This window comes from Ictidomys tridecemlineatus, chromosome 9 (assembly GCF_052094955.1).
Source record: "Ictidomys tridecemlineatus isolate mIctTri1 chromosome 9, mIctTri1.hap1, whole genome shotgun sequence".
NCBI classification, from domain to species: domain Eukaryota; kingdom Metazoa; phylum Chordata; class Mammalia; order Rodentia; family Sciuridae; genus Ictidomys; species Ictidomys tridecemlineatus.
In genome coordinates this window covers 78,184,809-78,256,897 of record NC_135485.1, presented here as the reverse complement: position 1 = coordinate 78,256,897, position 72,089 = coordinate 78,184,809, and positions in this window count along the sequence as shown.

Here is a 72,089-nt window from a genome sequence, read left to right as displayed (position 1 = left end):
TGGGGGTAGAAAAAAAATGTCTAATATACTAAGTTTGGGACATGTCATGTTTTATGTGTTAGATACCAAGTTAGGTGGACATCCAACAACTGTATAGAAAGTCATGTCAAACAATGTGGAGTGCAAGGGAGGTTCAAGCTGGACACACAGGGTCCTATGTCAGTGTTTTGTGGTACTCATGGCCTCAAGACTAGAGGGTCCAGCCAGGAATCTGGTGAAGACTGCAAAGTGAAGAATGTAAAGGTTAACTTTAGATACTGCAGTACTTTGTTCAGAGATTAGAGGAACTACAAGACTAAGGCCGACTACATTAAAAACTATAAATGTAAGATACCATGGGATCCAATGAAAGAATACGATTCAAATGGAAGAGAATGATGATTTGTGTGACATGAAAACTTCAAGATACAGACCAACCAAGAAAGATAAACTCAGCATGTAGGAAAGTGGAGGTGGTGATTGTCAAGAGCAAGCTGTGCCTGTAACAGACCAAACAGATTTGTGTCTTTCCATAGTGTCACAATTTACTGAAGAACAATGAATTCACAGGATACAACACTTTTATCAATGGCAGTTCACTGGACACTTGTGGGCCCCTTGATAGTCATAAACAAGTGAATGCAAGTTTTTTATTCCAATTTTAATTTCTTATAACTATAATACTCAAGTCACACATCACACTGTACACAATTAGATGTACAGGTTGCTGAAATGTTAAGAAAGAGTTAAGGCTGCCACAGGGGTTCAAAGGGCTGAACTGAGAGGAAAGGTAGAGAGCACACAGACTATAAAGACTCACTGTTGGTGGTCATAAAAGTCAAGCGCCAACAGAAGACCTGTGCAGGGAGTAGAGCTGTCAAAGTGGAATGACTTATTCTAGGCCAAGGTCTGGACAGATGGCCATTTCAGAGTGTGAGCTTGCAGTGTCACCTTGAGATGTCAGCTTGGAGTGGGACCTGTGTGGTCATCATGGCAGGAGGAACCACATTCTGCTGAAACCCAAGGACAGATTCAGACATTTGTCACTGTGGTGACTTTCCTAGGCAAGTCTTTTGACGAGCAACCAGGTGATGTGTCAGGTACACCTGCATCCAGTCTCAGGGTGCCCCTCCTTTTGTGGGCTTCAAGGTAGGGGTGACTTCCTTCATTCAGTGGTCATGGGCCTGGTCTTTCTGATATGAGTTTGAGACGTCCGTGCCTTGTGTGCTTCTGATTAATTGGTAGGTTACCAGGTGGTCCTTTTCATTAGTAAGATGGTATATCAGTTTGTGCCTATTGTTGTGGTGGGCAGGTGGTAGTTGTTTTCTTGTACCAACAATGTCTAGAATCATTCCAACTCAGCACTTAAAACGGAGTTTATTATGGCCAACGACTGCTTTATAAAATGGAGTAGTGGATGTTGAGGCACAGCCTGGAAACGGAGGTTCTGGACTTCATGGAGCAACTCTGAGCAGGGCACAGCCAGCGTTCCACAGAGCTCTGGAGCACAGTGCAAGTTCAGTGACTGGCTGTGACTTACAGCAGCAGGAAAGGCTGAGATAGGAAATGTGGCCAGGAGGGCTGTGCAGGTCTGTACAGACCGGGGTCTTACCCTCAGTGGCTTAGAAAGCCACAGAAGCCTCTGAGACTGGGGTTGAGGTTAAACATTTTAAAATTCTGTGAAAGAAATTGAAGTTATTAAAGTAGAAATGAAAAGAGGGTAACAAGAACACAAAATCTCACCCTATTCTAAGAGACTAAACTCAAAACATTATCCAAATGGGATAAAATGTTCACTTTTTAAAGCTGTGAGTTGCCTTTAAGAGGAATAGTTATAATACACTTTATTCAAAGCAGCTTCTTTATTAGAAAAGGCTCTCCTGACACCAACTGTGGAACTATAAATTATTTTGGATTCCCAGAGGTTTTATACTCCACTAACATTTATGATTTGTGAGAGGTAAAAGTTGGAAAAAGAGTGTTTGGGAAAGGGAGGGGACACCTGGCGGAACTTCAAACCTCCCCAGCAGATCAATTTCAGGAAAGTGGAGGATTTTAAGACCTAATGAGCAAGTGTTCCTTGGCCAGGCCTCCTGTTCCCTGGCTCTGTGTCACTCACAGGAAGAACAAGGGCCTGGGAAGTAAAGGAGGTCACAGCTGCCAAGCAGTATTCATGGAGGTAGGAGTCGGGAATTTTAAGTTGTTCAATTAAACTCCGCTAAAAACTCTGCTTCAAAAATAGTGAACCTTAAATCCTGCTTGCATCTTCTTTATTTTTGCAATTTGATTTTTTCCCACATTTTTTCCTTCCTAGATGACTGTGCTCTTCCTCTCCCTGATCTTGAGTTAAATGTTCATTTTACTCCTTGCCAGTTTCAATGGCATGAGAAAGTGCTAAATGCAGCTATCATTAGGCATACACACAAATGCACCGGCCACAACCCCGGGGAATATTTCTCAGGTAGTCTAGCAACAATCTGCTCAGCAGGGAGCACTGCAGAGTCTTTGATATGCAAATCACCCAAGAAAGTGGTGATCAAAAATATGACAAATGTACCTGGGCACACAAGTATCTAGAGAGTGGCTGCCTGGAAATTGAGGGAGACTGGGTTCCTCAACAATCCCTGGAGGGAGAGGCACTTCACCAGTGAGCTCGGCCAGCCACAGGACTCTAAGTAATGAGAAGTCAAGACGTTACACTTTGAGTTTGTCTGTTATTACCTCTTTTCCTGTCATAACCAAAATATGAGATGTGTCTTTGTTTCAGCCTGTCTTCACATGTTGCTACATATAGGTCTTTGAAGCGAGGGCACTAATTAATGATCACATTGGAGACTCTTACAAAGGCTTAGGGAAATGTCTTTCTTTTTGATCAGCCAGCTTCTGCATGCCTATCCCGTTGGTGGAGAAACCCCCTTCTAGGCAGCTCCTTCTATGGAGGACAAAGAGAATTTGGAAAAGACAACCTCTTGCTTCCCCAGAGGGGCTTATCATCACTAGAGTGCCAGAACATGACGGCACTGCCTGACATGTTGAAGTTGATCCTGTTAAGGATAGAGAGAGCTCACCACTTGCTGTGGCTGGGGTAATTTAGCTGCCGCAATAGAGGCTCCTTCCATAGGCAGCAGGGACAGTGATTGCCATACTCCAACTCCACAAGCTGTCAGAGTACACAGGTGGCCCCTGGGACTGTGCCTTTGGGTCACAGGAGTGTCATGCATCTTAGATCTCCTAGCCTACCATAGGAACTAAGCAAGATCCTGATAAACCACCTCCTAGTTATGTCTTCCTTGTATAAGGATAAACAGAAAGCTAGTTAACACTAACTGCCTAGGTTAGTGAGACTGGGCTTGCATTGTCTTCCACCGTAGCCTACATCAAAATGCTACAAGATGAAGAACCTCACAGGAAGCCTCCTGAATGCAGTCTATCCTCACCGGGGCAAGTGAATCATTTTATTTACTCATTTCAACAGTTTTGAAAAAAGCACATTTTCTATATTTTATTGTCTATCAAAGCCACCCTCATTCAGACTGGCTGTTTGTATTAACTAGCTTTCTGTTTATCTTTCTACATGGAAGACATATCCTGGAGACATGCCCTCCAGTCATGTCTTTCAAGTTCTCTGACTGCACAAGACTGAAGTCCCTTGATGTGCAGGAAGGGCTCCCACTGAGGCCAGGGTTGTGTTGACTGGCTCCCTTCCAAAAGGCTACAGAGCTATTTTTTTTGTCTCTGATTTGATTCATCATTCTTGCCTATTCTACACACATATTGATATTTTTCTGAGTGTTTTGTTGTACCTAGTAATTACTGTGGCATCATGATTTTCAATTGATCACAATAGTGGATATGAGTCATGACAAAAGTGATGAAATATAATAATACACCAAGCCCATGGCTGAAGTCTTGTCCAACAGAATCAGAGCCGGCTACCCCCTGTGTAGCCACTAGAAGGGCTTTTCTAAACATGCAGCACAATGGTTGAAAATAGAACCACATCACATTATGCAATGTTAGAATACTTGGAACAAAGAAAGGATTTTGCAAGCTTTCCTAGAGAAGTAGAGAAAAGGAATAAATCAAAAGTTTAAAGAATTATAGTGAGTTCAGTCTTTCCAATACCAACAGTGGAGGACAGAAATTCAAGGACAAACTGTCTCCTGTCTCTCTTGCTGTGCAGCAAGCCAAGATGGAAATGCTAATGGTGGAACTTTACTCAAAGGATGTGGGAGACATCTCTTAGAAAGGAGGAAAGAGTGTTTCATTCCTGTGAACAAATTAAGAGATTCTTTCACATACGAGAAAAGTGGGTGGTCCAGAATTAGCAATAAGTAAACAAAAAATCTAGATATGCAAATATACTAGAAACAACAAAATATGACAAAAGTTGGTCTAGTTAAAGCATGACTGTGCAGGAAAGTAAAGAAATCAACGATTACCACAGGGCTCCACCAAGTCAAAGTAACATAATGAGGTAAAAAATGAACACAGAGTATGATATGAGAGTGAGGGGTTAAATTTATCAGTGTGCCCTAGCAGCTTCCAACAGTTCAGGGATGGGTCCACTTGGATTTGTTGGAGAAAGGGCTGTACCTGTAGTGAAGTGCTTTCACCTTCAACCCTGAATGTTCTGTGTTCAGACAAATAAGAGGCCCTGGAAGGGTAAACAGTGGAAAGTGCTTTATATTTTAAATTAGTTAATAGGCATTGTATAAAACCCCCAAAATAAGTATTTCCCTAAAGGCATGCTATTTTGAAAATATGCCTAGAAAAGCAATACCAAATAAAGAGGGAGAGACAAGGAAAATGTTTTAATATAAAACATGTATTTATTTTACCTTTCAAAACACATAAATATGTAACTCTGGTAAAACAATAAGCTCCAAAGATTCCATGTGCTTGAAATGTTCATGTGATCACTTCGCAATATTACTGCATGCCAGATTAGACCATAAATTATAAAAATAAAAATGAATTAGATTGGCAGTCTTCCTTTTAAAATAAACTCTAAAGATGATAAAAAGAAAACTAACTTTGTTGTAGTTTGATTCTGGATCCACAATAGCCCAAGAGACCCAGCTGTTAAAGGCTTGGACCCAGCTGGTGGTGTTTGGTGAAACCTCTAGGAGATGGACTTCATGGAAGGTTTTAGGTCACTGGGTGTGCCCTGAAATGGGACCCTGGGATCCTTGTGTCTCACCTGTCTCTTTTATATCCCAGTCATGAGTTCTGCTTCACCAATGCACTCCCACTACTCTGTGACCCACCCCACAACAGAAGCCTAAAAGCAGCAGATCCACCCAATTTTAGACAGAAAGCTCAAAACTGTGAACCAAAATAAAGCTTTTCTATTTCAAACTTGATTATCTCAGGCTTTTGTTACATAGAGGAAAGTGAACACAACCATAACCACTGTCACCAGTGTTTGCTCTGTTCTCTTTCTCCCTGTTACACACACACACACACACACACACACACACACACACAATGATAGGTCTACAAAATGAAGCCAGGAATTAAACGACATTAAATTTCACATTCTAGGGTTCACCTAATGTAGAACTTGCCTATATGGCACTGGTATTTCTAACTGTTATTTTAAAAGAGGCACCTAAGTAGTTGCACATTTGAGATTGCCCACGAGATTTAGAAAGAAAGAAAAGAAAAGCAGAAGAGACCTATGTTTTGCTACCTCGTAAAGTCCACTGAAGATGGATGGCATGACTTCAGAGAAAAAAAATCATCGTCTGTGTAGCCTAGGTCTGTGGGACCTTATGCAGCCACATGGAGTTTCTTCCATTCCTATGGCCTAACAGCCACTGAATCATTGATGTACACTAAAGTGGCAGGGACATTTCGGAGAGAGCCTGGCCCTGGAAATGCACCTGCCCCCAGGGCTAAGCAAGAATCTGCAGGGTTTGTGTGATGCAGTGACAAAGCAGCCTTGACAAGGCTTGGGATGAACAGGGGCCCTGATGACCTCCACAGCTGAGGTCTAAGACCGAGGGCCTCCACCAGTGGCAGTGCAGAAGCAGCCTCAGGGCTTACTTGAAAACATGAAGAAATGTGAACTTTCAATAGTTGAATGGATAAAGAAATTATGGTACATATACACAATGAAATATTACTCAGCATTAAACAAGAATAAAATCATGGCATTTAGCCGCAGTCTGGCTGCAGCAAAATAACCAGGGGGTGGCGAACAACTTGTGTAGATTGATACAGCAGGAGTGGAAGCCGTTTATTGTAGGACAGGAGGGGTATATATACATTCCACACAGCTTATCTTAATTAGCATAAACTAGATACAGCAGTCAACCAATAAGGGATCTTCACACTTAATGGCTCACTGGCGTTACTTCACAAACCACTCCCTCTGGTAAAATGCCAGGTGCCATCTTGACTTATTTACAAACCCTAATAGCATTTGCAGGTAAATGGATGAAGTTGGAGAATATCAAGCTAAGTGAAGTAAGTCAATCCCAAAATCCAAAGGCTGAATGTTTTCTCTGATAAGTGGATACTGATTCATAATGAGGGTGAAGAGGGAAGAATAGAGAACTTTGGATTGGCCAAAGGGAAGGGAGAGAAGGGGAGGAGACATGGGGTAGGAAATAATGTGGAATGTGATGGCCACCATTACCCTAGGTCATAAACCTATGAATGCATGAATGGTGTGACTGTACTTCCTGTACAACCAGAGAAGTGAAAAATTGTGCTCCATTTGTGTACTATGAATCAAAGTATATGTCATGTATAACTAATTAGAATAAGTAAATAAATAAATAAAATAAAAAAAGAATTGGGAACTAAGACTGCATTCACTGTAACTTGGAAAAAGGGGATTTTGTGTATAAGCAAAGTAAGTTTACCAAAAATTATGTGTTTATATAATGCTATCTATCTCCCTAGCTATACATTTATCTATTGTATTCAAGACATGCATGTATATAAGTTTAAATGAAAATATGTATGTATGCATGTAAATGGTTATGCATATATATGTATAAATACTATTATTTTTCTTTTTAATTTTTTAAATTAATAAACGTTGAATGATCTTAGAGAAAATTATTTTAATTTCTTTTTAATATTTATTATTTTTGACTTACATATCATAATTATATATATTTATGGTCAAAATGTGAAGTTTTGATATAGGTTTACAACATGAAGTGATAAAACTAAGATAATTAGCATATCCAGCACTTCACTTACCTATTGTTTTGGATGATGAAACACATAAAATGACTTTTTTAGTTATTTTGAAATATGCAATATATCATTATTGATGATAGTCACCCTGCTATACAATAGATCTCAAAACTTATTCCCTCTGAAACGTTGTATCCTTTGATGAATTTAACTCCTAAATATCTATTAATACAAATTAAATGACTGTATTGCATGATGAGAAAACACAAATGAGTCATAGAAACATGGTCCTACTTAGATAAAAAAAATATATATATCCAATTGCTAATATAGTACTAAAAATGTCTAGGTAGAGAAATCCTAAAATAAAACTGGAAAACTTTTTGAAAAGAAAAAGCATACTCTTTTAGAATAGTTGGAAATAATTTGAAAATAGTACAAAGTCCACCAAAACATACTTGTAAAATCTTAACATGAGAAGTAAGAATCATAAAATGAACCTAATAAACTTTATTTTATATGCTTTCTTAGGAGTATAAGGAGGTTTGCAGCAAAAGCATTAAAATGCACAAATTCTGCTGTAATGTAGTCATTCCCATTTTCCAAACAATCCCAGGCTTATGGATCTTCACTAGGATTCTCACTAAAATGCCACTGCTCACATGTGTGTATCCAAAATCTCAGTTGGTGAGAATTGGAATCCATAATAACTCATCCATCAGAACCCTGGTTCTTGTAAATTCTTAAATCCATGTTTAAATCACAAACATGAACTAATCAATAAAACAATACTATCAAGCTAGAGACTGTGTTAGGGTTCTCCAAAGTGCAGTACCAGACTCCAAGCCAAAGCTTTTCAGTGGATTGATTTATGGGCTCCTGCCAAGCTTCTGAAGGAAGAGAAGAATGCAGCTTCAATTAGAGGAGAAGGGGAAAAACAGAAAAGTCAGTGCTCAGAAGTGTGTAGTGCATGGCCACCTGGTTCCCAGCTCTTTCTGCACATGATAATTCCAAAATTTCATGTGTGTGAGTACACTCAGGAGAGAATTTTTCTATTTTCAAAAGCCTACTAAGTTTCTATCATTCTTTCTGTATTTTCCTAATTATTCATTCTCCATTTTCCTGGATGTAGATTTTGCATTTTATCTTCTCTATTCAAGTACTTAGCACCTCCTCACCCAATCTCACCCTGTGGCCTGCTTCTTGCTTTTCTAAGAAAATAAGAACAAGAGGAAGAGAACCTCGTGACTCCTAACATCTCAGAGCACCACCTCACAGGCTCTCCAGGCAAACCCCGCTTTCATTCTTCTTAATCTCTGTGTACAAGGAAACTGCACCCTAGATACATACCTTCGGTCACCACATTTAAAAGCACATAATCACATACTTGTAGAAATTTTCCGAACTTACACATCGTCAAATTTTCCATGTCAAACATGTTGGAATATCCATGATCTAAACTTTTTGTTGTTGTTGTTTGTTTACAAATCTCTCATGATCCCTACCACTTCCTTCAGAAACTTCACTCATCCAGGCCCATTTCCTACAAAAGTTTTGTAAAAAATGGATCACAAAAATCAGCTCCAATTCCTCTCCTCCAACTTTATCTTTAATTCACTTTAATCAGCTTGTGCCCTTACCATTCTGCTGAAACCCATCATTAAAAGACTGTTAATCACTGCACCCTGCCATGTCAAATGGTACATTATCTATCCTTATCTTTTCTGTCTGGTAAACAGCATATGGAATGATGAATCTCTCAGTTATCACAAATATACATTCCAAAATATCACATTCTACTACTTTTTTTGGCAGGGAGGGTGAGTACTAGGGATTGAATTTAGGGGCACTTGGCCCCTGAGCTACATCCTCAGCCATATTTTATATTTTATTTAGACACAAGGTCTCACTAAGTTGCTGAGTGCCTCGCTTTTACTGAGGCTGGCTTTGAAGTCAGGATTCCTCTGTCTTAGCCTCCCCAGCCACTGGGATTACAGGCATGCACCATGGTGCCTAGCTATCTACTAATTTTTATCTTGTATCTTTTTTTGTTTCTTCTAAATCTTTTTTGCTTATTCCTGTCCAGTTAGCATTTAAATACCCTGGATTTACTTCTTATATTTCCATGTAGCACCTAATCTCGTAGCTTTAATTTATATGCCAATGACTCCTCAATTTATATATATATAGTTTTGGGCCTCTCCTTTGACCTCCAGGCTCAAGTATTTAATAGTGTGCAAAATTTGTCTTTATGAATGATATAAATATGTCACCATTAAAAAAAAAACTGGACTAATCTCCCCCAACCTTTGTCTCCCCAGTTATTATCTTACCCATGCCAAAAGCCTAGTCTAAATCCAGAGATGACTCTTCTTCCTGCCTCAGTCATTGTACAATAGTAGAAGTGCAACTTTAACTCCCTCCCTGGTGGCAGCCTTGACCCGACTGTAACATCTCTCACCATTTATTTTGTAGCTAATATCCCTGCGCCTTCCTTACTTCCCTGCAGTGTGTTCTTAATACAGAAGCTAGAGTGCTTTTTAGAAAAACATGTCAGACTCTATCAGTCCTCTGCTCAAAAACCCTCCTGTGGCTATTCACCTCATTAAAAGTAAAAGTCAAGTCTTCGGATGGCTTACAAAGCCCTGCATTTCTGTACTGTCATAAACTCTGAGTCATTTGCTACTGTCCACACCCTTGCTCCCCCCTTTTGGGGCCCAGATCTCATCTTCCAGAGAATGTGCATGCTGCTAGCTCCCTAACTGTCTTCGGATGTTTCCTAACAATTGGCCATTTCAGTGAATCTTGATTTATCATTTTATTGACAATGGAAAGTGCAGCCTGTGTTCATTGTATATTCCTTCCAGCTTTATCTCAGTGGAAATGATTGGCACCTGCAATACATCATAATTATTTATCTACTTTATTGACATCTTGCATAGAGCGTGAGCTCCAGGAAGCCAGAGATGTTGTTTCATTACTGCTGGGTACCAGCCCTCCACAGACACTGATTAGATGGATGAATGAAAAGTAGTTGTAACACTTACAGCTGATAGTACTTAGGAAGGGAGAGGGATATGGCAAATCTCCCATTTTAAATGTAGACTATAAAATTTTTGAACAACTTATAATGATAATAACAAACCTTCACGTGACAGTGACATGGGTCTTTTTATAAGTAACAGCCGCTAATCTCAGCCCAGTGCTCAAAAATGTCATATGAACCCAGCCACATCTCTGTTGTTTTCCTAGAGCAATATATTAATATAGATTTCCTAATCTATATTAATCATGATCCCTGTGTCCCCTCACTCCCAGTAGTGATTGTAGCAAAAAGAAAGCAGCCACAAAAAGCGAAACACTCTTAATTTCTCAAATTCCAATCTCTAAAAATGCTTATACGTGAGTCCATCTTCAGTGCTGTCCTTTTGCAGCACCTCTTGTTTTATCTGACAGGGTCAGAAAGAAGGCCCTTTGCCCTCTCTGATAATGAGACTGCCTGGCATCTGAAGCACTCTGCTCCGAAAGGCTGGAGATGCTGTGGACAACTGGGAGGCAGAACACAAGCACGAGATGGAGCTTTTTCTTTCCAATGGATATTATACTTGAGAAAAACGCCAATCATTCCCACAACTTTGACCAAAGATGGTCTTTTTTTGTAATATTTATATTGATTTATGTATATTTATTATAGACTTTGGATTATCATCCAGTAGTACTTATTATTTGTTCAGATTGGCCATTAATAACTCAAAGTCTTCTCTTGTTCTCCACTGATGTAATCACCAGCTTTGTAATTTTATTTTATTGTTTTATTTTTGAACACTTCTTACTTTTTGCACCACACCATGCTTCAGGCTTGCCTGGCCTTTTTCATGCCCCATCCTAGAGTCAGCAATTTATTCAGGGTCCTGATCCCATCTAGAGCTGGACACATGCATGTGTGAAAGAGCCCAACTGGTATCCGTTAGCCAAGCCAAGAGTAAGAACTCACCCTGCTGTGGGCTCACCAGCTTGTGAGAAACAATAAGCAGCTCACATTTTAAGTTACCAAGTTTGTGGACGGCTCCCAATTCCATTCTTTCCCTTATAAGTGGCTTCATATCTACATGGCACTGTACTATTCCTTCCCTGATGATTCAGAGACAGGTGGAATATATCTGTGCTATACTCATGGGAAGTTTGGAGTGCTTATTCAAACGATCATGCAAACAAACTTAATCTTTACCTACATAAGAAGAATCCTGGGGGATGGGGTTGTGGCTCAGTTGTGCAAGGCGTTGGGTTCCCTCCTCAGCACCACATAAAAATGATAATAATAATAAATAAATAAATAAATAAATAAATAAAAATGAAATAAAGATATTGTTTCCAACTGCAACTAAAACGTATATTATATATACACATACACACACACATATATATCTCTATCTATTAACCTCTGAATTGTGAGAAATTTGAAGTACCTCAAGTTAACTGAAAAATTTGGTTCTTCTTCGAATTTTGGTTGGAAAATCCACTCTGTGTGCTAGTATTATTCCTGTAGCCCTATAATCATCACCTTTAAATAAACTGCATAGGAAAGAATTGATTAAAAATACATTAATGAAATAATACATATACACACATATTTACATGCATGCATTAGTGTCTATGGAAGCACAAAGAAGTTATAATTAGTTCCAAATGAGAAACTAAGTCATGGAAAACATCTTACAGTTAGTGGTGCTTGAGTCAAGTTTTTAAAAATGGGTACAAGGTAACCCAGTGACTGAGGAGAGAAAGGAAACCAGACAAGAGGAAACTCTCCTATATGCAGGGTTGAGCCTGATCTCTCTCCCCTACTCCAAACCTCAATTTAATATCCTTCCTTAAATAAAGCTTTTTAAATGTCTTTAAAATTATACTTACATTAGCTCAAAGACTACTGAAAAAAAATATGGAGCCAAAGCATGAGAGTAAGTCAGCTTGTTTCACAAAAGGAGACCTGACAGCATGAAAGTCATCAGAAATGTTACTTTTTGCCTTCTTTTTGCCTCAGATGCCAAATAATCTCTTTTGTCTTCATTTCATGCCCCATTCTTTTTCCCTCTTGTGATTTCATCTGCTTACCTGCCAGTCTGCACAGGGCTTTCCCATCTTGTCACTATGTAGTCATTCAGTTCCAAGCAAGAGATTGACTATGAACAACAACTAGATCTGCACAGTCATGCAAAAGTGATGAATGCAGGCAGATATAATTACACACACACACACACACACACACACACACACAACACACACACACACACATACACACACACAGAGACAACACCACATACACACAGACATATATACATATACATAAAAATATATACGCACATATGTTCAGATGTGTGTAGATGCATACATGTAGATATATGTGTGTACACACGTATACACATGCAGTAGATCTGCATGATTCACAGATTCTGTATTTGCAAATTCATTTACTTGAGAAAATGCATTTACAGTTCCCAAATCAACATTCACTGTCCTTTCATGGTTATTTACAGACATTTCCAGAACAGCAAAAATTCTGTGTCACCCAACATGAACATTCCCAGCTGAGGTAAAACAAAGCTACTTTTGCCCTCTTATTTCAGCTGTCATTCTGTTAACAAGTGTCTATTTTGTGCCAAGATTTTTGCATTTTTGTATTTCTTCTTGGTAATTTATCAGTTTAAAAAGTCCCCCAAGCATAGTGCAGAACTGATATCTAGTGTTCCCAAGTGCAAAAAGCCTTTGATGTGCCTTACAGAGGAAATACATGTGGTAGAGAAGCCTCATTTATGCATGAATGAAGGTGCTCTTGCCCTGAGTTCAATATTAATGAATCAGAAGAATATATTGACATATACATTGATATCCTGGACTATTAGCTTACCTTTACAGGTAAATTTCCATGCCCATTTTTGGTTTCTTTCTAGTATGTACCTTCAAAGTTTTAGTGTTTTGGATTGTTATCTTTAAGAACAAAGCAACTGGCACAATTGGATGGTGGAACTTCAAATTGTACAAAATATGCTATTTTGATCATGGTGTTGGGATTCAGAGCAAAATGAAATTAGTAAAATTATGGCCTTCAATCTTTGTGAAATTGGCCTAAATGTAGATTTTTGAGAATATCAAAAACATGGCAGTGCACATCACAGTAGATGATAAGGATACCTGGTGGACAATCTATGGAAGATATTTTCTTTATATATTCCAGAAATTTTTCCTCCCATACTGATTATCTTAATCCAAAATGAAATTGTTTTCCTGTTAAGTGCTTATTAGTACTATTATCAATAGTAATTATTAATATATTTAATAAAGAATTATAAAATTTAATCTTTATAATCAATATCATTTTAATGTTCCTTTTTGGTGTTTGTATTTTTGATAAACAAGCTAAACACTAAGTCCTTTGTTAATTGTGAATTTATTCAATGACACTTGTAAATCCTATATATCATATCCCTTACCAAAAACATCAGAAGACCCACAAATGCCATTATTTCCTAGTATATTTCAATGGAAAAAAACCTTCATTAGTATTTTGATATTTCATGTTTACGTTCTTAACTATAAAATAACTAAAAACTTTGAAATAATTTTTCATATTTTGGGGGAGTTTTTAATATGACACCCCATGGTGAGGAGGACTCCTGCTGACAAGGAATCCTAGTGCAAACTTTTCAGCCTTCTGTTTATTGGGATTTTCCTTTCCCATTTATTCCCACTTTTAAGCACCCCCACCTGCCACACCAAACTTTTGTTACCCAGTTCACAAATGAATGTAGTCTGGAGAGGTGGGAATTCTCTTCTCAGATATGGAATTTTCTATATAATACTGAAATGTCCATGAATCTCTTTGATTTCCACCATCTAAATCTATTTTTTTGCAAATATTTTAAAATACCAAAATTAATTAATAAAGCATGAAACATGCCAAGACATTATATATTTTAATGAGATTTCTCATCTGTTTATGTGAAATTTGACAGCCCCAAATGAATAAAATAAGTTCTTGAGGACGCACTTTGATATCTATTAGCATATCCTAGTATTATTTTCCAATTTTCCAAAGTAGGTGTATGAATTGATAAACCCTAAAAGGAGGAGGTTATCTTTAATAATATGGTCAAATACAGTATATAGTTCATGCTTTTGGTCTAGACAGAAAGAGTACCCAACTTTCAAAATTATTTAAAGCACATGCATCACATTCCTCAGCCTCTCAGTTGTTTTCTAAGGAGCACAAAATCCAAACTGCTCAGTGTGACCTACAAGATTCTCCACAGAGTGGCTCCAATCTGCCTTATCAGCCCAATTACCAGGAGCCTTTTGTAAATGACCCACGCCCTCACATTAACCATTGGGGATGGCCAAGAAATTTATACCAAAAGGGGAACACCTTTGAAAGTAAGTGAACAGTATTCAGAGTGAAGGTGAAAGAACAGGCCCAGATTTGACTATCTGGGAAATCTGACATTCATCACCCTAATCAAACAGGACTCCTCTGAACCCTGTACACTGGACATGCTGCTTGTTGCTACCCTCTGAATATGGAGCAAGCAATGCTGATCAACATTTGAAAAAGAGATTCAAGAGTAAAACAAATAAATGTTATAAAAAAAATAAAATCTAGGAATCAGAGTAGAAGGACAACATATGAAGCAATATAGAACACTCAATTCACAGTCTGACACATGTGCACTGGTCTATAGCTAGCAGAAAAATATTATTAGAAATGTGTCTCCTTGTATTGACTGCTGAATCTTAAAACTTTTAAAAGATATCAATACCTGTATTGTCAAAAATGTGGACAAGACAAAATGGTCTTTCAAACTGATGTGAAAGAAAGCCAAACCTTATTCTCACAAGAGCACACTGTGTATTCTACATCTTAGTTGTACAATCCCATGCATACATCTATACCTATTTATCTGTCTTGTCATCTTTACAAACAGCATTTCTAGATTTCTTAACTATTCATAGCATTTCCATGTTTATTTTGGGGAACAGTGAATTCAAAGCCTACTTATCTAAACTATTTTTTTCTCATTCAATTGAAAATTGAGTGTAGTTATAGGTCAATATTTTATTTTCCTCCTTTAAATTTCCTCTAGGTTTTCTATTTGCGTGTTCCATACTACGGATCATCCACGGTTTTACAGATGGACTATTTTTAAGAAAGGACAGTTTTCTCCCTCTCTTGATATTTCTTCTTCATGGGGGGATATTTCTTAAGTTCATCTAAATTCTTTTCTCAAATTCCTCCCACAGATGTGGCATTTGCTTCCTAGTTGTTTAATGAAAGTCAGTGCTGTTCATCCTCGAGGAGGTGCATTTAATTCACGCAGATTGCTCAGCTTCCCAGGAGGATTTTGAACCTATTCCTCCATTTCACTCCCCCAAAACCAGGATGTCACAGGGTGAGTCATAACTGCTCTGTAAATGTTCCTTCGTGTGGTCTGTCTTAATTCGATTTTCTGGTGGCTAGGAGAGGGCAATGTCCTTCTGACCAATCCACTCAGAAAGGGTGTTCAGCACATTCACCTGGTAGGCCTGACAGATGTTGGGCTTGTTTCCTGCCACCTTGAATGATTCACGTCTTTGGCTCATGATTATTAAATACAATTATTAAATATTTTGAATATCTACCTCACCTCAAGATACATTCTCTCATTCTCTGTGAATGATTTTAATTTTCTATAAACTGACTTTTTGTTTGTTATTTAGCAATTAGTTCATAATTCAGTCAGGGAAGAGAAGAGCCATTAATTGACTTTATTTGAAAACCCCAGGGATGCCATGTTATACTAATCCAGGGATTACTGCTCATGCTGTCTTTTATGATAAATGTACTCCCTGGAGCACAAGTATGCAAAGTCCCAACAAATATATCAAATGAAAAATTACCTGTCTTTTTGTACAAATGAGTATTTTGAATTGCTCCTTAAAGATCTCTTCCATATTTTCATAAATTCGTAATTAATTTTGGACATTTATGTCAATTTCTTTTGTCTATGTTTTTGTCTTAACAGAAATCAAGTTAAATAGAAATACTGAAAAGTGATATTACACACACACACACACACACACACACACACACTATTTCTTTAAGCCTCAATTATTCATTTTTAGGTAGTAGGTATATAAGACACTGAATGTGATAAGTTAGGTCTATTCTCTTCCCTGAGTTTTGTGGGAACTTGAGTTTCTGGCATTTGAAAAGGAATGATTAAGCATGGATTTGCTCTACCCCAAAACACCATCCCTCTGATTGACAAAGGCATGTGAACTTCACAGGTGGCCTTTCCTTAATCCCCCTCCTCCCAGTTGTATTTAACTGGGTTTGTCTCCAAAGCTGCCTTTGACACCTGGTTTAGTTCAGTATGATCTTTACAAAAATATCAGGAAGAATGAAGCTAGAAAACATACAGTATGACTTTTCCCCAGGTCAACACATTATCGAGGAAACTAAGATTCAATAATTACACCAATAATTAAAACAATAATTAAACTTCAACAGGACGTTATCTACTTCTGAGTTGCTAATTGTGCACGTTAACTTTGTAGATTCATATGAGCAGAATAAAAATGGCAGGTCTGTGCACCCAGATACCCAAAGGAAGCTTTAAAAAGGAATGGATAGACACAGCAACTTGATAACCAATGTGTAAAATATAGAATATAATTATATATACATTTATACATACATATATATATATATATATATACACATGCACATACATGTGTGTATATATTCACTTCTGTCTATCTAAACACCAATCATTTCTTACCAGACTATTCCTCACATTCTTAATTTGCCAAGTCTAAGTAATGAATTATTAAACAAAAAAAAAAAAAAGAAAGAAAGAAAGAAAACCTGCTGTAAGTTACCATGGAGGGGAAAGAAAGGGAAAAAGAGAAATCATCATAATTTCTTTTTGTTGTCATGTCAAAGATCATAATCATACTCTAACTAGGAGACTATGAAAGAGAAATCATGTGGGGGGATTACTATCCCTAATCCAAATATATTTCAGTCAAGAAGAAATATTGAAGAGACAGCACATCATCAAAGTGATGTATAGTCTAAACAAAACGAAACAAAACAAAAATCAAAATCTCATTAACTTGGTGGTTTTCTAGTTCATGACCGGAGATAAACTCACTCTGTGAGAAATATCTCTCTCCAGCTTCTTCCTCCTGGGCCCCATCCCCTGCTTTCTTTATCTGTATTCCCTCTCTGTGGTAGAGCCTATCCACTTACTTCATCTGGATCATGCAAATTACAAGTGCTTAGGCTGCTCTTATTTTTGTAATTTTGTCATATAAGTTTAAAATTATTCACAAATGAATTTAAAAAATTTATGTAAAAAGATTAGGAAGAAAAACAATTTATACAAATCATATAGAACCACACCACACCACACTTGTTGGCTCGAATTATTTATCATTCAAATTTTTTTTTTTTAAAGAGAGAGTGAGAGAGGAGAGAGAGAGAGAGAATTTTTAATATTTATTTTTTAGTTCTCGGCGGACACAACATCCCTGTTGGTATGTGGTGCTGAGGATTGAACCCGGGCCGCACGCATGCCAGGCGAGCGCACTACCGCTTGAGCCAGATCTCCAGCCCTATCATTCAAACTTTTATTGTGCTTAGGTTTACTTTTGAGAACTAAAAAAGTTTTGCATATCAAACTGATTGTGCTATATTGGTAATATTTTATGCAGGGAGAAATTAATTCAGTTGTTACATTGATCCATTTTCCTGTCTTAGAAAAATTTTTGTTCTGGAATTTTCATCTTCCTAGGACATATTGACAGCTCTCAGTGCTGATGTTTTGAGAAAAACAGTAGGTTAGCTTCTTAAAGTCTTTACACATGTTTATAGACACTCTCTATAAATAATAAAAAAAAAAAACATTATTTTAATTATCTTTGGTTGTTACTGTGTTAATTTAATGATGTCAAATGAAAATTATCCCTTTGGTTATTTTATTTTCTTTCATGCCATTTTTAATAAAAGAAAAGTCAAGTAGATTTTTTTTTTTGGTATGTGTTATGGTTTGTATGTAAGGAGTCCCCCAAAGCTCATGTGTGAGACAATGCAAGAAGATTCAGAAGTAAAATGACCAGATTATGAGAGCTTTAATCTAGTCAGTGGGCTAACCCACTGATATGGATTAACTGGGTGATAGCTATTGGCAGGAAGGGTGTGGCTGTAAGAGGAAAGTCACTGGGTCAGGGACAAACTTTGGGTTTTACATATTGTCTCTGGGGAGAAGATTTCTCTCTCTGCTTGCCATGTCCTGAGCTGCTTTCCTCCCATGCCCTTCAACCATGATGCTCTGTCTTCCCCCAGATCCAGAGCTATGCAGCTGGCCAAACAGAGACTGGACCTTGAAACTGTAAGCCAAAATAAGATTTTCCTCTTCTACATTGTTCTCATCAGATTTTTATTTGTAATGATGAAAAAGATGACTAAAACAGTATGTAAGATCATCCACTGATAAAAATTTTAACAAATGCCATTTCAGATCAAATCGTATCCTTTCTGGTTTGGAATTAATAATAGATTTTGGCTTGTATCCATTTTTTTCTGAAAATTTTCAATTTAAAACATGCAAAATAATCTTAGTTCTAATTATTATAAAAGCCTAAGCCTAATCTCATGATAATTCAAACGTTAGAAACATCAGGAACATTTTCAAAACTAACAATGAACAGTGACATAAAAAATTACTAAAGAGTGTATTTGATGGAAGTTGTGAAAAATCTGTGTACTCACTCAATCTATAAAAATTTGATGAAAGAAATCAAAGGTGACACAAATAAAGGGAAAGACATTCCACATTCATGGACTGGAAGAATAATATTGTTAAAATTTTGGTGTAATTATTTTTTTTAGTAGAAGTATAAAATTGAAGCACTTTATAGAGAGAAAGTTGAAAGGATTGTTAATAGCTTTATAAACATCTCCAAAATGTTAGAAGAACTCTGAGTATGTTTTTTATAGTTGAGCTTGGAAAGAGAAATACAGAAGAGATGTTACAATTCAAAAGGGAATTGTTCATTTGTTTCCAAAGGCAAATACTTCTTGGAAATAAGTTAATCAGTCTTCAGATGAGATTTCTATGCAGTGCGAGAAAAATGTAGATAAATTAGCATGTAGAATCATTTGTCTGTTGAGACAAATGGCAGTATCATTCATTTATTTTGGATTTTTAAAAATAGGCTACTGACAAAATCATGGAATTTGCAGGGAAATGGATGTCACTAGAGCAGATTATGCTAAGTGAAGCTAGCCAATCCCTAAAAAATAAATGCCAAATGTCATCTTTGATATAAGGAGAGCAACTAAGAACAGAATAGGGAGGAAGAGCATGAGAAGAAGATCACCACTAAACAGGGTTGAGAGGGGGAAGGGAAAGAGAGAGAGAAGGGAAATTGCATGGTAAAGGAAGGAGACCCTCATTGTTATACAAAATTACATATAAGAGGAAGTGAGGGGAAAGGAGAAAAAAACAAGAGAGAGAAATGAATTACAGTAAATGGGGTAGAGAGAGAAGATGGGAGGAGAGGGGAGGGGAGGGGAGAGGGGATAGTAGAGGATAGGAAAGGCAGCAGAATACAACAGACACTAGTATGGAACTATGTAAAAAAGTGGTTGTGGAACCGATGTGAATCTGCAGTATGTATACGGGGTAAAAATGGGAGTTCATAATCTGCTTGAATCAAATGTATGAAATATGATATGTTAAGAGCTTTGTAATGTTTTGAACAACTAATAATAAAAAAAAGAATAAAAAAATAGGCTACTAAAATTTTTGAGTGGCTATATTATAATTTAGTCTGGCAGCAATTTCTTATATGTTTATCTGCTTGTTTACTTAAATGGAATTGATCAATAGCTGTAATCATCTTTTTTCACATAAATTAAAATCATAGTAACATATATTCTAAGAAGCTAATAAAAGGCTATTGATTCTTTCATTCATATATTAGTAAAATGAATGATTATTATTCTTCCATTTTGCATCGGTTTTTAATTCATTCATGCTTTTCAGTTTATAAGATGGTGAGTCCAAATGGGAATGAGTTTACAATATTATTTTAGTTAATCTTACATGAAGGATATTTAATAGATTTATGTTGGTTAATAGTATTGGAATTAAATTAAAATGCATATAAGTAGTTACTATTTATACATTTTTTCCCAAATTATATTACAACTTCTAGTTTAAATCTTGGTTTCATTGCAATTGATTGTGTTGTGGCCTTATTATTAATATTCTATAATGAGTTCTTAGTATAGAGCAGATTTTTAAAAATGTCTAATCCTTATAAGGAAGAGTTTTCTATTTTAAAATGTTTCTATCTCTTAAATTGTTTGCACCACCTAAACTATTTTCAGTCCTACCTGCATCTCAAAGCCATGACACCTGCAGTTCTTCAATGCTCAACCTTCCCGTCTCCTATTGTATTCATCCTTGAAAGTTTCAGCTTTACTACATTTTTTTTTAATTTTAATTTTTTTTTTTTTTTTTTTTGTGTGTGTGTGTGTGTGATGTGGAAACATTCCTTTCCAGGCCACTTGTCCCAGTTGTAAGCTCTCACTATCAAAAAAAAATTTTCTCATAATTGCTTATTTGTCTGATGCTTCATAATTCTGTGTATACAGAGGCCTTATTATATGATAGAGTTTAGTATAATATCTGGTACACAGCCATGACTCAGTAAGAATTTTTTGTATTCATGATACAACCCCAACTTACTCTGGAAAAACTAAAGAGAGCATGAGAAACCTCAAAGACTCAAGTAGAGGGACTAGGATTTCAAGTAAGTTTGCCTTAGTTCAGAAGCCTGCCTATACCTATTCCACAGTAACTATGCCCTTGACATTGGTGTATGATTAGTCTGTGAACACAGAGGTATTCTTGGGTCTGATATTTGGAAAGAAGTGATCCAAAGAATATTATATTTTGCATTTACGTTATAATATCCAGAGACAGCACATACTGTTTATTGTTAATAATATAAAGGAAGGAGATGGCACAAGTTACAAGGAATGTTTTAAATATATTTTATGCTTTTAAGTTAGATGTAACAATAAGCAACATATAATGAAGAATAAATGAGACAAATAATGCTAAATACATACTGAATTATTCTTGTTATATAGCAAAAATTATTTCCAGTGAGTTTTGTAGACTCCAAGATGTTGTTTTCAACTACTTATTATTATTTTAACTACTACTTATTATTATTATTGTTGTTGTTGTTATTATAACTGCTACTGTTATTGTTCTTATATTCACAGTAAATTAAACCCATTCCCTAGTAACACATAAAATCACAAGTATTGTTGCAAACCTCTTTGACAATGGCTCTGAGGGCCTTTTTTTAAAAATTTTTTGTAGTTGTAGATGGACAGAATGCCTTTGTTTTATTTGTTTATTTATTTAATTTTTTATGTGGTGCTAAGGATCGAACACAGCGCCTCAAGCATGCTAGGTGAGCACTCTGCCATTGAGCAACAGCACCATCATGGTTCTAAGGGTCCTACTAAGGTTAGGGCAGGGTGCAGTGTATTATGATGTCATTGAAATAGCATGCATTAGCTCAGGCTTATCTCTGCATGTCAGAATCTACCATATGCTCCCTTTTTACAGGGTTACACACACACACACAAAAAAAACAAATATTGTCACTTAACAATTCACAGAAGTACACTTTTCAAAAACTTATTTCCAAATTTGGATTTAATTATGTGATGAAATTCCAAGAACGTTAGCGTAGAATCTTCCAGAAGTTCAGTCAGATTCAACATCATTTTCTATTCCATTCCATTCACATACATAACACCTAACCCTCAAAAAGTTTTCCATTGTGTAAATAATTGTAAAGGAAGAGGGAAAGAACAGAGAAAGAATGCAGATCTTTGAAGTGAGAAGAGCAGGGTAGTTTAAAAAATTGTCTCCAAGTGAGCTCCTAATTCTCTTGTAAGTGGTGTGTGGATGATAGGAGAGGTTTGTCTAGCACTATCCCATGCTGTAATGAGAATCTGCGTTTTTTGGTCATGAATTATATTTTAATGATGGTTGAAATAATTGCATAATCTCAATAGTACCTAGTTTCTTTCTTGTCTCCATGAAATTGTATAGATTTTATAACAATTCTCAATTCTTGAGTAAAAAAAATAAATTGATAAATTTCAGAATATTAAAATCTTCTGTCTCTCTTTTTTTCCCCTTTTGTGTACCTGACTTCAAATTCTAAAATGTAATGGGTGAAAAGTGAGAGGAATAGTCTCAGTTCATTACAGATTCACAACTTTTTTTGCTTCAAGGAAAACAATCAGAGTAAGATATGATGCAATATCTTCTATACGTATAGGCTTAAAGTGATTTCTTTCTTTTTACCATGGAAACTTGTCTAGTAATAAAGGCATTGAATTCCCAGTGAGTGAATATCTTCATTTTTCCCCCAATGGTAGTCTTTTAGACTTAAATATTTAATTGTGAGTTTTTCATTTTAAAGATTTTATTCCTTAATTTTCCAAAAAATTCAGCTCAATTTTATGATATTATTGTAAATATTTTGTTAGCCATATTTTCTGTTATATATATATATATATATATATATATATATACACACACATACATATATTTAAATAACTTATATACATTTGCATCCTTATATTTATATATTTATATATCTTTATATATGTATATATACATTTATATACATATATATAAATGTCACACACTGACACATTATACTCTTATGATTCATAAATTCTATCATAAAAGAATAAAATTCTGCCCTATTGCATTTGAGATCTTTCTAGATAAACTAGATTATACATCTCACCACTTATACAAAAGGAGAATCAGTCATTGAAAAATAGTGCATTTGAGTTGGAAATGTTTCTATAGCTCACATCTGTAATCTTCTTGAGAGGAAACTGATGTGAACCAATAAAGGGTCTTGTTCTAGTTCTGTGTAGATCCACCTATTCTCCCATAGACTATCTCTAGTATTAATTTAGAAAAAAATATATAATTAATTAAACCTCAGCTGAAATGATAATTTCTCTTTCTAACCAGTTAGATAATTTGGTTTTGCTTGTCTATTTGCCTCCCCAAATATAAAACTGTGTGATAGATATGTTAATTACTTGATTTAATTCTTTCATTAATTCTTTCATAAAACATTGTCACTATATACAATTTTTATGTAACAATTAGGCCTTAATAAAGCTGAATAAAATGTATTCTTTATAATCTTTTGTGAGAACATTCAATCACAATACTTGCTGCATTCTAAAAACTGTTTTATATGTTATCATTCATCCAGTAGAGGATTCAGAGTAAAATAACATTCAAAAATAAAATTCTCTAGTCTTTGCCACCAAAACATCCAACCAGCAATTACTTCTGATCTTAAATATTCTGATCTTTGTTCATCTACTGGTGTCTGCCTCCTAAGTGCCTTGGTATGTGAGATGAATGCAAATTGCAGTAGGGCTAACAATCAGTCACTATTCTCCTTTGCAGGCTGGAGATGATTTGATATACACTGCTATTAGGCTATCTCTTGAGCAGCATGTCTGAATGAAGCAGGCTGTCAATCTTGCCAGCAGAGCTGACTGGAGGGTATGGATGTGCTGATCTCAGAGAAGCAAAAGACTTTGTTTTGATCACCGAAAGGAAGAGATCTGCAACTGCCTTTATTGTAATCTTACCCTTGCACCTGGCAAATCCAGATATTACAGAGAATTATTGTTCAATAGAGTAAGAAAATGTAATGTGATTTTGTCTCCTCATATTTCTCCTGAGAAACCCGGTAAATGGGAGTCTCTAATTCAGGAGCATTTGTTAATTTACCAAATGCAACTTCAAAAACAGTACTATTTTCTTGAAGAACTTTGTTAAATATAGAAGGCTCCCTTTGATTTCCAGCAGCTGGGCTTACTTGAGGGCACCATATTCATGAAATCAGGAGTTGGTTTGGCAGCTTTTATTTTTTAATCCAAATCTATATGCCAGTAAAAGCAGTATATTGGCAATGGCATTAGACTGAGCATTTAGAGAATTGAAGTTTGGTGATAACTGTCATTACAGTTAACTGCAAGGTGACCTTGCACAAGTCATTTTTGCTCATTGTGCTTCCATTTTCTCATATGTGACTGTGAATGGGCAGGGAAACTCATTTTGCATGGGTGGTTTTTAACTATAACTAAGCACAATTACTTGGGGGTGGTTTTAACAGTACAGATTCAGAAGCAAACCTATGAGGATGCTAATTCAGTAACTCTAAAGGGAGCAAAGAGAATTTACATGTTCAATGTGCTTCCCATCGACTCTTATGAGGTGAACTGTAGACTGGCATTCAGGGGTACTGGGGCAATGGTGCTTGCCATCCCTTTGGGACCAGAAATGAAATGCTCCCCTGTGGTAGCATCACAACTATACCTTAGAAAGACTCAGTACTGAGGTGGGCAGAGAGGGTGAATGCGTATAAATCCACTGACGTGTAAGGCTGAGGCAAATTGCCAAGACTGGTCTAGGCAATTTAGTGAGACCCTTTATCAAAATAAATTTAAAAAAGTAAAAGGGCTGGTGCTGTAGTTCAGTGGTAAGTGCCACTGGATTCAATCCCCACTACTGCAAAAAGGCAACAACAACACAGTTTTCAAAGTTGTGGATGCCTAGCAGCTCGTACCAGACATTCTGCTTTGGCTGAGCTGAGGTAGAGTGTGAGCACGGGCCCCCTTAAAGTTCTTCATGCACAGCCAAAATGTCAACTAACTGCTTCAACAGGCTTTCTTGGTTTGGGGCTCCAATTAATTGAAGGCCGAACGCATAACATGTGTACCACCTTGCTCATACTTTCTAACTAAGCAGGAAGAAACTGAGGATTTTGGATTTACTAACTTGCCAAGAATCAGTCAATGTGAGGGAGAGACTTGCAGCAGTGACTGTATGACTCCTGTGTTGCTCCCAGTACACCACACAATCTTTCATTGGTCTGCAGAATAGCTACAATGTACTGGCATCAGAATTGGGTAAATTTATCAATGTGGCAAGATTCTCAGTTTTACTAATCCTTAGATAAAGTTTTCTTATGGGAACTCAATCTGTCAACATTCCTTTGGAAGAGTCAATATCAGGAAACATTTAGGGTCAAATTCAATTGATATAATCATGTAAATAAATCATAGCACCTATTTCTAGAGTCCCCTTCCCATGATCCACAACCAAATTTGGTATTTTTACAATTTACTGAATTTGGAATTAATCTTGAAGTCCCAAACCAATTAAGAAATTGCCAGAAATTTTTGGAATAAATCCCGCTGACTCTGTTTTAGGAAGCACCAGAGTCAGACATTTTAATCAACTCCAACAGTCGGTCAATATGTCACTTGTAGAAAAGCCAAGAATTTGGTTCTCAAAAAAAGTGCTCAGTTTCCTTTTCTGGAATGAACACTGCTGGTCTCAGGAGTGATATTGTGGCCAGGTGGTGAAGTTGTAATATCTCTGAACTGTTTCTTCTGTGTACTTATCCATGTATTCGGTTTACTTGTTCAATTTTCTGATCACTCTCACATACTGGGTTTAATACTCTAATACAGAAAGAAGAAATATTACTGGTGATGAGACTTGAGGTACCCAGTGGAATCCACCTCTTAGTAAACACTATTTCCCCAGTCTTTGATAGAATTGTAGGATATACTTTCTACTTCATTTTGAATTTTATGTTCATTTGTTAGAATTTGTAAATACTTACTTCTATCTCCATTCCCCCCCGCCCCCCGCTCTTAGTTGGTTAGTTCCACTGTTTTAGGTTCCCAATCTCAAGCTTTACTGCTCATTCTTCTCTCATAACCAGGTTTTCTTGATCTACCCACAGGTTTTTTAGTGTCTCACCTCAGCCTATTTTCAGGTGCTCTCTCAGTCTATATCAGTGATAAAATGACTTACTGAAAATCTCTGTTGAACATTATTTATAGAAACTTAGAAGGTGACATATGTCTGAGTGGCCCAGGACAGATTGGTCTGACTTCAGTAAATTGGTCCACCATTGAGGATTCCTACAGAAATTCCCCCAGGTCATCTCTAAAAGGCCTGTACCAGTCCTGGTACTCCTGAGGTTGGCCGTATCCTTATATGTACTTGTGATTCTCGATTTCCACATTCCCATTTTTTGGAAGTTTTCCTCTCATGCCTACCTCAGTGTGTTCTCCTTACAGCCCATTATCTGTCTCGAATTTTGACCGACTATCCTGTGGCTTCATAGAAGTGATTTCCTGTCCACAGAATTAATTAATGCAGATCACTGACTCTCAATCTACTGAAATTCTACTCAAGGAATTTGAGTTTTATCTGCAGCACAAATTCTAGCAAATGATTCAATTTGTTGATTAAATAAACAAACTACAAGTGGGGGAAAATAATTTTGAGTTTACTTTCACTTTTATCTGTTTAAGTGTGTTATACTTTAAAATACAGATAATGCTGTTTGTTTCTTGGAGGATAATTAGCCTTTTTCATTTGTTTTACTAATCAAGTGGGACATAGAAATGGGAAAGTTCTAGTAAGGATATATTTTCATTCAGAGTAGCTGCATCCTACAGATAAACTATTTTAAAATGTCTATTGTCAAATCTAAGAAAGAAACAGAAATATATAACAGGGCATTTTACTTGATTATAAGCAATCTACACATTATACCACATGGACTAATAAAGTCTAGTAAGACTTATCTCCAGCTGACTAGTTTTGAGAATTTATTTATTTATTTATGAATTTTTAAATATTTATTTATTTATTTTTAGTTTTTCGGCGGACACAACATCTTTGTTTTTTTGTACGTGGTGCTGAGGATCGAACCTGGGCCGCACGCATGCCAGGTGAGCGCGCTACCGCTTGAGCCACATCCCCAGCCCCAAACTTCTAATTTTTATAGCAAGTTCATAAAAATTAGGCAGACGGTCATTATTATTGGCTTGGTTAAGTGACTGTGATTAGTTTTGGATTTCCCAAGTTAATTGTAGATTTCATGTTCTACTTCAATACCTTGAATTTGTACGAAAAATAATTGATAAAAATTTTACCCAAATAATCCAAATGATTTAGTGGGTAAAGTTTTTTTTTTTTTTTTTTTTTAGATGCAGGATGTATTTCTTTTCAATCAAGTGGGATGCTACCAACAGGGAAGCACTGAACTTGCATTATAAATTCTTTTTTTTTTTTGACCCCTTTGATATAAGGGGAGTAAACAAGGACAGGGTAGGGACGAAGAGCTTGAGAAGAAGATTTACATTAAACAGGGATGAGAGGTGGGAGGGAAAGGGAGTGAGAATGATATATAAGAGGAAAGGAGGGGTAAGACAAGATAATACAAATGGAAGAAATGATTTACAGTAGAAGGGGTAGAGAGAGAAAAGGGGAGGGGAGGGGAGGGGAGGGGGGATAGTAGAGAATAGGACTGACAGCAGAATACATCAGACACTAGAAAAGCAATATGTCAATCAATGGAAGGGTAACTGATGTGATACAGCAATCTGTATACGGGGTAAAGTTGAGAGTTCATAACCCACTTGAATCAAACTGTGAAAGATGATGTATTAAGAACTGTGTAATGTTTTGAACGACCAACAATAAAAAAAAAAGAAAAACTATCTGAAAAGAAAAAAAACAAAAAAAACGAAAACAAAAAAAAAAAAATCTTAATTCTGAGCATTCGAGTAACTTTTTTTGTGAATTTACTTCAGCTCTACTGTAAGTAGTTGGTTTGGAAATCATGGTTCAAAAGACCAAAGATAAAAATGTTTCTTTTTTCTTTTTTTGTCTATGAAAAAAAAAAAGTTTTGAGAATTTATGATGTAACCTTGAAACTTATTTCTGCAGAATGATGCCAGACCTGAATGGAGAACCAAAAATATCTTGAGTCTGCTGCTTGTGACTGTGATTCAAGGCCTATTGATCTAGTTAGTATTTTTGACTTTGCTATTCTATTTGGTAAAACAGTCATTCTTTGGCTTTCTATAAAATTGCAATATGCCTAATAAGTATGAAAAGAAGCCAAAAATACTATTTGTTCTATTCATCTTCCCACTCTAGGAAGAAAACTTTAGCAACCATTGTCAGTTGATGAACACATTATTCACTTAGCATATCAGAAAGATTCCTCTACATGGGATTTAAGAAAACACAAAGAACAATTAAAAATAGAGTCATACTGCTCCATAATGTTAAAATATACATAAACCATATATTTTATCAATCAAATTATAAAATTATGTTCTAACTAAAAATTGCCAAACTGTTTGCAATGCTGACTAGTTATAAAGAACATTATAATATTTTATTTTAATTTTTGTTTATGTTTCATTTTTTCAGTAATGGGTTTGGAACACTCTACCATTGAACCACACACCCAGCTCTTAGAATATTTTGTTTTCTAAGGGTCCTAATAAGGAAGTGTGAAACTCTGCTGAGAGGAGCCAAGAACATTTGCTTATCTTTATTTGTTCAGCGTGGAATCACTTTCATTTGGCTCATGAATGCTGGTAAATTTTGTGAATCAAGTTGATCACTGACATTTAGAAAATTAGCACTTCTTTCAAAGACTTAAAGTTTATTCTTTAAAGACAGTACATATTCAATCTCCAGCATTACAGAAAGAAAGGGAGCAGGGTGTGTGGGGGAAGAATGATGAACAAGGTATTCTTAATTTCTAATACCCTTATTTTTATTAATACTGGAAATTTATTTACATGTCGTATTTTCTAGTAATGATCTTTGCATTACTATGTTGAGTTCATGCTTCTTGAAAGATGTTGCACATTTCCCCTTCAATTAAGTGAGAATACCAGAGAGTTCATGTAAAAGAGTCAAAATAATTATCAATATTGATGTAAAATAGTACATATACTATAAATGGTATTATTATACATGTTTTGTATTACAGATTGCACCTGCATGACATATATATTAATAAATATACTTAGGTGTCTATTCAATATATACTAAATTTGAGAATATCCAGTAAAATTTACACATTATTCTTAATTGTGAGGATAAGTAAATACATAAAAATGTATTTAAATTAGTTTAAATTATTTTTTGACTAAAAAAAAACATGCTTGGTTTTTATTGTTTCCTAAAATATATTTATGCATCTTCATTCTATTGAAAATTAAATTGTGATCAATAGAGAAAAATAATATTACACCTGTAAATACATGTTGTGTGTCTAATACTTTATATCACCTTTAAAAAAAAAAAGGTGTGCATATATCTGTATGTGTTGGTGTGTGTGAATGAGAGAGAGAAAGAGATGAAGTTGCATAACATGGATAGACAGTCCTACACTGAAAGTCAGTAGCCATAATTATTATCCCAGCTCTGCCTCTGACTGGTGACTTCATTGTTGGAAAACAATCACTTTCTGAACTTCATTTTGCTTGTCTGTTATATCATCTTGAATATTGCAGTTTTAATGTTGGTGCTTCAATGTTTAAATTAATCTGTGCAATCTAAGGACATAAGAGTATGAGTGGGAATATTTAAATATTTATCAAGGACCAAAATTGTTGCAATTTTTCTCAACAAAATTAACTCTATAGGAAACAATATAAAATATAATTTATTATTTTTGTTTTACTCTCCCAGTGTCTGTGCACAAGATCTGCTAGATTAATACCTGTTAAATTTGTTTTGTGGTTTCTAGTTTCACAAATATATTGACTCAAACAAAACTTCTGCGGAGATATCAGGTCTCGGCAGGAAGTTTAAGACTGGAGTAGTGGCCTCAAAGTACAGTAGCCATTCTCCCATGAATAACAATCACAGAGTGAAGACAGGTCAAGGAGTGCAGAGACTAAGACAGCCGGCAAAAGCTGAACACCCAAGAGAAGTGGGTGTCCTGGATCCAGGAAGCCTGCCCATGGCCACAGGTAGATACTGCATAACAGGATTCAGAGATATTGCACACATCAAACAGGAGCCTAGCCGGGCAAGGTGGTGCATGGCTGTGATCTCAGCAATTAAAGAGGCTGAGGCAGAAGGATTGCAAGTTCAAATTCAGCCTCAGCTACTTAGAGAGACACTAATCAACTTAGTGAGCACTGTGTCAAAATTTTAAAAAAGAAAAAAAAAGGAAGAGGAAATGGCTCAGTGATTAAGCAATGCTGAGTTCAATCACTGGTAGAGAGAAAGAAAGAAAAAGAAATGAAACCAGGAGCCAAACCTGGGGTTCTGGTAGGAATATCCCAGAGAATTCTGTCTTCCTTCATCGTTTCTGGAGGAGCAACCACTGATCCAAATTCATAACATGCTTAATGCTTTCTGCCTCTTTTTTCGTAAATAAGTTTGTCTGACACAATACCTCCCCCTTAAATTTCCAGGAACATCTGTAACAACTATTATGACATTAAAGGAAGAAATAGTGTCAAAAGGTTTACATGACTCACCCAAAATCCACAGTAAGTGTGAGGTTGTTACTTTTTATTTTCTCGAAGATACAGTCATGCCAAAGATAAATTGCAAATCAAAGTAGTAAAAATAATAACAATGATAGCAGTAATGACTAACATAAATTGAGTGCTAGTGTAATATAATGTTAAAAAGGACAATGATAATAATGGTGACACACATTTATTGAGTGCTTTACCAAATATCAGGCAATGGGTTCAGGGATTACCACACAAACAAAGGCAGACAGCACACACACCAGATAACTGGAACAATGTTTTTTGATAAAGATACTCATGGAATCTAAATTGTGCAGGAGAGTGGGATGGTTGCCTAAGCACAGGTTTGGAGCTGCTGTCTATGGGGATAGATTTGCAAGCCAGATTGTAGTCTGAGAGCCGAGCTGTGGTGGGTTGGTCTCACTCAGGCTCATACTTATCACATTTTAAAAAATTCATTTGCTCATTATATCATCCCAATAATCAAATGAGATAGAATGCAATTGGCATTATTATTATAATGAACTTTACATATCCAAAAGTAAATGCTTAAGAAGTTTGAAATATTTTTATGTGGATTTTATAAACACTTAAAAACATATTTGAATCTTGAACCCAGTTCTCTTCCACTGTAGCCCATGTTCTAAGCACCTTTGGTCAATTATAATTTTAGTAGAGACTATGTATTTATGTTGACAAATATTTAGGGATTGAAAGAATTTGAAATGTTTTGTAGTCAGCTCATTTGCCTAGAGATTTTGTTTACATAAATGGAATTTAACTTTTCTCTCTTCCTCAATTTCTGTTATAATATAGGTAGATGATAATAGATAGAATTACAAATGTATGAATACATAGATATAATATATTTTATACACATATATCTATTATATATAAAACATATATTGTAATATAGATATATATGTATATAGATCTAACTCATATATTCGTTTTAATATAATATTATATGTGTGTGTGTGTGTGTGTGTGTTTGAAAGAGATGCATGAACATAAATCTGGTGATGCACTACCCCCACTTTGAATTAACCAGTTCAAGTGGAAGAATAGTTACAGACCTGAGATTGTAAAAGGGTTTTGTTACAAAGTTCTTATTTGCTCCACAAACTCAGCTTTCTCTAGGATCTGAGCTAGTTCCCAGTACATATAAATTTTATCTTCATTTCTATGACAAACATTTTCTCTCAGGTGAATTTTGCATCAGAGAGTCATTCTTACCCCTCTGCTCTTGGTGAACGGTTTTGAGAAGGTGTTAGTGGGAGGGAGAGCTCAGAGAGGGAGAGGAACAAAGGACCTACCATCTACCTGAAAATCCTACAGCAGGACAAACTCTTTTGTCCAGGGCCAAGAAATGATTCCACACACGAATCTTCTTCTTGGTTGGCGACTTCATGATGTAGGTGATGTCCCCTTATTGTTGCATCCCCTGTTAGCTATGACATGAAGCTGTGATTTCTAAATGCTCAGGGTAAAGGATTCAATGTATTTGAATTAGGTGTGCATTACTTTGTTTTGATTTCAAAGCAATTTTCTTTTTTTTTTATCAACTCCTGGATGCAGTGTTCAGAAATGTCAGCTCAGTTGACATCAAAAAAAATTTTTTTAAATTATTTAATATTTTAAAATTTAGATATAGAGAAATTAGTACTAGATTTCCTAGCCAGGCTAAGCCTGTTGCCATGACCGGGACAGGCAGAGACACTCTATTATGTATTTTCTTTTTGCTTCCTGGGTTTTATGGAGACTTTCTCAGGAGCATAGTTAGTAAAGATTAGCTCAACAAACCAAGAAAATATGGTGGAGAGTCCCAGTTCTCTCCATTCCTCTGCTTGCGAGATAGAAAACAGTCATTTACTTCTTCCTACTGTGTTTCTGATACAAGAGTAGCTATGGTGCTGTTCTCCCAGTTGTCTCCCAGTTGCCCATGTGAGAAAGCTGCTCTCTTCCATATTTTCTCCCTGGTTGCTTGACACTTCCAGGAACAAATCACTATGCATTCTAATGTCATGAAGGCTCCTCCCATCTCAATGTGCTCTTTCCAGGGCACCTACTCTCCTAGGCTGAGTACACACAATGCGCTCCGTTAACTCACTCAACCTGTTAAACATACATGTGATCTGAGTAACTCCTTCCATGTTAGAGATGTAAAGACCTCACGACAACTACACAGATCAGTCCGAAGCCAGGTAGCTGCAGGGCCAGAGCTGGGCTTGTCTATATTTTGCATACGCCATGGCAAATATTAATCAAGCTCCTCAGAGTTGATTTCTTAGATACCTGTGTCTAAACTTGAAAGTATTCAAGTTCAAGTTGAAAGTATTCACTATCGCTGCCAACAGTGGATTATGGACCTACATTTTTTCCATGTACTTGGATTTATGTTAAATGACTTGCATTCTCTTTTCACATTGATAAGATTTTCTTAAAAATTACTCCAAATATTACATTTGCTTCTGTTAATGCTAAATCTCTGCAAAATGTATTGTTGGACTAAAATCAGTTTTTTTGACAATCTCCATCCCATTTTGGCTGTCACTGTGACTTATCTGGGTAATTCCAAACCACAGCCCTTATCTATGGGTTCAGGTTCTCCTTGCCTCTTATCAGTCTTGAAAAAGGAATGAGATTACTTTGCATAAATCTCTCCTCTGCTATACCTGATTGAAATTGACACTCCATCTCTGAACCCAGTCAGAACCCCGTCTGAACTTCAGTCAATGCATCCTTTTCTGTCAGCCCTAAGATTCTATATCATCCAGAATACTTTTTCATTACTCCAGAATTTTTTATATTGTTCAAAGGTATTACCCAATGTTTCCTACCAAGAAAAAGAAACTATCTGCAAGGCACTGTTGGTTTATTATACAAAATGTTTGATAGCACAGTGCTGACGCTTTCAATTGTCAGTGTCGATGACTACAATGCATGGCTCAGTGCTTTGATATTTCAAATTTACAAACTTCCTCCCTAAATGTCTTATATTTATTTACTAGTTACAGTTTTCAAAGGACATTCATGTGCATTTTTTTTTCTTTGTTCATCACAATACTCCTTGAGTGAGACAGAACAGATAGTATAAAAATCTTTGTTCACAGATGTGAAAATTCGGACACAGGAAAGTTATAAGTGACAAGATCACACAGTTAGCAAACAAAAGCCAAAAGCAGAGTAGATCACAAGATTGTGTGTGTGTTTTATGTCTCTCTCTCTCTCTCTCTCTCTCTCTCTCTCTCCCTTTCCATATATATATATATATATATATATATATATATATATATATATATATATAGTGTGTATGTGTGTGTGTGTGTGTGTGTGTGTGTGTGTGTGTGTGTATGAGTGTTGCTGTTGCTGGAATCAAACCCAGGTCCTTGATCACACTAAGCAAGAGCCAGTTCTAATAGTGAGCTATATCCAAGCCTGCAATACTTTTCATTACTTTAAAAAATGGTAAAGAATTTTGCTAATTATCACACTCCCCATATATATCAGGCCTACTGCCATCAAAAGAGTGAGTTTATAGTCATGAAACAGGCAGTGTGAATGGGAGGTGAGGCATTGAGCAATAAAATGGAATTGTGAGATGTAAGTAAACATAAGGGGATATTTACAGTTTTGACGGTAAATACATGACACTATGTCTTGGAATGCCTTTTTAAAAATCAAGTTTATTTCTTCTGTATTCATTCTAAGGTAAGCAAAGAGGCAGGAAAAGGAGGCAGATGAAGTTAAGAGGATCAAGGAAAGTGTCTCTGACAAGGTAGATTGGGAAAACAACCTCAGGAAAGGGCAATGGGCGCCAGGTGGTGTTCTGAGGGGGAGGCGTCAAGGTCGCCGACTTCTCCTTGAATGTTTCTTACCTGTTGAAAACAGTGCCACAGGACCACACATTCCCAAATTTGTTGAAAATGGAGTGAGGAGGAGTAGAGATGACTTTTAGAAGGTGGTCACCAGAGCTGCGGTTCTTGTACCTAGAGTGGTTATCTTCTAGCTTTGCTACAGTACTTACTGAACATTCTGTAAATACAAACTGAGTGGCATATACCACTGTTAAAGCATTAATTTGTGCCAAGTAGAAGACGTATTTTTACCAGTTAATCGTCAGCAACCCACTTAAAGGAAGTATTATCTTACAGAGGTTACAACTGGGGCTCTGAGCAGTTAGGTCATGATCACATGACCAGGCACCAGATTTCTTGGATTGTTGAACAGTTTTCTACTGGGAAAATGCTGACATTTGAACCCAGTTTACTAGATGGAACTTGGGAGTAAGCTCTAGAATAAAAGATTGGATAATTCTTAAGTTCCCAAATTATACAAAGAATAAATCAAACTTCACTATGTGAAGGAATTTTTGAGTCATATTATCTGATTCTCTGTTGGTGTGGGGAACTGAGCCTTTTGAGGACTTGGTCATAACCATTTCCAAGAAGTGGATTTTATTGGTGGGAAATTTCTGCATATGTTACTGCTCATCATGTTTGTAAGAATTTTATTTCTTTTGGGCTGGGGATGTGGCTCAAGCGGTAGCGTGCTCGCCTGGCATGTGCGTGGTGCTGGGTTTGATCCTTAGCGCCACATAAAAACAAAATAAAGATGTTGTGTCCACCAAAAACTAAAAAAAAAAAATATTAAAAAATTCTCTCTCTGTCTCTCTCTCTCTAAAAAAAAAAAAAAAGAATTTCTTCACTTTTATATTAGTAACTTGTGATCTTTGGTAAAATGCCAACAAACACATGAGCAAGAAATTAAAATGACTAAAAATTATCATTTCATCAGCTAAAGATAACTTCTTTAAGAACTAACAAAGTAATCTACATTTTCTACAGGACACTTTTTGTGCAATTAGATACATTAAATAAATAATTGTTTTACAAAAATGGTCTCAATTTATGTACTACACATTATCTATATCGAGGTTATGTTTTCAATCAATTATACATCTTTATTGTTGTTACTGATAATATCAATTATGTTGTATTCATCTTGTAGCACTTAAGTAATCAATTTTATATTTCCAAACATATAAATTTTTTCCAATTTTTGTTTTATAGTGAATATCTCTATCCACTTTTATATGCATAAATCTTCACTTAATTTGTATTATTTTTTTAATTATATTTTTTCTTATATGTCATTGTAATTTATTCTTTCTTCCTGAGTATTTTCCATAATTTACAAAGAACTAAGTTTCTCCCATCCTAATTTTAGCAATGAGGTTCAATTTTTTACCTGGTAGTCTGTGTATGTTTTATTAGTATGTCTTTCCTGTGTAAATATAAATCGATATATATTTAGACATATTTTTAAAAAATGTTTAAAGTAAAACTTCAAATGACCAGTAAGTATAATTAGAAACAATATGGAGATTATGGTCTCAAAACATTGTGAATATTCATAAATGTTGCTCCTTTTATATCTTTCTCTGGTTCCTAGTAGCCTATCTTCCTTTACTCTATTTTCTCCAGTCTTGTTATGTTGACCCTGGAATTTGACCCCTCCCACATCACCTTCTCTATCTACACATTTTATAACCCTCAGAAAGTCTTAGTGTCTACCCATGTGATTCACTTCAAAGGCTGAGGCTATGTCTTGTGTCTTCATACACAGTCATGGCCTGGGGAATAAGGCGACATAAGATTCCTCTTAATGGCTAAAGAACTAAAATGGATGATGAGATCACATGTTAAAAATGTTCATTTGCCTTTCATAAAACAAGTGACATACATTTATAATGACAACATACCATAAAATAGGAAAATGTGACATATTTTATGGAGCAAAGAAATCATATGCAGAACTTGGGGTGTAGACTGCCTTGAACTCACTGAAATGTATCCTATAACCAACTAGAGCAACCTTATAGTTGTAGAAATACCTCTTTTTAGAGTTGAAAAGTATTGGAGATTTAAAATCATGCTTTCATTAAATAGTTTAAGTCCTTACTAGTAAAAATTAAAAATGAAAGCAATACAAAAAGACATACTGTAAGAGTCCTGAAAAAATCATTCATATATCCTGTATTTTCTCTCTGCCCTTAATGGTAACTTCCTAAGAAATATTTCCTTCATGCAATCTGTAAAAAAGCTAATGATAAGCATGTAGGGATCATTGTCAGAGAACTCTTCAACTGAAATTCCTATTTGAGTATCTCATAAAAGGATAATAGAATGTACTAAAATTTTAGAGTTAAAATCTATAGAAATGTAGAATTCTTGTGTTACAGTTGGAAGGTAAGACAAATGAGACAAATGTAATAATACAAACTTCTCTGAAATTTTACTGCCTTGCAACCATATCTGTTTTCAACTCAGCTAAAAACTTGGGGGTAATTACCTACAGAGATCATTCAAGGAAAGCAAATAATACATCTCAGATGTTAAGCACTAAATCAAGGACTTTGTAGATAATGTCATTCTGTGCTTACCTAAAATTTATTTTTAGCTTATATATATTTTAGATATATATTTAATAAATATGGTTATCTGATTATCATGTTTATAGCAAATTAGTGGTGGAAAGGGAGATGACTAAATGAATACACACCAACAAAAATAACAAATAAAATTACAAAGCAAATAAATATTTTTTGATAAGCACTGGAATTTTAAGTAACCTATAATTAATCTAAATATAATACTAGTAGAGCACACCTGTAAAAATAATGCTACAAAAACTTGCATTCATCACTTTTATTTCAAAAGTCATAGAAAAGTATTATCCATTTTAGAAAGATGCCTTTCCACGTGGTTACAAAATGTAATTTTTGGGAAATAATTTATTTCCCAAAGGTTTTGAAAAGCAAAGCTTTCATTAAGTGGAAAAGAATCTGGATAACAATAAAATAGTAATGTGGTACAAGGTAAAACATGATTAAACCTTTGAATGAAGTATATAAGCAATTGCTGGAGGAGCTCACAAAACCATCATTGTGATGGGCAATTGACACTTGTGAGTTTTCAGCTAGACATTGAGGGAGAGAAAGATTCAGATATGCAAAAATGGAACCTTGATGGAAGGTTAGAAGTGCAGATGCCTTCTCAAAACTTTTAACAACTGCATTGTGTATTCAAGGGGCAGGTAACAATGGGAAGTAGCTGCTACTAGGAATGGTGAAAAATAATAATACCAGGAAACAATTTTTTTTTAAAATATAAGTGATATCCTCTGTAGTTTTACATAGGAAATGAGAACTTATTAAATGCTTTGCTTAATATAGAGAAATAATTTAATATCATGAGTTTTAGAAGAGATAAATGTGGAACCTCTATTCAGGATGGAGGAAAACTAATTTGGATGAAATGTAGAAGGGAAATAGTTGCAAAATACTATTAAGAAAGATATCAACAGCAAATAAGCAAAAGTTGACAGTTCTGTGGGAGTGGAAGACAAGGAATGCCTTTAAGCCCACAGGGGATTCAGGGTTGGCCCCAGATGTTTTGCAGAATCAGAGTCTTGGGGAAGGAAGGCCAGTAATTTGCCCAAGGTCACATCCCTAATTAATGCTGAGACTAGAACTAAAGTCCTGATTCTGAGCCCAGAGATATCTTCTGTTTTGATAAGTATTTAAATTAGATTCCTTTCTTTATTTGTTTTTTTCTATAAAAGCATTAGCCTTCAGAGACTAGGCCAGGAGCCAAGAAATTGAGATTTCATTTCCTGTTCTATGCAGAACTGTTTTCTTACTGTCACTTAACCCAATGGTGCCTTTTCCCTACGGCTCTTAAATTAAGGTACAAAGAACATTTCTGTTAGATATTTGTTAAGGAGAAAAGCCATTCTTCTGAGAAGGAGGCAGAGTAACTGTGACTTTGCAAATGTAGCCTGTTGTGAAATACCCGGGAGTCAGCCAATTTCTCCATGTTATGATGGATTTTGGCATGAATACCATGAAAGGGAATGTGCATTATTCACAAAAGTATGTTCTTCATATATATCATCTAATCTCCCGGGAAACGGGTTTCTACTGAGCCAGCAATAAATTTCTACTAAAAAAAAAAAAAATTGGAAAGAAGAACCTGTACAATTACATAAAATAAAAAGGGAGTTTTCATGGACAAAGTCAAGCCTTCCATCATGGAGTCACAATCCCCTCTTCTTTTTTTCTTTTTTTTTTTTTTTTGTGTGTGTGTGTTCCTGTGTCAGCAAAGACCTCTCCGTGAAGGCTGAAGGAAGTCAGGGGACCCCCAGTTAACACATCTTCAACGTGCCCTTTGACAACACCAACATATCTCATTCTTTTCAGTAGTTTGTTTCATTTTTTGTAGTCAGGTTTTATTTGTGTCAACACAACATATTCTTCTTGGGGCCCTATTTTTGACCTCTTTGATTTAGTTTCAATTTTTGCTTGAGCCTCCCTTCAGGTTCCCTGTTGAGTTCTATCTCTCTTTATGTTTATGCTCCCATTTGGCAATACTGTTAGATTTTATGGCTGATTTCCACACTCACATCCCCAAAGTCACCCACTCAAAGCCAACACTCCTTTAGTTTCCTCAAGACGGTCTTCAAACAAAGCGCCATGCTGATCATGGAAAGCGGGTCAGCAAGATGGACTTCCTCGGTCTTGTCCTGTCTCTATTCTTTTAAAGCCAGGCTTCCCCCCAGGTGCTGTGTTTCTTTAATAGAGTTTTCAGTTGACTTTATGCTGTTGTCTTTTCGTGTCTGAAAACAGGGAGTAGGAAGCAAACAGAAGCAGGGCGATTAGAGCAATCCTTCAGGACACTGGTGCGGTCAGCAAAGCCTGCTGTGATTTTCCATCCTAACTTTTATTATTTTTGCCACATTTGTGGTTTGGTGCTTAATTATCTTGAAGGGTCCAATGCAAAAAAAGGGATGCCTTGACAGGGAGACAGAGCAGAGGGATGGAGAATGTCGGAGCAGGTGGATTTAGAGGGACAAGCCAACAGGCAAATGGTTGTGACTGGGCAGTCTGTCAGCAGTAACAGGGCCCTGGACACCTGTCTAGGAGGCTGAAAACAGACAGAAAAGCCCGCTCTGCCGTGCTGTGGAACGAGCTTCTGATACAGACCTCTGGGTGTACACACAATAATTAATCAAAGACAAAAACAAAACAGACAAGAGTCTAGTCGGGCACCAAGAATACAAGTCTGAATGGGTCCTGCAAACACAAGAGCATCCCAGATCTGGAGTCCGGGTCGCAGCACTGTAGAAGATGGGTAGCCCTGAGAGCTTAGCAATGAAGTCCTCTTGGTGAAACTGCTGATGTCCTCTTTCACTAAGGTCAAGAGGGGCTTAAAGCCTGGAATCAGTGAGTCTTCAGACAGGCTGTCAAGGTGGCAAATCTAGTCCGAAAAGGAAGGAGGAGCTATTAGGCCAAGCTGAGAAAAACTTTCAACTTAAGAACAAAGTTAACAGCAACCTAAAGAAGGACAACAGGACTAACTCAGAGAACAAACGAGTTCCTGTAGACACATTAAAACAGGGACAACACTAAAAATTACAGAATCATTTCTTGTGATGAAAACTCGCATCTACCTTGACTATTCAGCAAGCTGCAAAAGACTACACTTTCACCTGTAATTCCTCAGGCTCAGGAGGCTGAGACAGGAGGATCACAAGTTCAATGCCAGGCTCAACAACTTGGTGAGGCCCTGTCTCAAACTAAATATAATAATAATAATAATAATAATAATAATAATAATATTGTGGATATGGCTCAGTGGTAAACATCAAGTGATTTCACAACCCTGGTTAAATATCAGGTACCAAAAATAAACAAACAAAAAAGCTGCCTTTTCTTAGGTAAAAATATATGCTTCCTTTCAACACAACAGCACCTGAAAAATGGCTTAGAGAGAGTTGGTGCTATATACCAGAATGAGCAAACACAGTCGTCTATACATGAGACCTCTTCTACTTTAATCGAAACTTCCAGAGTCTTCTCACAAGTAGACCGTTGTGTTGGGTGAAGGACTGGGGGACATGCTCTCCTAGCCCTAAGAATTTACTTCATCAGAATTTAAGGGGGTGGGGGGATAGGTGTTTAGTCTGCAGGCATTAGGTCCCACGATGAGTGGTTTTAATTCAAGATCCCTGCTTTTACCAGCTACATAACCCCAATGTATGGAACCCCAAAGTCCTAAGTGATGAATCGAAAAGTGTGTAATCCGCCATATGATGATTCAATGACAGGACAGAAAAATAGTACATGAAGAATATTCAATGCAAAATAAAGTGTGGTTCTCCTTAACCAATGTCAGTATGGAATATGAAACAAAAAGGGTTAAATATCTTTTCTCTCTCTCTCTCTCTCTCTCTCTCTCTCTCTCTCTCTCTGTCTCTCTGATGGATAAATGTGACTGCTTTTGAATTATGCAAAACCCCAAACTGAAAAACCCCAACCTGCCCAGGCTGCCCCTATTAAAAGTGGACAGCTTGTCCTGTTGCTATCCACTGTTCACAGGCCTTCTGTATCTTTCCTCAGGGACTGAGGCTCCCAATGGAGACAGTAGCTGACCTTAGCAGGAGATGGAATTACTTGCAGAGGCCACTTAACTTCTCTGTCAATGGCTGTTCCCAGTGACCACAGTGACCACAGTGACCACAGTCCGGGGGCAGGACATTCTCTCTGTGTCAGTCTCCTTCCACACAGGAGTGCATTCACAAACTGAATAGAGCTCTGAGCAGCTGCTCTCGGCATAGCTCTGGGCTGAGGTTGAAAAGGGAGTGAAAACAAATGGGCAGGGCTCTAACCCTGCCCCCAGGTGGGGGTGGGCATTATGGGCCTGCAGAAAAATAACTAAATGAGAGATTACTTACTTTTTCACATGAAAGTTCCTCTCGAACAAAGCAGAATAAGCAGGCTTTACAGAAACCTTGTCTAGTCATAATGTCTCAGAACTCGCTGTTTCCATCTGTGCCATCTTTGACCTGTGGTTTTCAATTTTGTGTTTTTAAAACAGGTGTCCCAAGTTCAATTTTACTTCTGAATTTCAGGTAAGATGAGGAGCATAATAAGGAAATTGTATGAAGAAAGTGAAACTTTCCTCAAAAATGATGGACAGATAGGGCTGGGGTTGTGGCTCAGTGGTAGAGCGCTCACCTAGCACATGCGAGCCCCGGGGCTGGATCCTCAGCACCACATAAAAATAAATAAAATAAAGGTGTTGTGTACAACTACGACTAAGTAAAAAAAAAATACCAACAGATAAATGAATTCCCATTGGTCAAAATGTGTCGGTTGGCCTCAACCAATGAAGGAAGGGGGACAATTGTGTTTCAGCCAGGCTTGGTGCTGTCCCAAAGCAAGCAGGCTTTGTTAATGAGACAGAGGGACTGGACAGTGAGCAGGCAGAGAGCAGCTTCTGCCATATCAGACGTTATCTCTGTCGAGAAAAGGACTTACGTTCCACTGAGCTGGCCTCACCTGACAAAATCTCTCTGACCAACAACTCTGATTCAAGAATGGCTGAAAGCCTGTCTTCTGGAATCTGATTCATGAGTTTGAGCCCTTGCCCTCCGGCCTTATAGCTCTGTGACTTAGGACAAAGGTTTAGCCTGACTATACCTTAGCCTCCTCACTTTACTAACAGTAAGGGTCCTACCTCTGTGCACTGATATGAGGTCTAGCCCCGTACATGCAGATTCACTGGGCACTAAAACGCAGACTGGCTTCCATCTTTGTATCTGCTGTATTTCATATTAATCTGGAAGCCCATTTGTCTTACTTGGGCACCACACAGATACTTCTTCCGTGGACCAGGAGGCACTGACCACGGATGTGATTAATTCCGGTCGACTTGGCAGTCATTCTTCATTGTACTCTCATCCATGTACTCCTCGGGTGTGCTTCTGTTTTGTGTGAATGTGATTCCTGATTGATTGATTGATTGATTGATTGATTGATTGCAGGGTATTTGTACAACACAAAACCTATGTGCATGTGAGGAAACCAAGTCAACCTGTGCTCCATGAAGTTTGCAAAACTGCCGAGCTGAGAAACAAAACTCCCCTCTGTGGGTCAGAAGCTACTCTTACGTAGAGGCCCCTTACAGGGAAATGATAATACAGGCATGCTGGTCCTCTCGTTTTCAACCCTGAGAACCTCATATTCCTTACTACCTTGTTATTACAAATGCATCTGAGTCCTTAGTTAACACCCTTTTTGAAAAGACTCCTTAAAACGTTCAACCCAAACACCCGCAATGAGCAAGAGGGATGATCAGTGATTCTGAATCTGGTTCTGCCAGTGACACTCTGTGGGGCCGTCTACAATCTACTCTCTGGGTCATTAACTTTCCCGACAGCTGCAGAATACTTGGCTGCCTGGCTCTTGGCCCTCATCAGGCCCGTGGCTTGCTCTTTATTGCAGTGTATTTATACAACACAAAACCTATGAGTCTTCCTAAGCCCAATGACCACTGGCCACTGGCCAGTGATGTCGGAGCCAGGGGAGAAGAGTGTGCAAGATTGTTCCTCTTTGGAGACGCCTGAGTTTCAAATACTTAAATGCCCTGTGGTTTGGAAAATCTCAGTTGCCAATTCCTAAGCAAAGATCACTAAGGGTAAACTGAAAATTTTCTATCATGCTGAATTCATGTGTGAAGTGAACATCTCTGGTACATGAGGGAACGATTCCTCATCACTTAATTTCAGTAAGATTATTGATAACATTGCTTCTGCTAATTGATTTGTTTGGGATGATGACCTTCAAGGAAAGCATGTAACTTTGAATATCTCAATAAAAAATTACTGTCTGCTTATGTTTCTAATAGATTTTTTTATCACATTAGGAAACTTCAAGATTAATCATGACTATGATCTGTCTACTTCTAAAGTCTGAAAAGGGTTCATATTTTAGTAAATGCTTAATGCTTTCTGTTTGGCATTATTTTCTTTCCTTCCTAAATTAAACTCTGCTTTTTCATAAATCTTTATACATCATATGATTTGATTTATTTGTTTTTGGTTAGGGAAAGAGATGGGAGGTTTTGTGGTATTAGTAACTGAAGGCAATATGATTCCTCCATCCAATTCTCTCCTTTCTATAAGGGGTGTCCACTAAGAGTTGCTACAGCTCCCTACATATCATAGTTTCCTACTTTTTTTAAGCTCATTAACCTCCACTTCTTGGAGGATTTTTTTTTTTTTTACTTCAGGACAAATTTATATTGATAGATTATCAAACATCTTGGGTCCTCAAAGGGAAAAAATATTTTAACCTCATTTCAATTATATTCTGTTACTAAATTACAAAATAAGCTTACCTTAATTATTATTATTTTGTTCTAGAAACCCATGTTACCATATAGAAATCTGATATCAGTCCAATTTGCATTCCTTAAATAATTGAGTTTTTGGTTTATCTTTATATTTTTGTGCTTTCTGAAAGATATATTTGATTATTTACATTCCCCAAATCCTTATTTTCTCTCCTTCAAATTGTGGAAATAGCATTAATGATAAAATTACTGCTGGGTCAAATCTTTTAATGACTCTTAACTTTGTATGATTTCTTTCTTCTCTTTTGTTTCTTTCCTTATTTCTGTTTGGCATTATTTTCTTTCCTTCCTAAATTAAACTCTGCTTTTTCATAAATCTTTATACATCATATGATTTGATTTATTTGTTTTTGGTTTCTCCATATCTTTCTTTTCTTGCCCTCCTTTCTTCCCTCCCTTCCTTTTTTCTTTTCTTCCTTTATTTCTTCTTCAACAATTCCTCTGTACTGTCTTCAGGAACACACATTCGGTCTTTGATAATTCCCACCAATCATTTAGCCCAGTTAGCAGTGACGTATTTGGAGGCTGTGCTCTAATTTCCAAAATCTTTACCTGTTTCTCTCTTTTACTGACGTTGAGAAAAAGATCTGCTACTTCCTGCATTCAGGAATTTACCTGTGGAGTGTGAGGGTAGTTTGTTTTGTCCCAGCATTGCTCTATGGAGAGCATGGTTGGGGGTTGGGTGTTCTGGAAGACATGGTCTTCTGTTTATGTGTGAATGAGCAATCCTAGCTGACCTGCATTGATATAGACAATCTCCTGCCTCAGCACTGAATCTGACTTTGCCAGGAAAGAGTAACTGGAACTCTGGATGAGAGGTGCTGGCCTTGGCAGAATCTTCCTGAGTGTTCAGAAGGTTTGTGTTTTGGATGGCAGTGTCATGACCCATGGCAGAAATAAGGGTCAGAATATGCCCTGCCAGGGCCCGTCTGGGGATTTTCTGTGAATGATCTCCACGCTAGATAGTTGTCTTAATGCTGTCTCATCCTAGGATTAAAAAAACGTGGAGGTGGTTTTTCTGAAGTTAAGAAGAGCTTCGGAAACCCCCCTGGGTGACACTGCTGTCTGCCCGTCATTGTGTGCTACAGCTGGCCATTAAGAAGCTGCTGCTGGCCTTTAAGGACTCTGCTCCCACACTTTTCTGCAGAATCTCTGGTTTTCAAAGTTCTCTCCTGCACACAGAGAAGACTATTAAGTCTGCAGCTCTTGGTGTCTTGAAGCAGTCTGACCCAACCAGCATGGATTTCCTGAAACTCCTTACACTTTTTTTTTTTTTAATTAATGGCACTAGTCCCAGATTTTCAGTGCTGCAACAAATTTATTTCATTTTAAGAGTGTTTGGCAATGAAAGAGGTAAACTCACATTTTTCTTTTCCACCAAATACTTTTAAATTCCCCATTTATTAAAGGCATTATTTTATAACATTTGAACATGTTTATCTCATTAAAATCTAAAAATGTGATATGTATAGAAATCATTTTGATAAGCCTTAATCAAATAATTCCAAATACATAAGCATTGAAATTTATGACCTTTTCATCTAAAACTGGGTTGCTCCTAAAAGATGAGCTAGTCTGAAATGAGCTTCTTTCCAAAAGTTGCTTTAAAGAGAGTTTCAGAAATATATAAATTTCCTGTGCATGGGGTGAGTTAGTGAATTACACTGGAATTTCCTATGACCTTACTATAAAATTAGTGAAATATATTAGCGGAATATTTTATTGTGACCTTGGTATTTTAAGTAAAGTCACTTTTTTTCAGTGCTAGAAATGCAACTCAGGATATCACCTGTGTTAGGCAAGCACTCAACCACCAAGATACTCCAGCCCAACTAGAGTTGTTTCTAATTCATGTGTTCAAACAATCACACTCAAAGAATGACATTGTACGTACTAGTCATCCTCACAAATGCCCCGAGGTTGAGGAACCACTGGAAGTCAATGGCAGGGTCCTTGTTCTAAGCTAATAATTCTCTCAATTCTTTTCAAAAAGAAAATGTCTGGAGTATTTGGAGTAATGTAAAAGCTATTCTCTGAATCAATCAAACAACTTAATCTTGATTTTAAACTAACAAATCTAATTATAAATATAAAAAGTATTTTTAAAAGTGCCATTATTACTTTTATTCTTATTGTTTGTGTATAAAGCCTATGATACGAAGAAGTTCTGGGGACACTGAATTGAAGGTGTCCAACTTTTACAGCTGTCCTCATTGTTTACCAGATGGTGAGGGCCGAACTGTGCTTCTCCCAGCCCCCATAAAATGTCCATGTGGAGACTCTAACATTTGAATACCTCAGAATGTGACTGTGTTTGGAGACAGGGCCTTAGAAAGAGACAAATTGCTTAAATTGTGGTTACAAATTGTACACTGATCCAATCATACTGGTGTCTGTACAAGAAGAGGACATTAAAACACCAGGACATTTCAAGTGTACAGGTGTACAGAAAGAGGTCCACGTGAGGACACACCAAGAGGTCAGCCCTCTGAAGCTACAGGGAGAGCTCAGAAGAAGCACCCAGCTGGAACCTTGATCTTGGATTTCTAGGCTCTAGAATTTGCAGAATATAAACTTTCTTTCTTTCTTTCTTTCTTTCTTTCTTTCTTTCTTTCTTTCTTTCTTTCTTTCAGCAGCTCTAGAAAATTAATGCACTTGGGGACATCAACTGATACAATTATACCAACATTAAATTTAAAGTCTCACTGGAAAACAATAGGTGACTAGGTTTTATAGGATTGTTTACCTTGAATTGTGACATATTTTCTCACTGTTCCTTTAAGCATAATACAAACTCCTTTGTCTGATTTAAAAATAGGCTATCCAGTACCTCAAGCTGTCCAACAATGTCATCAAACAGTAAATCTAAGAAAAGAGGTAGAATAAGGTACCTCTCAGTAGGCACAATGTATATCACATGGTATCTAGACAAAAGTTTAATTATTCTACTCATTAAAAGAATCTCAGGAACTCTCTTATTTGCTTTTACATTAGATACAATCTGACACAATTTGGTTAAATAGCTTTCAAATTGATACCGCTATATAACATTAATGTAAAAATGGGGAGAAGGAGGAATCCTGAGAAGCATGATAACATCATACAATTTAATAATCTGCATCGTCACATCAATTTAAAAGAGCAGAAATTCTTAAACATTAAGCTCAGTAGCTGAGGTAGTCTAGAACCATGTCTTTGATAATTTTACTGTAATAAATTACCATAGCATCAATAACTGAGGTCCTTAATGGTGATCTAAAGTCATTTAGAAGACAGAATATTATAATCTGCAACCATGATAGTAAAGAATATTTTTGATTACTCTCTTTTAAAATTATTTACACAAATGAATTTTTTTAAAGTAAACCCTCAACCATGTAGAAATATGCTTCCTTTGGACTACAGGATAATTCATTTCTGAAGACTTAATTTCTTAATGTATTATTTATTTAACTCTGTACTTTATATATAACACAACGTGAATTTTGAGGAATACAAGTGAAAAAAATAATACTATTTTAAATTATAACAGCATTAAAATAAAATCATGTGTGGTGCAGGTTTTAAAGACACTAAGATGTGAAGTTCTATGTATAGAGGCTGATCAAAATAGAACTAGGATATACTCAGGTGAAAATTTAAAATGTCATTGCAAAGATGAAAGGGAAAAGCGGTCTGCAAAAACACAGTCAACTAACAGCATATCCCATAGATTCTAATCTTAACAATGAAATGGAAATACATCTTGGAATGTCTAACATGGTAAGTATTTTATAAGAGCCATGCACTCCAGTTTATCCAGGATTTCAGCGCATGCATGCGTGTGCACACACATGCACACACACATGCACGGAGTCTCTCTCTTTGCTTCCTGGTTCATTATATGAGCACTTATTGCACCACGAACTCCTGCCATAATGTGTTGTCCTCACCAGAGGCCCAAAGCCCAATCTTGGGCTGGAACCTCTAGAAAAATCAGTCAAATAACCCTTTTATTAGTAAATTAATTGCTCCAGATATTTTATTATAACATGAAACTAGCTAGTATAGTCTGGATATTTCTGCTCCCAATATAAGATTACGATTTTACCATTATCTCTCCTTGTTCCTTTTTGTAAATTATTATTAAATTATTATCTATGTCAAATGCATGTGTGTGTGTGTGTGTGTGTGTGTGTGTGTGTGTGTGGTGTGTTTTCTAATTAACCTGGGTTCTTATAGTTGCAGAAAGGAGAACCAATGTCTATAATACTTAAATAAATAAATAAATTGGAAAGGCAAAATAATAAAAGTGGAAAAAGTTTTCCAGTAGCTTCCATTACAACATGGGTATCAATTTAGTTCTAACCTGAGATGTCCTGGATATGTAAATGTCCAACTTAGAGGAGAACAACAATTTTGAGTGTCCCTTTAGGTTCACCAATTCATTGCATCACTAAATAGATTTATAAAACATTTTCCAGCAAAAAAAAAATAAAACAAGTAAGTATGGAAATAATGTACAAAATTTTGTGATGAATCTAAGCTGCTAGGATAACGGAATCTGCTTTAGCCTATCCACTCCTACCCTGCCACTTTGATTTTCCATCCAATAGTTTTAGGGAAACAATTTTTGTTGTTGTTAGTGGTGGTGGTTTTTTTTTTTTTTAGTTGTTGATGGACCTTTATTTTATTAATTTATATGTGGTGCTGAATCAAACCCAGTGCTTCACACAAGCTAGGCAAGCGCTCTACCACTGAGCCACAACCCCAGCCCTGGTGTTGGTATTTCAAAGCAAAAGTTAAAACAATGAATAAGGAAGAATGGGTTTAAGTAAGTGCTTTAGTGCCTGTTTGGCAAACCTACACCAGAGGAAATGCTGCTGAATATTGGAGCAGAGCAAGGTGTTGGCAAGCTTGGGAGTCTATTCTTCACCCTCGTCTGCTAAACACTTTTTAAATGTTCATAAATTGTTGGTGGAACTTTAATAAAACACAATCAGGAGAAAAAGATATAGGTGAATCAACTTTTAATAAAGGATGTGTAAATGAGACAAAGAGAGATAAAAATAAATGTGTGCCTATGTGTGTGAGTGAAATGCAGATTCGATTTTCTCACTCCCTTGATTCATTTAATTCAGTGGCCTCCAACTGTTCCTGGATTGTTCTTCCTTTGCTCTTGCTCAGGCCACAGCGTTCAACATAATATGGTCCTTGCCATCTTCATCGGACCTCAGAACACAAGTTACAATGGCTTCCTTTCAAATTCACAAAATTACTGCACTCCTCCTGGCCACAGGGCGGCAACTGAAATTCCCTGGGTTGGCTTGCACTTTCTCTCATCTAGGTAACTTGTAATCTTCCTTGACAACACATTTCAAACATCACAGGACTTTGAGAACTTCTTGAACTCTCTTGCCAGAGGTCATCACAGCCATTGGCCTTTGTGGCAGTAACACTGAATTGTATTTGAATTGAACAGCCCACCAGGGTGAAAGACACCATCATGAACTGACATGCTTACCCATAGGAATGTATTGCTATACAGCAAGAGTGGTGCTTTTCTTGCTCACTGATATGGCCCTGACTCCTAGTACACTACCTCACACAGCGAGGGCTATCAAAAACTGCGTGCTGAGAATCTGATGACTGAAAGGATGGGACAAATGGCAGAAAACAACAGAATTGTTAGTGATGGGGTGTACCTATTGCAAAGGTCAGCTGTACCTCCACACCACAAGAACAAAATTAAGCTGACCTAGAGTTTTAGAAAAAAAAACTCACTGTTTTTCCAGAGAAGTCCCTGGGCTAACTACATTGCTAAAGTACGATGTCAATGACAAGAGAATAGTCATTCTTATGAATAGCTTACTCCATCTCTGTTCTGAATGAATTTACCCATCCCCACAGTAGTAGGTTTAGCCCTGCATCTTAGAATCCAAACAGACACTAGAATATTAAAGAAAGGCAGGGGGAGGTGGCATACGTCATAAAGTAATAGCTGGAGAGACTCTAGATACTGAAGCTTTTCCAAATATCTGAAGAACTCTTCTGGTAGAGGGCATAGACTTATTTTTTTTAAAGAGAGAGAGAGAGAGAGAGAGAGAGAGAGAGAGAGAGAGAGAGAGAGAGAAAGAGGGGTTATTCTTTTTGTTCACAAAAGGAAAAAAGGATAAATTTTTGTTCAAAATAAGAAAGAAATTGTTGGAAATGAAAAATCAAATAATCTCAGTTATCTGCGCCCATGTGGGACATTGTGTTCCTACCACAGTGAGACCCAAAGCACCAGCTACAGGACCAAGCATGGGTCCAAGGTCTAGACTAGTAAGGACAGGAGGAAATGAGATCTGACAGATTTTGTTTCCTGACAGTCTTTTTAGTTTGACATAAAAAAATGTCAGTTTTTCTTGCATAGGCAAAGATCACAATAAAAGACAACATCATGCTAAACCATTTCACATGTAAATTGTTTGCATGTTCCATCATGAGCTATTAGAAAGAAAGCTGATTTATATTTCAGACTAACATCAGTACTTAAATTGGACTACAGTGATAAGGTATTTCAGTACCATTATACAGTTTGTACTGTCTGAATTAATGTCATTTCAATTTTGTCATTAAAAAAAAAGGTGTCTGTATCAGTTTGGCTTGAAGAAGTTTCTAGAAATCTTACTATTATAGGAACACATTTTGAACTAAGCCAATTGATTCCATATGCTCCTGAAGAATTACCCATTAACATATGTTGATGTCTAGAAGTTATTTGTTGGAATGCCTACACTTTTTTGAAAAAAGTTTCAAATTAAATCTGGGTCTGGAATACCCTCAAATTTACTCTGGTTGTCTGATTTATTAATCTCTTAGTAAGGCTTATTAGCAAATTTTTACTTCTCTCAAATCTTTTATAAGTGTGTGTATGCATATAATTTAAAACAACACATGACAGAGTCAAGTTTAAAACAAAACTGGAATAGACAAGAAAGGTTTAATTTTAAAAGACTACTTTTCACAGATTCCAATCTTTACCCTCTCCTATGCACAAATTTCCCAAGATCTTTGTTCAAAGTTGTTAAAAAGTGGACTGTTCAGGCTGAAAGTACCAAGAGCTATATTTTGTAATTTTAGTTCATTATAAATATTTAGTTGCATTGATTTTTATATGGGACATGGAGAGGTTTGTGGAGGACTTCACAGTATAACACATCACATATAATAACAGACAAACCCACTGTCTAATCTGTTGCTGTGTCTTTAGTATAAATATGCTACTTCTAGTCTCTTTGTTCTCAAAAATCTGTGTAAATTGTTTAAAATTGGGTCCACCTGCAACATTATTCCATCCAAACCTAAACAGGGCCAAACTCCAAATCCACAGGGATTATTTCTCACTTGTTTTAGTCATTTCTTCTCACGCTGAAATTTTATTTTTTCATGAATCTATTTCAACATATTTATTATTCACCATACTCTATTATTACACTTCCTCCTACCAACAGACCTCCACTCCATAACAGTGCCAGAGGAGTGGAGAGCAGATTGCCTCCGGCCTGTAACTTGGATACCCATGTCCCCTTCCTCTGTCCCACATGGCTGCCCCCCTTACCACTTCTCCTTTAATAATTCTCACCTTCAGGGATTTCAAAGATGGGACTTTTGATTGCTTTTCTATTTTTATTTTTTATGGTGGTGGGAATTGAATCCAGCATTTCACACATGCTAGGCCAATGCTCTGAGCTACATCCCAGACCAAGATGGAACTTTTGAAATGAGTTTTTTTCCTACCTTTGTCTTTGAATAAAATCTATTTTTCCTATATTTGACTCTGAATATTTCTGGTACAGTGAGCATTGTGACCTATCCTCTATCTCCCCTGGCTTGTACAATTCCAACCAGTAATACCATCTTTCTCTCCGAGTATATGCTCAATAAATATTTATTGAGGAAAAACTGAGGTAGTCAAGATTTTCTCCACTTTATAGATAATCAGAAATTCAATAAGTTTAATTAACATGCCCAATTTCACACAGTAGTGACAGAAGTAGGACTCCAACCTTGAAATTTTTAACTTCCAAGCTCAGTCTCTACTGTTTTGCTCTAACATTTCCATATAACTCAAGAATTGGATTCTTTATTCTCAGCTCCACATGCCAAATAAAATATCTTAGAATTCCACCAGCATGAGCAACTTTTAAAGTAATGCTTTCTCTGGTATGAGTCATAATAACACATTTCACATTTCACATTCAAAAGAAACAATACTCTCACCAGGACTATGAGAAGTAGGAGGTTTGAGATTACCCTGCATTTTTCTCATCTATTCTTATCTCTCCATATTGATTTACAGATAAACCAGAACTTTTTTTATGAAACATAAATTTTTGCACAATTTTCCTCTGTGAGATTAACAGCCCATCTACAAATGTGAAATGCTATTTCAAACAATTTGGAAACACAAAATTCTAATATTTCTTTTCCTTTTACCTTCATGTTTAGGAAGTAAAGACTTGTTTTTGTTAGTAAATAGAAGCATTAAATTCTACCTTGTTGTGAATCAGTGGGCACCACTTGAATTTCCTCTGAGGAGAATATGGAGTCTGCTGACTCTGACAGAGGGCCTGGGCTTGCCTAAACCTCAGGCCTAACCGCAGACTCCAACATCTCTTTTCTTAGAGCGAGTACTTCACAAAGCTAATGGACTTTTTCTCAGACCCTTTGACATGTAAATCTTTTTAAAAACCTCTTTGGGGTTTAAAACACAGGAATGTCTACCTGAAGGACCTGGGAATCCTCTTTTAAAATTCACCCACTGAAAAAGATGGCACTTCTGTCTTCTAGCCTCTGTGGACAGTAGAGGTACAACTAGTGAACCCAGATGCCAACCAGGCTCCAGGTCCCCACTCTCCTCAGGTTGCCTCACTCTGAGCCACACCTTGGCTTCTTCTTCCACTATGAGGATGCTTGGTTGGACCTGGGAGGTAATCCAAGATCATTTCCCCCAATTAGCCAAAGTACTTCTCTTTGCCATGCCACATGTTCACAGTTTCTAGGGATCAGGAGGTGGACATACTGGGGAGACATTTCTTTGCCTACCACACACATCCTGTACATGTTTTTTTTTTTTCCTTCTTCTTCTTTACTCTGAAAAATTCTAGATTACTAAGACATTAAAACTCGATACCATCAATTCTCAATCCTTAGCAAATTTAAGCAATCTATTGATTAGTGATGTTCGGGGCACAAAAAAGAAAATGCAGTGCTCTGAAGTGTGGAAATGGATAATATATTTGTAAATTTGTGGGTCTTCAGAACTCTATGTAAACGCTTCTCAACTGAACAAATCCATTGGTCACGTATCATATGCAAAACTGTACTTTTGACTGTAAATAAAGCAAAAATAGTTTGCCTAAAATTGCAATATGGTGAAAATGAAGCATAATAAAAAGTATACAAATACTCCTTTAACATCTAAAATTTTTAAATATGTCAATATAAATGTATTCCAAATCTGTAATGATTGTTTTACTTTACAAGTGAGGAAAATGATATTTGTCTCTTATTTTTCCTCTTTGATTGCAGGGCTATGCTGAACATGAGTTTTATTTTGAATATTAATGAAAAATAATATTGAGCAAGAGACATATTTAAAACCAATGTAGAAAATACCTCAAAATGACGTTAGTCAGTTCTCTAAGGTTAACTGAATAGCCTTGAAAAATTTCAACATTTTAATATTTCTCTGTGATTTGTTTGTTCTTTGAGATATGGAATTTTAACATTATTGTCTCATATTTAATCTTATGGAAACTGAATGTGAGTTTAACACATTCAAATATATATGTAAATATAAATATATAGACACACACATACCCAATGATCATTAGGGTTAGCCAAACTTTCTCACCTAGAAGATATCAATGATTATTATTATTATTATTATTGTTGTTGTTGTTATTGTTATTATTATTTTGGTACCAAGGATTAAGCTCAGGGGCATTCAACTACTGAGCCACATCTCCAGCCCTATTTTGTATTTTTTATTTCAAGACAGGGTCTCACTGAGTTGCTTAGTGTCTTGCCTTTACTGAGGCACTTTGAACTTGCAATCTTCCTGCCTCAGTCTTCTGAGCCACTGGGATTACAGGCATGCGCCCAGCTGAAGATGCCAATAATTCTTGTTTGGAAAGTTTATAATATTCTAAAGCAAGGTAAAGCAGAACTATGAAGCACTTCACTAACAAAGTAGAAAAGGCCATTTCTGTCATAGTTTCATCCTCACATAATCTTAACCTCTTAACCCTATACCAGCTAGTCTTCTTTTGGCTTGAATGTTTGCAACATTTTCTTTATTTCTTTTTTTTTTCTTTTCTTTTTTTTTTTTTAGTCATTAACATTTTCTAGGCATTAGAATTTGGGAATCATAAACCAAGAGTTTCAGGATTACACAATGATTTCATTGTTTGATTTTTATTCAAATGAAGAGAGGAAGGCAAAGCTATATCCTCAGTTTAAGGCTTATAGTCTAGTACTTTTATAGTGTAGTACTTTTGACAGGTAGAGAAACTACCTATTTCTCAGGGAGTCAACACTGGATATCATTTCCTAGTAAGATCTGGTGCATGCTTCTCTAGACACTAATACTGTGCTGATTGCAGCTCCATCTATATAAAAACTTACAAATTAATTTAGGTCTTCCCAATTGCAATTGTTTAAATATAATTTAAAGCAGCTGTTGATACATAATATTTTAAGTTTCCTAGTTAAAATTATGTAATTTATTTTAAATTGTTACCAATACTATTATAATCATCTCATCATCAGTGATAACAGACATTAAAATTGTGATGTACATCTTTCAAGAATTTTTCTCTGCAGATACTGAAAATGAGAAGTTTATAAAATTGTGTTAAAATCTATACATTCTGAATTCCTTTTGACTGCTAGGTCTTTCTTTCAACCCATCCTTTTGAAAATGGATTCTGTAATTTATTTCTTCATTAACAGTCACTTGCTGTGAATTCCCTTTCCTTCTATGTGTTAAAGAAGCATTTATTTCCTCTCTGAAGTATATTGTAGCTTGGAGATTCTAGATAATAGTAAAGCTGTATTTCTAGGTATTTCAGATTTTATCAGAGAATGAGGGAGATATTAATTCTACATGCAGCTATTAATCTCTCTAGTTTCCCATGCACTGTCCCTGCTGGTGTGAAATTAAGGGAATATACACAGGTTGTGATTTTTTGAAAATTTTCCTCCCTGATCTCTCCTTCAGATGTTTGAGTCCATGGAAGGTAGGAATTATGGTTTCCATCTTTAAATTTTCTAAATTTTTGCAGATTCTGTTACATAGTCGCTCAACAAATTGCTGCATTACCTTCAATGGCACACAAAACCACGATAAATTTTGATAGGTTCCAGAATTCACAAATGTAAGCACAGAATATGTACAGTTAAGAAGACTGAGAAAGATCCCATTTTATCCAATTCCGAAGCATTGTTGTAAATCGTGTTATGCTCTTTTTTCCTTGTTCCTCACCTAGATAGCAATCAACTGATATTGTAATCCTAAATACATAGACTTGAAATTTTGCATTGAGATTTTGGGGCTTTTGTACCTTTTGAGACTAGTAAGAGAAAAACAGTACTAAATTGGTTTCACTGGAAGTCTTGAAACACCAAAAGTAAATTTGATCACAGGCAAAAAAGTCCATGAAGGAAGATTTTCTGTACCCACGGTTCTAATTAGCAATTTGTTACGAGGAGCTAATTTTGGATTTTATTTAGCTGAAAAGTTTTAGATTTACTTTAGCTGAGTTCAGCATGGCTGGTTTGGAGTAAGCTGGTAAGTTCAGGCCTGGAATGCTCATAATAAATGATAGGGTAGTAATTAAATGTGGAAGAAATAACCAAAGAACTATTTCGGTTGTCAGGAAACAAAGAACTAAAGTTTAAGAAATATTTTTTGAAAACTCATTTGAGTTCCTTCAACTGTTTTAAACTTTATGCAAAAAAATCCTCATAAACCAACATTAATATATAAAGATTGAAGGACTGTCTTCAAACTGTCAGAAATCAAATAAGAAATTCAGGACTCTCCATGAGAATCCTCTGTCAAAAGTCTTAAGTACTGGATAAAAACAGTAATCTAAGTGGTGTAAGGGCCTCCCTAATTATTATTCACTCTTCTTGACTCTTCTAAAAGCTGGCTTCTTGCCTCTGTGGTCTGTATATTTACTCTCACAGTGTGATGTGGCTTTTGATGCATAAAAACTGTAAGTACAGGAAATAGGGAAGTAAGAATATGAAGGGTAAAAAAGAGAGGAACAATAACAGAAACAGAGGAAGAGAGAAACAGAGTTGATGATTCAGCAGGCCAAATTTCTGAACCTTTTGAAGCCTTCAAATTGTGCTGGAGTGAACAAGAGCAGAGAATTTATAGCTGAGAAGCATTTTTCCTCCTCCATCCTGTCTGGAATTCTTAAAATGCAGGATGATGCATCTATCCAAAATGTTTTCATTGTGATATGCTTTTATTAAAGTGAAAACAAGGTAAGATAATATTATTACAAGATGGAAGTAAAATTATATATGGATGTATTAGTGCCAGGAAATTTTGAGTTCTAAATAACTTTTAAAGAAGAAAGAAAAAAATATATAGCAAAATTATCTCATTTTACATTACTCTTAAATTTGCTGCCAAATCTATGAAGTATTCATTTCTGACTTATACTTTTTCTTATTAGTCTTCCAAGTTTCTAGCAATAGCAGGCACAGAGAAGCTCTGCTTTCCACCAGAAATATAATGATCAAAGCACTTAAAGATTTCAGGCAGAGTTTTATCTCCAATGAATCAGTAGGATATGTGCTCCCCAATTAAAAGAAGCAAACATTTATTTCAGAATGGCAAACAATAATCTCTACTTCAATCTCTATATTAAATAAGTAAGACTGGGTGGTTAAATATAATGGTGTAAATTGTGAATTGTTCTGTTATTTTATAGATGCTTTATTATAGTGATGTAAAAAAAACTTTCTTTTTTATTTTTTTCTACTAATAGGGATTGAACTCAGGGGCACACATTTCCAGTCCTATTTTGTGTTTTTTATTTAGAGACAGGGGTCTCACTGAGTAGCCTAGGGCCTCACTGTTGCTGCTGAGGCTGGCTTTTAACTTGTGACTCTCCTGCCTCAGCCTCTCAAGCCAGCAGGATTATAGGTGTGTGCCACATGCCTGGCGAAAAGCTTCTATTTTAACACTTCCTGGAGATCCAAATATGTCCCAGTGAAAGGGCAGATGTTCCAAGCATTACAAGAATGGTCCTCTTAGTTACACATCAATATACAAAAAGTCCTTAGAGAGGAAAACAATTCTGTGAATGCTCCCCAAGGAAGAAATGGTGGAGTGCATTGATATGCATTTCTCTTTCAGTAGACCTCTGGTCACTTCTTTAGCAATCTGTCTTTATGCTTCACCTGAACCACAGACACTGATTTATCTAGAAGTCTTATTGCTGTCATTTCTAAAACTTGGGGAATGTGCACACATCACCATGTGCACATTCTTACCCACCGGAGGCCAATTGTACTAGTAATACAACAAATAGCAATGATTGGAGACACTAGCCAAAACAAGAGGCCAAATTAATATGCATTCAAGCCACTCGCTTTTGTGATGTGTCTTCTCTCTCTGTGTTTCTCTCTCCTCGTCCCTCCCTCCCTCCCTCCCTCTCATTCTTTCCCTTCTTGTCTATCTAATTATGCTTTGTCTACAATCATAAGTTGCTCTTCCACTTGTGGTAATGTGTGCAGATTCGCTACTTAAAGGGTAAATTGCTAGAATATGTGCTGCTTGGATATTTTCATATCTAAACATAGTGTATATCTATCTGGGTTTTACTATCACCTTCTACAAATGACATCAATTATAGTATTCACATCACACTTCTCTATCAAAAAACAAGATGATTTTTGGACATATTATATGAAACTTATGGACCTTTTAGAAAAGCTTTGGCTACTTATTAAATTGAGGTTAAATCAAATATTGAGGACTCTTAAGAATGAGACACTGGCAATATTTCATAATAAAGTCCATTCTGGACTTTTGGACTCACAATTCAATTCCTTTCCTTGCCTTTTGCACAAGAGAGCAGGCTATTTACAGTGCTCTAAATGCAGGTTACCAAGAGAACAATTGTTTGTCTTGAATCCTGTGTTTTAACTCTAGGACCTGCCAGAGCTTTCTGAGCTGGAGAATGATTTCAATATATCTAGGTATGAATATTTCACTCAGTTGAACACTCAGCCGTGTATGATGGGAAGGATGCATAAACTTTGGAAATCAAGGGGATGAGGGTCACATCTGGCCGGTCAGTCCTCTGTAATGGTGCATCATAGCCCCATGGAAACTGCAGGCTGGCTGCCTGAATCGGGGAGGATATATTGAATGGAGGGCATATGTTGAAACCACTCTTCCCAGAATGACTGAGTCCTGAGAAACGGCCCCAAGAGGCCAGGAGTGCCCCATTTCTTCATGTTAAGAACTGTGCTCACTTGCTGCAGAACCTCTAGCTACTCTTGGAGTCCTGGAGAAGAGACCCATTTCTCATGAGCACATGGAGAGGTCACTTTTCCTGTGCCCTTTTTCCCTCTCCCTCCCCATATCCCTCTCCCTGTGTGTCCTCTCAAAAGCCCTCAGAAGTTCTTCCCAGTGAAGTGACTTAGAGTGAGGAATTATAAAGTAATAGATTGAGTCACTTCTCTTGAAAATTATTACTCAACAAGAATTATTTAGAGGGCGACGTTGAAGGTTATATAAGCATAGTTTAGACTGAGGAATCAAACTTTTCAAAATTCTTATTGATTTTTTTTTAAATCTCAAAGGCTTAGCTACCTTCATATAAATATTTAATGAAAGGAAAAAAATATAGTTTTCAAAATCACCAAGCATGAAAAGGCATTTTGTCACTGACTGCTTTTGAAATTTTGGGCTACCCCCTCCTCTCTTTACTGGAGAGGAAAAAATGCTAGGAAAAAATGATTTTTATGACTTTTCCAGAATTTTAGAGTAATTTCTTCCATAACTGAGATCATTCTCCAGTGGCATTTTCATTCAGAAAAACCACAAACATTTTATGTCTTTTTCCTCATGTGAATTTTAATGGAAAACTGTGTCAAAATAAAAAGATGCTCATACACAAGCTGTTTAGAGATTGCCATGAGCTAAATTTCATGGTGTTTTGAATAAGTCTTTGAAACTGCTCTTTGAATTTGCCCTCAAGGACACTAAAGCTTAATTAATTATTAATGACTTTTAGGGAGCGGAGTATAAAAATAAATCCTTTCTCCACCAAGTACATTACAACTCACATGCTTCACATAACCACACATGACTGACTGATGCCCACATCTGGCTCTTGCATCAGCAAATACCACACGGTATTAGTGGAGGGGAGGGTAGAAGGGTCGCCTGTGCCCTGTCTCACTACACTTTCTCCTCCTTCAAAGGTTTTCGTTCCACCTTATTCCTGTCATTGCGATAAAAAATAGCCTCATAACTTGTTCCTGTCACAAGTGCTCTACTCTCTTTCAAGACTTTAAAATCTCAAACTCCTGTAATTCACTTTCCCTTATGTACCATAGTAGATGTAGATGATTTAAGGGCTAAGAAATCACCATTTACATATAATATGCTTATGGCTGGTTTTCACATATTTTAGGCCTTCTACTAAAAAATACAACTCATTTGGGAATGCAAAATAAAAAAACAGTTTTTGCATTTCTCTACACATTTACCCTAGTTCAGCAATTAATACCACGGTCATATAGAATCAAGATTAGTTTGGTAGTTCATATTCATACTGTTTTTTTCCTGAGAATGCATTTCTGTTTGTCATTCAAGGTATTCAGAAGGTAAAGCCCATTTGTGCCTCGCAGAAGCATAACTAGGACAGTGTTCATATGCCAAGCCAGACAGCTGAGAACATCTGTCCTGTGCTTCTAACTGAAAGTGTCCCAGTGAGCTTCATTTTCAGTTGGAAAGCCTGGTGGCATCCTTAGGACTGGGAGGGCTGGGTAGTTGTGAAGCTCACATTGAAGTTGAGGTAAATCTAAGAAATGAACATGGGTCAAGTACATATCCTAACATGGTGTCATAAATTAGAAACCAGGTAGGCCACCATATGCTAGAGCGTGGCTAATGGGCTGGAATCTGACTTTCACTAAGTACTTGGAATGAAATGAGAAGGTAGACAGGAAGAAAGTCTCTGAAATCAATTTATGAAAGTTTTACTTTGGGTTAACACCGTACTACGGGGGAATTGAACAACTGAGTTAGTTTGTTTCTCTGTTTTTGTTTTATTTTTCCACAAAGCATTTCAATGACAAAGCAATGATTACAACACAGCCAGTTTCTAATTATAACTTATCATGGTGTTTTCCTTTAATAATACAGCTTATCTTTATCAGAAAAACCTGGGTGGAAGGAACCTATAGGCCCAGCCAACCAAATCTAGTTTTCTCATTAAAAAAAAAAAAAAAAAGCTGAACTAAGGTCAAGAGTGTAAACGACTTGCTTATAGAGCAGAGAGAAAGTGTTCAAACCAAATCTATAACACAGGATACAATTTTCAGGCTGATCCATACCCTCTTAAGTTACTGGTAGTCTATCTACTTCAGAAGACAGTTTTTTGAAGTACTATGGTTTAGAGTCCATTTGTATTAAGGAGGCAATAGCACTGTTGTGGACTGAATGCTTGTGTTCCCCCAAACTCATACTTTAAGTCATGACCACAATGTAGTGGTATTAGAAGGTAGGCCCTGTGCGTGGTGATTGGCTGTGGATGAGACAATAAGGCTGGAGCCTTTTGATGGTATTAGCCCTTAAAATAAGAGGAAGAATGGCCCAATTTTTCTCTGCTGTCCTGTGAGGATACGGTAGCTGTGTGTCTGTCTACAAGCCTGGAAGGGGGCTTTACCAAGAACCTGGTTATGCTGGCACTCTCTCTCTGAACTTCTAAACTCCAGAACTGTGAGACATAAATGTGTGCTGTTTAAGCCTTTTGGTCTGGTATTTTGTTATAGCTGCTCAGGAAGATGAAAGCAAGCAACATGCTCAGAGAGTCCTGCTGTGGCCGTAACACAGCATGGGAAAGTCTCCTGTAAGTGCCTACTTAGGAGCACCCTCTTCTGCTGTCCTCCACACCCCAGGGGTCACCATCTGGACTGCCACTGCCACTTTGAGACTATATTTGATGATACTGACTGATTAGATGGCCTAAATTTGTTCCTGACATAGCACAGTTCCCTGACAAACACTGCAAAGCTGTTGGGTACCAATAAATTCCCTGTTGAGAGGAGAATGAAATCTACATTCCCATCTATTCTGAGCTAATATCAACAAGACAATATTTTTAAAACAATTCTATTGACCCAAGTATTCAAATATTTTTTTTTAAATTTAAACAAATCCAAGTTCTTCATAAGTTACTTGGATTTGAAATTACCAGACTTTTTCAATTATTTATCAGAAACACCTACTTCTGATATAGAAATCTCAAACTATTCTGGCTTTATGCACCTGTAGTTCAGTCTTCCTGGGATTTGGGAGGAAAATGTTTTGAGTAGATATTAGTCAAATCTTGGACATAGCAGGAACTATTATGAAATAGTTTATCTTTTACTTGACTTTCTTATTTCAAATCTTGATATTTGTACATGCTAAAAAATATTTTGGGAGCAAGAATTTTATACGAAATCTTGCACTAAACAAACTGAAATTCTAAAATAAAAGTAGAGATAGCTATATTACATAATAAATAACATATGATGCAGAGTGAGGCACAAATACAAATGATTCTAATTCAGAGAATCAGAATCTAATTCAGAGAATGTTGTGTAATGGGTGGAAAGTAATTGCTACGGGAGTATAAGGAAAAGGTCACCATTGTGGTTCTGGGTAATACAGGGTAATGTGACGACATTGACAATAAGGAAAAAGAGAGAGAAAATATTTTATAGAAAGAACTCTTGATAGAAGTGAATGTAAATAGAAGTTAGAAGACCTTCCAGACCTGAATCCTCATGTACTTCAAGACTCAATAGGACAGGGAGGTGAAGGGTAGACCAAGAAGGGAGACTGAGAAACAATGACTCACTAACCAATGGAGAAACCACAGAGTGTGGGGTTTCCTGTAAGCTCAGCAAGCAGAGTGTTTCCAAAAGGCAAAAGTGACACAATATGGAATTGCCACTGGCAGGTCAAGTAAGATGAAGGCCAAGAATGTGCTCAGCCATGTCTGGATGTCTACTGACTTGCACAATAGCAGCAGGGTGGGGTGGGGAGGAATGGGGATATAGGCTCATTGAAGTGGATTGTTAAAAGATGTCAGTGTTTCTGGCTTGCTGAACATGGTCCAGGATTGTACTAACCTTCCATAATTATTAATAGTTTTTGTTTTTGCTCTCAATAACATCTTGGTTAGCCAAAAATTTAAGCCATCATTTAGTTATATAAAGAATAGGAGGAAATAAATTGAAGACAGCAAACAAAGAAGTTCTACTGAAAGAGAGTAGAGAAGCAGCAAGAGAGGAACTGGATCAGGAGAGGGTTTTGTTTGTTTTCTAAGGACAGAGAACTGACCAAAGTGTCTTATGCAGATGGATATGTGGAGAAGGGAATCTGATGATGTTGTGGAGAACAGGATGCGATGCACCAGGGACTGGTGGGCTTGGAGAAGAGAACTTCTGACTCAAGCATCAGTGCAGAGAGCAGAACACATTCATGAGTGGAAACAGGAAACACACACAGGCTCTAAAAGTGAGGGTGGAATTAATGTGCTGAATATCAGAGAGAAGAGAGGAGAAGGTATTAAATACCTAAGAGATGGTGCAAGTGATGGGTAAGGATATGAATTAGACCTTCACCACTAGAGAAACACCTGACAACGCTACTTATGAAGAAAAGTGGTCCATTTAACTTACAGCCTTGCGAGCTGAAAGTCTGAAGGCAAGGGACAGGCTTGGCTTGGCAAGGACTACTCCTGGCTGCATCTCCCTAGGTGTGGATAGTGGTGGGGTGAGAAGAAATAAAATCTGAGCAGGAAACAGAGAGCGAGGGAGGGGCCAGTCTTGCTCCTTCTAATAACTCACTAGAATAACACATTAACCAGGAGCAAAGGGAACTCTTACACACGTTGGTTGAAATCTGTGCTATTAAAGCCACTATGGAGAACCAAGTGGAGGTTCCTCAGGAAACTACAAGCAGGCCATTTCCTCTCCTGGGACGGCCCATTCCATGATGGCACACACTTCCATCTCACTAAATAAATCCTTCACTCCTAACCTAACCGAGCCTCTTGATGGAAACCTTTCTTCCAGGAAGATAAGAACCAAGGAAACTTCCACCCAGCACCATGTATTAGTGCCAGTGTCTCAAATTTTGCATGGAATATCAATGGAAATGAGACCTGGGTGCTAAGACGTCAGTACCCCAAGATGCACCCGTGGCTGCATTGTGAGGAATGGGGATAAGTTTAACCCACAAACCTTCAAAAGAAAAAGGTTAACTTTCTTTTGTTATGAAACTGACCACAAAATAATTTTGGAACTCAAGAAGCATGGCTTGCGTTCAGGAGCAAAAACTTTAATGACATCCAACAAGGAGGTATTCACTGCCACAGTCACAGGGAAATGGACAGAAGCAGCATATGTTCCAGTGTTCTGGCACTAAAAGACAGCCCCATCTTCTGTAGGACTGCAAATTCAATCTAGCAATCACGGCCTTGTTAAAATGCTCATCTCCTTTTCTAAAGTTCAATGCAGAAAATGAGGAAGCCCCAAGAACCAAGGGGGCCCATCCACCAAATTAGAGCCTTCTGCTTCTTCACTGCAGAAAGTACAAACAGTCCTTAAAATTCCCTGTCATTGCATTCATGTGTCCCAATAGCCTACAGAATTTGTCCTCTACAGGACGTTGTAGGGCCAACTGGATAACCTGATAAGATATGGGTTTTCTTTTCCCTACACAATTTTAGGCAAGTAAAATCAGACTTGGGCAAATTCTCAGATGACTCCGAGTGATATACTGACGAGTTTCAGAGGCTAACTATTTCCTCTGGCCTCACCTAGAAATATATAAACATGGTATTAAACAAAACGATTACACAGGGAGACAGGAATGCAGTTCTATTTGGGGATGGAGCCTACAGGACAGATTCCACCTGTTATCCCACTGAAACAATTTCTATTTCTCCATCTGATCCCCATTGGGATTACAACACTCTTGAGGGAATTTGAGCAAGAAGTCCCTTGATGTTCTGTCTTTTGGAAAGTATGAACAAAGCTAGGTAAAGCCTGTAAGTTATGACAAATTGGCTACCACAGAGCAAAGCCCTAATGAAAATCACACAGCCTTCTATGGGAGGCTTTGGGAGTTCTTTATTTAATACAGTGGCCTGAGCCATAACACTCCTCGGGGAGCATTATTTCTAAACAACACATTCATCATCCACTCCACTCTGGATTTCAATCCACCCAATCCCAAAATTATAAAAACCTGGCCTTCCAGCCTAAGACCCCTGCTGCAGATCTGATGAAAAGAGCCTCCCCTGTCTTTTAAAATTGAGGCCAGATGAGGAAGAAAATGATGTGGAAAAGGAAAGAGGCCAGGAAAAAAGGAAGGCCCAACTATTAGCTGCTTTACAAGTCCAACAATCAACTCCAGATGGCCCTTGGAAGATCCATCCTTGAGGAAATGCCATCTTTGTGGAAAGACTGCACCCAGGAAAAATGAACATCCCAGAGGCCAAAAGGGGCCAGGCATCCTGCACTATGTGCAAGAAGTCAGGCCCTGAGAAGAGGGACTGCCCCGAGGGATGAGGGTATGTGGATCAGGTCCCCACCCACTGATGGCCCTGGAATGAGGGTGCCCTCCACTCCAGTCAATTCCTACATCAGATTCAGAGTCCAGAGTGACCTTGGGCATGGCAGGCAGAACTATGAGTTTCCTTTTGGACAGAGGATCTGCCAATTTTGTGTTAAATTCTGATTCTGGAGTTGTTTTCCCTTTATCCTGTCTGGTGGTGGTGGTGGAAGGGAGATTAACTAAGCTGTGATTGATTTCTATCTCCCTTGTATGGTTGGTTCATGAAAGAAACTTTCTGTTTTCTCATCAATTTAGGATATGTCTGAATGTCCTTGCCTTGTCTTGGAAAGGAATATACTCCAGTAGTTGGGAGTTTGTTGGTCTTCTCTTCCCAGCCACAAATACCTAGTCTTTGCTCTGAGCAGGATTCTCATTCAGACCTCAAGGAGGCTAGACTGGACAGAGTAAACCCAGATGTCTGGGCCTCAGAAATTCCAGAGAATTATAGTCTCCCTGTAAAGATTACACTTTAAAACCCAACACATTTCCCACATCAAAAACATTACCCTATAAAACCCAAGGCATGAGCTGGGTTACAGTCTCTGTTGACAAGTTCTTAAACTTTGGCCTATTAAAGGCTTGAAATATCCCCATTCTTACTACAAAAAAGGACAATGAGGAGTAGAGGATTGCCTAAGACCTTTGGCCCATGAATAAAGATGTGATACCTAAACATTCAGCAGGGAAAACCTTTGTGCCATTTTGGGAAAAATCCCTTCATATAGCCCCATGGTTTTCTCAGTGTTAAACTTAAAAGACATTTTTTTTTTAACATTCTTTTAGGCACATCCACCCAGTATTTGTTTGCCTTTGAATAAAGCCATTTCTACCATGGAGACCCCATCTGTACCCTCCTGGAAAAGCTTCCCATACTCTATTATAAGCCAGAGGAAAGTGAATTGGCTGTAACACAGGTGTACTGCCTTGCCCCTGATGGGTGCTCCAGGTAATCTGTGTTCCTAAAAGAACTCTTCCAGGACAATACTCAGAGTTTGTTCATCATGTCATCATTGTGTTCAGAATGATCCAAGAGCTTTAAGCCTTCCCCCGGGTCAAACCCATACAACATCGAGGCATAAATCTGGGGGAAGACTAGTAACTACGTTTCTCTCAGCTACCCACTTCCAGGGGTTTTCAATGCCGCCTGGTTATAGAGACTCCTTCGTTGGGGATGATAGAAACCTTACAAGCAAGACAAAGCAGGCACTGAAAGTATATTAATTCCTTCTTAAGGTGAGAATCCCCAGCTTTGGCATACCTTCATCTCTCCAGAGCGATACCGGACCCTCCTGTGTTTCTCAGATTACTCAGCATGTGGCAGAGACCCTAGGATTTAAACATTTCCTCCTAGAAAACTTGATTCTTTGGAACAGTTGAATGGGCCAAGCAAACCTGAGAAGGTACTCTAGGCAAACTGCCAAGAGACCTCATTAACTGGTTGGCACTCCTTCCTGTGGTGCTTATTGGGTCTAAGTAGCTGCAAAAACTCACCCTCAGTTTTGCCGCTTTAAAATGCTCCACAGCAAACCATTGCTATGTGCAGACCTGATGTTTGATACTGAGGAAACTCACCTACCCACTAGGTAAACTCCTGAAGCCAATCCTAACAGGTAACACACACCTAAAGACACGAGACAGAACGACCTTGACCAAGGAGCATCCTTTATGAGTCTGGGAGACGGTCATAAGAACAACCTGGAAGGACAGATCCCCAGAATCCAAACTGAAACCCTCATGGAATGGCCTTTCACTCATCTATCCACTGCCCCTTCCCCACAGTGATGGTACCTGGGATTTCTAGCTGGACACAACACACTTGAATAAATCTCTAGCTGTCAGAGGGGACTGCATGCTCCAACATCAGGACAAGGCTGTGTGAAGTTGTGAACCCATAAGTGGCCTAAAGTTCCCTTTCATAAGGACAGATAGGTACGACCTCCATGGGCCCAGAGACCACTTGCCTGCTCCACTTTCCAGTTCTGTGCATCCTTCTTGTTATTTTTTTGGTAACTCTTCACTCTGCCACATTCCTCTGGTGTTGAACCATATCCTCTGCTGAACTACTTACTTTACCCTCAGTTTCCTGCTAGTTTGGGTCCACTATTGCTTCTTACACTTTCTTCAGGTTATGCTCCTTTCTCTTGTTTAAAAGAGAAACACCCCATGATCACTCTCTCTTCAACAGTAAAATAGCCTAGCGCTGTGTAAACATCACAGACTCCACTTGTGCGAAACCCTGTTGTCTTTGTGTAGACTAACCCGATGGGAGAGTAGGACTCACTTTTCCATTCTCTATTAAGCCACCTGAGACCACAACTCCATTCTACTCTACCAGGAACACATGGGACAACAGCCTGCCGTGCCCACCAACCCTCCAATACCTCTGCCTGAGAACACCACACAAGATCTGAGTTCCTCATCTACACCCCTTTGGCATATAGTGAGGACTCGGGCTGTGAAAGATCAATGTCCCCTTCTAGCAGGAAGCAGTTACAGAAGTAGCTCAATACCACGTATCTGAAGGACTCAAGAGTGGAATGGTAGAGTAGACAGCTTAGATAGACTTGGGGAAGGGAGGTGAGGAAATCAAATTTGGACTCTGCCCTTGGGCCACACCCACCTGCTCATAACCCAGCCAGGGACAACCTGGGAATTGCCTTTTTATGATTAGACATTTCCCTATTAATCTGGAGAAAATGGATATGTTCTATAGTATAAATTCTTCCAACATGGCAAAACTGGCCCAGGCACACTACGTCATGGTTGGAATCTGTAGTAACCACCCCAAATACACAGTACACAAGGAAGGTGTCCAGAACAAATGTAAAGATTTGTCATAAGGGAGACCCCAGACCTTTTCCTCTCTTGAAAGCCACCCACTCTATGTCAGGGCATACTTCTATCTCATTAAATAGATCCTTCATGATTTTTTTCCTTTGAAGAAAGAAAGAAATAAAAATAAAATGAAACTATATCTAATGTTATCCAACAATTCTACTACTGGGTGTGGATCTGAAGAAAATGATATTAACATACCAAGGAAATACTTGTACACCTGTGCTTGTTGCCACACTGTTCACAATAGCTAGGAGATGGAACCAGCCTATATTCCCAGCAACAGATGAGCAGATAAAGAAATATAGTATATAAACATTCAGTCATAAAAAGAATAATAACGCATAAGTTACAGCAAAATGGATAGAACTGGATATTATATTTAGTGAAATAATTCAGATACATAAAAACATCACATGCTCTTGCTCATAAATGGATATTGAACAATGTTGATTCGATTGTTAATAGTGAGTATGACAGGTTGGGAAGGGTTGAGGAGAGAGGAAATAGTGGGAGGTTTGGAAAACAGGTACCCAAATACAATTAGCTATAAGTCATAAGTTCTAATATTTACAGAAGTGTGACTATAGTCCACAATCACCTATAAATATTTTATGAATAATTAGACTAGAGGAGCTGAATGTAATGATAAGATAAAAAGATTTTTTCCTGGATTTGATCAGTAAAAATGGTACACATGCATTGAAATACCATACTGTGCCCCATAAATATGTGCAATGGCTAGAAATTAATGAAAAGTTTTAAGAAGTTCAAGGAGAGGGCTGGGGATGTGGCTCAAGCGGTAGCATGCTTGCCTGGCATGCGTGCGGCCCGGGTTCGATCCTTAGCACCACATACCAACAAAGATGTTGTGTCCGCCAACTAAGAAATAAAAAAATATTAAAAAAAATTCTCTCTCTCTCTCTCCTCTCTCACTCTCTCTTTTACAAAAAAAGAAGTTCAAGGAGATGTTAACTGTCCTAATTTGATCTTTACACACTGTGGACATGTATGAAATCATGTTAATCAGCACTGTGTCACTGCAACCAATACCCAAAAAACAACCTAGAGGAGCAATTAGCTTTGGCTCACAGTTCCAGAGGTTTCAACCAGTCCATGGTCACCTGACTCCATTTTTGTTCCAGAGGTTTCAGCAAGTCCATGTTCACCTAACTCCATTGTTACTGGGGCAGAGCATCATGGCAGAGAGGCTGTGGTGGATAGAGGTACTCACTGAACCTGGAAGCAGAGAGAGAGTGAGAGAGATGGGGGGAGAGAGGAAGGATCTGGGGATAGGGTATGCTCCCTGTGACTTATCTCCTTCCACAAGGCCATACCTCCTAGACACCCCACCATTTCCATTAATGTTATTAAATATTACTCCATCAGTAGATTAACCCGCTGCTGAGGTCAGCCCCTCATGATCCAGTCACTTTCCCAGAATCACACCTCTGAACATTGTTGTCCCGGGGGCCAAGCCTTCAACAGAAAGGACATGGTGGTGTGGGGAGGAGACTCAATGTACTGGGTTTTGACTATTGTCCAAAACCTAAACCACAGATTATCACTCGGTACCCCATAAATATGTACAATTAATATAATAAATAATAAAGAAATTTAAAATCTACTTAAAAAAACAAAACAAACCTTTCTTAGAATTGACGGGATTGTAAGCAATATATTTTTCTCTATCACACCCCAAAGACCCAAGGACCTACAATTGGTCCTTCCAGCACTGGTTAATGCCACCATTCCCTGCTGACCAAGTCTCCAAAATGGACCCTTGGGTCATTGAATTTGGTTCACCCAAACTGAATTCAAACCATAGTCAGGCACTACCTGCCCAGTTCACGAATTACACTAGCTCAGGTGAAATAAAGAACAGAAAGCGTCACAATGGTGGAAATTAAATGAATTCAAGTGCCTTTACGGAGAACATGTTGTGGGTAATGAATGAGGATAAAATCTCTCCAGAGCTCTCTTATGAGAGAATGGTAGACCCTGTATCTTAAATTTATGTAAATTTTACATTCAATGACAAATGTAATGATTTTCAAAAGCTAAAACATGGATTTTATTCTATTTATTTATTTATTTTGCCAAAGAAGAAATTTTAACATCAAGGAAAGTATAAACTCTGAATTTTTTTTTACTTTAGTTATATCAGACATTTAGCTAAAAGTGAATAATACATCTCCATGTGTAAAAGTAGCAGGTGAGCAGGTATTGCAAAGTATTGCTGTTCAAGAAACTTGGTGGCCAAATGGAGTGAAGGAATTTAAAAAATGGTGCAGATATTATAGAAAAAAAAAACACTTTTAGAGCTATGTAGTATGATTTTAGAACAAAGAGTAATAAAATCATTAAGGAAGCTGGATTTCTTCCTTGACATTGCTGTGTCTCCAGAGATCCTTTTGTGAAGAGATGCATGGATAAAATTTTAAAAATCCAAAGTGCTGAAAAATTATATGAAAGGCAATTCTACTAAATAAAGGTGCCATTAGATGTGATTTTAAAATGCTTTCAGCAATATGGAGATCATGTAAGAGCCTCGTAAATGGAATTTTGTGCATTGACACTTATAATCAAACTTACACATGTGACCAAAAAGTGGTGAAGGGGTATAATGACATCACTCTATATTACAGAACATAATGATGTGATCTAAAATGATATTTGAAATGCGTGTTTCTGTGTTTTAAAAACCCTGAGCTGATGGTTAAATCAGAGAACAACTACGACCTCTCATTTTCCCCATTTTGATAACTTCTAACAACTCTCTGAAACGGGTGTAGCACTTCACAGATTTAAGCCAGTTATTATTCTCCCTCCATACAGATCTCATTTTCACGTTCCACTGGAAGCCTGGCTCTGGCTGGCACCAGTGATTGAATAAGCTTTAATTATACCCCTCCAAGCCTGAGTGCTTCCATAACTAAAATTCGAGAAGACTGGATTCTTCCATCCCACAAACTCTTGTGGAGGATTTCACAGAGGCCAGTGAGACTTTTGTACCAGGAGCTGTTAACAGAAAAATTCTTTTTCTTTTTATTTTTTGAGCAAAAGATTCTTTGACCTACTACAGGTCACCTTTCCTCACCGTGTTATCCCATCACTACTAAAGAACAGGAATTTCGTCACTACAGCTTTCTCCCTGAGCTGATGTAAGAACACTAAGGTTCTCCAGAAATTGGCCTTCCTGAAAGCCTTTAGGAAGCCAAACCGTCTCTGGCTCTGGAAGATTAGCATGAAGAACTCCCTGGAGAGGCGGGAAGACTCTTCTCAGCTACCCACACTCCCTTGAGGATCTAAATCTCATCACTGAAATACCGTCTGAGAACCCATCTGGCTGACAGGAGGATCAGCTGCTTCTTTTGAACGGTGTTCAACATGTTGGGAAGTATATTGTCTCTCAACGCTGGCCCCCTCTTTCCTGCATATTATGTGATTTTCTTTTTTATTTTTAATCTTACCAGTCCAACCAACTGAAATGTACTTTAATATTTAGTCTTTCACTAGAAAGGATCAAAAGGCAATGCAGTGACAAAAAAAAAAAAAAAAACCTCTTTGATGTATTTTTTATATTTCTGAAGGGGAAGAAATAGTGAGCTGGCGTGGGTTACTACCCTTTCAGTCCTAATCTCTGACAGGCTGTCTCTTTCAATCAAACTCAAATATGGAGGTAACACAAACATGGGGTGCAGAGAGCTTCACAGTGGTTTCCAGGATCCTCATTTTCCCCATAAATGCTAATGACCTAATTAACATACTCTCCACAGGTTCTAGTTAGCCCAGTTTGCTATCAGACCTTGAAACAATAAAAACATTAAAGCATAAAAAGATTTGAAGCCACTGATTCATTTTAATTTCAATAAATATTAAATGCTAGAGTTAAAATGCAGATTTAATCTGGGCTTATGAATCCATTTGTGCATTTCTACGGTTTCTCAACCAGAAAACGAAAAGTTTGAACTGCGACAAAGCTGAAAAATAGCTCTTTATTTGTGTTCTGTTAGGCCCGACTGAAATGAACTCATCAAATAGGTATATTTATTCAACCTTTGGTGTTTGGTTCACTTTAGAAAGGAACTATGCAATTCCTAAAGAATCTCATTTCAGAAATGAACTGAATTTCAAGTGAGCCTCAGTCAGAAGAACTAAGCCCCTCTCTCCCAGCCCCTTCCCTAAAATGTACTCATCTGTAGTACAGAATGAGCCAGCCACTGGGCCAGGAGACATCAGGGCAAACAGCCAGATACTGTATACAGAGAGCAGAGTCTCAGTCATCCCTGTTCTGTAGAAGCACTTTATTTCAAAGTTTCAGTAGCAATGCTGGCACCAGGGATTGGGGTTTTACCTTCCTGTTTTCTGGTCTCTTTTGGAGAGGTGTTTATAATCTGGAAATGGCAGTCCAAACAGAAAGTGCTAAGTGCCAGTTGAAAGAGCCGTGTGTCTAATA